Raw genomic sequence first — 72,089 nt, 5'->3', positions numbered from 1 at the left:
TTTTGTTAATTTATGTAGTAGAGATAGCAGTGTTCAGTTGATATTTTCAGTTTTTTAATAAATCATACTCACTTTCATTCATTTCATTGATTCCTCCCTCATGACCACCTTTAAGAAATACAGGTGAGAGGGGTGCCTGGGTGGCTCAGTCGTTGGGCGTCTGCCTTCAGCTCAGGTCATGGTCCCAGGGTCCTGGGATTGGCCCTGCATCAGGCACCCTGCTCAGTGGGAAGCCTGCTTCTCCCTCTCCCACTCCCCCTGCTTGTGTTTCCTCTCTCCCTGTCTCTCTCTCTGTCAAATAAATAAATAAAATCTTAAAAAAAAAAAAAGAAGAAATATAGGTGAGAGGTAGCAGCCTTTGAACAATCACCTTTTTTTAAGTAAGGAAGAGTTATAAATGTCATCAATTAAACCAAAATTGCAATTTAAGTCACTATAGTGCTCTCTCCTAATTTGATGTTTAAGTGAATACTTACTGGAATCTTTAATTAAAATTGTAATGAATATAGAACTTTATTTTAACACTTGGATTCTATCTCCTAAAATATTTTATTCTTTACATAGGGAATTTTTTTTAATAGAATTCCAATTTTTCTCTTTTTGATCTTACAAGCTCTCTGAACAGAGACTCACAATGTTAATAAAGGAAGTACCAGGGGAGACAGAGAACACAAAGGGTATGAGCATTCTGTAAACTAAGATATCTTCTCTTGGATAATCAGTCAAGTGTAGTAGTCCAAATTTTATTAAAATTTAAATAAATATATAACATGTACAAAGTATTGTAGAATATAAAAAACTTACATGATGCTGCTTATGAGTAAAATCTGGAATTCTCATACTGTTAAAAAGATTGTTTAAAAAGTTATTATTTTCATGGGGCGCTGGTGGTTCAGTCGTTAAGTGTCTGCCTTTGGCTCAGGTCATGGTCCCAGGGTCCTGGGATCGAGCCCTGCTTAGGGCTCCCTGCTCTGCAGGCAGCCTGCTTCTCCCTCTCCCACTCCCCCTGCTTGTGTTCCCTCTCTCACTATCTCTCTCTCTGTCAAATAAATAAATAAAATCTTTAAAAAAAATAAAAAAATAAAAAGTTATTTTCTCTCGCTTTCAATAGCTCTCTTTTAATTTACCAATTAATCTCTCTCCTATCATCTGCTGCCTCACCCCCATTTTCTTACTGTTATCTCTCTGGTTTCAATAAATTCCATTTCTCTTGGAATTAAAACAAAAGCCACTAATTAATTTCATGTAAAGGCCCTACATGATCTAAATTTGGACTACATTTTCAGACTTACAGGCATCATCTTATTTACTCTCTGTACTCCAGCTTACCAGCTGACTTTTGCTTCTCTGGATGCTTGATTTAGTACCGGCCACTGGTGACCTACACACATAGTGTTTCTTTATTCATAATTCTCTCATTCTTTTCTTGGATCTCACTGAGATACATTCCTTAAGATTAGTATTCCTTTCCTTTCAAAAGAGTTATGTGCTTTGTTATGATGAATTAATTAGAATGAATATGTATGTTTAATATATGTCTCTTCCACTAGATTACTATTTGATGAAATTGAAGATCATATCTGTTCTTTTACCACTACAATTCAAGTGCCCAATACAGTCATCCACACATAATTATGATGACCACATGTCTCAGATTTTCCAGGCTCTCCTTTCTGTAAGCCTGTTACCACAGCATCATTTTAATAGCATGTTTTGTCATTCTAAAAACTTGAAGTTCGGATAATAAAATATGGTTACCTTCCCATTATAATTGAAATGGAAATAATTATTAAATGTTGACTGAACTGATTGCTTTATTCTTTCATCCATTTAAAAAGTATTTATTGATCCAGTATTGTGTGCTATACACTTCTTTGCCATGAGATACAGCAGTGAGAAGGACAGATATGATCTGTATGATCATGAACTAGTTTATTCAATGACTGAAAGCATACACAACCCTGGTGGGTCTTAATTTTGTGTGTGTGTGTATGTGTGTGTATTTGCACATATATAGAGATGTAGTTATACACAAATACATATTTATATATGTATATATTCGTGTATAATGTTTTTATAACTTTTGTCCTGATTTCTTTTCCCCTACATCTCAGAATCTAGAAACTCTGTCACTATGTCCTCTCTTATATTTATTATTTTATTTTACATTGTCAAATGTTTATATTTCCTTTTAAAAAATTAAATTATGTTAAAATATACACAACATAAAATTTACCATCTTAATCATTTTTAAGGGGACAGTTTAATCATGTTAATATATTCACTTTGTGGTGCAACAAATCTCCAGAACTTTTTCATCTTGCAAAATGGAAACTCTCTGTCAAACAACAGTTCTTCTCCCCCCACCCAGGCCCTGGCAGTCACCATTCTACTTTCTGTTTCTATGAATTTGATTACTCTAGATACCTCATATAAGTGGAAGCACACTGTATTTGTCTTTTGTGACTGGCTTAGTTTATTTAGCATAATGTTATCAAGACTCATCCATATTGTAGTATGTACCAGAAATTCCCTTCTTCTTAAGGCTGAAAAATATTCCATTGTATGTGTATACCAGATACTATTCATCCATTTATCTGTTAGTGGACACTTGAGTTGCTTCTACTTCTTGGTTATTGTGAATAATGCTGCTATGAACATGAATGTAAAAATATCTGTGTCCCTACTTTCAATTTTTGGGGGGTATATACCCAGAACTGGGATTGCTAGATCATATGGTATATCTATTTTCAATTTTTTGCAGAAATAGTATGTTGTTTTTCATAGGAACTGTACCATTTTACATTCCTACCAATAGAGCACAAGTGTTTCAATTTCTCCACATTCTCACCAGCACTTGTTATTTTCTGTTTTTTTTTTTTTTAATGTATTGGCCTAAAGTTTTTCATGCAATTTAGTTATTATTTTAGTATCTGTAGAATCTTTAGTGATATTTTCTGTTGAATTTCTTAGTAATATGTTTCACTTTTTATTTTCTTCGCTATATATCGATACATTATTATAAAAGAGTATTTTGCAAGTTCTAACTTCTATGCACATTTATAAATGTTCTAGTTTTATTTATTTTTAATTTATGTGGTTAGAGAATATACTCTGTTGATTTCATTTTTGTACATTTATTGATATTTATTTTATGGACTAAGAAGAACATGGCTTATCTAGGTGAGTAAACATATGCTCTTAGTTTATAGTTGTAGAGAATCCTATTCTGTAAATATAAATTAGTTTGATGTGGTCAATAATATTGTTCAGGTCTTATGGCCTTACTGATTTTTTGACTAGATGTATAAATTTGTAAGAAATGATGTTAAATTTCCAAGTTTGGTTGTAGATTTATCTATTTTTCCATTTAGTTTTTATAAGTTTTTGCTTTTTATATTTTGGAGATCAGTCATTAGATGTATACACATTTATGATTATTATGTCTAATGAATTGACTTTTTCATCACTGCGCAATGTCCATCTTTATATTTCAAAATACATGTTTCCTAGAAGTCTAATATTATTTAATATTAATATAGTCACTCTAGCTTTCTTCTTCCTGTTTAAATGATACGTCATTCTAAATTTAAAATATTTCATCCAATCTGTGTCTTTTATATTTAATTTGTCTTTTGTAGACAACATATAGTAAGGTCTTGGTTTTTGAATGTCTGAAAATATGTATCATTTATCTCTATTATTTCATTTATTTACCTTTAATGCAATGGTTAGTATATATATAGATTCAGGATTCCCATCTTGCTCTTTGTCCCACTTGTTTTTTGTGTTTATTTCTCCTTTTGCATATTCATTTGGTTAATCAAATGCCTTCTGAAGTCAATTTTACTTCATCTTTTGGCTTTTATTGGTCTTATTTGTGGATAACTTTTATTTTTATTTTTTCAAATATAGTTGGTGTATAACACTGTATAAAGTTAAGGTACTAAAAGCTTAGTATCATATATATATTATATTTTATATATATAATGCTGTTTTCTAAATAGAAATAATATTCAAAATACTGGTATGAAAATACTGTATTCTTTTATTCTTTAGATGTTCTAAAGCATAGATATTCTAAAACTACTTATCAAGTGATAAAAATTGATAGTCAAATCATTCCATGAATTTCCAAATCTTTTTATAAGAAGTTTGTATAACCATTTATTAGATGCAGATTTTACTAGCTAAATGAGGATTCTGTCTGAGCCCAGAACTAAACCAAAGTCTTCTATTTGATAGTGAGCTCTTTAATAAGGAGATAATTTTCCTTAACAAAAATAATAGCGTTTATGATACTACAATATATCTCTGATTCTGTTGAGAAATACCAATTACATTAACTTTTTTCTAGCTATTATTTTATTATCTGAATATCTTGTATATTAATTACTCACTGGAACTAACTTATTGAAATGTCATGTTTAAAATTAAGTGGAACTTAATAATCTGGTAAAATGCAAGATATCGTAGTATGGATCTTGCTGGGCTGCCCTAGTTTGAATCCCAGATGTGACCTGTAAGCTTAAAAAAAAAAGATAACCTCTCTATTTCTCCATTTGTTCGACTCTAAAATCATAGTCAAAGTATAAAAATAAATTCATATTAAAAGGTTTAGAATGCTGTTGGACTCAGAGAAAGATGAAAAATCTTTAGTTTTCATATTTAGTAATACCATTAATGTTAGTATTTTTGATGGGCAAATGTTAATGGGCTAATGAACTCATCTTTTTAAAAGGAGTTGCCACTCAACAGGATGGTAAAAAGAGGAATCTGCACTGCAGACATCTTCTGTCCCCCTACCTGAGCGATCTGCACTGCAGGCATCCTCTGTCCCACTACCTTTCTCCTAGGAATTCATCTATCTTCAATTTTCCTCTGTTGTAGGAGTAACTTTCATATTGTTAGACTTTAGAGTGGCCAGGCAAGTACTTACTATTACAGAAACTACAAAAACCATAAAAACCAAGCAGGTGGCCACAGGCACATGGGCACTGTACCTTTGATTTCTACAGCGATCATGTTGTTGCTTTCAGTTTTGAATCTTCAAAGCTATTTGGGGACCTTGTGCTAGGGAACATGTGGAGTATGAGGCTGGCAATGAGGAACCTGGAATCCAACCCCTAAACATTAACCATCCAGGATTACCTGGACCAGATAGGAGGTGGAAATATCACAGGTTCTTTTTGTAGTCTTTCAGGGGCCAATAGTTGTGCCTGGCAATCAAGATTTTTGTGGGCTAACTTTAGTACTCATCAATTAAACAGATAGTATTTAAATAAGGGTCCTGGAGGGCACCCCTATGTCAGGCATTGTCTTTACTTGTTGAATTGTGTCAAAGTCTAGGGATAGAAAAGAATTTGGAAGCTAGAGAAAGTAGCTATTTACCAACAGCTCAGTATTTTTACAATTAGTGCAATTGTACCAATGTGCTGGGCTAAATAGCAGCCCTGTTTATACTCAGACTCATATGCAAATAATGATGATTTTCTTTCCTCCTTAGCAATTTTTTAGTTTATTTGATTTTCTGTTACTATCTATCCTATTCCATTTAACTATTAACAATTTTTGCACAAATATCATACTATTTTTATTTCCATGCAATTGTGAAATTCTTACATCTGGTAGGCCATTCCTTTTCTTTGTTCTTTTTATGTATGGACAGCTTTCCTTTTTTATAAATATTGAAATGAATTATTGTGTTCCTAAAAAAATCTACCTAGAAATTTGATTACTATTTCTTTAAATTATAGATTGTTATAAAGATATAGTTGTTATATTCTCCGATCCCTGAACATATCCTTACATTATTAAAATAGAATTTTCCCTATAATAATCTTAATTTTATCCATAAAATTCTAGAGTATTATTTATTTTCTATTAACTTGATACTTTCTGATATATTTAATTATATTTTAGTGTATTAGTCTCAGCATAGGGTATAACTACAGACTGTTTAATGAAAATTTCATTGAATTGTAACATACATATTGAAACGTGTATAAATCATAATTTTATACCTAAATAATAATAACAAGATTGAACATAAATGTATAAACCTCACCTGGATTAAGAAATAATATTCAAGGGGCACCTGGGTGGCTCAGTCAGTTAAGCATCGGCCTTCAGCTCAGGTCACGACCCCAGGGTCCTAGGATCTAGCCCCATGTAGGGCTCCCTGCTCAGTGGTGAGTCTGCTTCTCCCTCTCCTCCCTGCTTGTCTCTCTGTCACTATCTCTGTCTCTTTCTCTCTCAAATAAATAAATAAAATCTTAAAAAAAAGAAATAATATTCAACCCTTTAATGGTCCCTACTAGACATGTTTTTTCCTCTCTGCTCACATGTAATTACTATCCAAATTTTTAACACCTAAGATTTGTTTTTTATCTCTTATTGAAATTTATATAAATGGATTTCTATAATAATAAACTTTTAGTCTAGTTTCTTTTGTTCAAAATTATGCTTGCAAAATTTATCCATGATTTCTCTCACATAAATTCATTTAATTTCATGGTTTTGTTGTATTCCATTATATAAAGATATCACTATTTTTTAATCTATCCATATTTGATGGGCTTTGGAAATGTTTCTAGCTTTTGGACATTATCAATAACACTATTGTACATATGTTTTGGACCATATGTATCTATTTTTATTGAGTCAATAGCTAGGAATAGAATTGCTGTGTCATAGGAGATGTGTATGTACGCTCTCATCAGCATCATATGTTATTTTGGTTACTTCGTATCTCCATCAAAACTTGTGCCATTAGACAAAATGCATGGCACTTCCAGTTTCTCCATAACTTTTTCCTGTGCCATTAGGCAAAGCATAGGTAATTTCTAACAACTTTCATCTCCCAAATCTAGAATTTTCTTTCTTGTATTTGGAGTAGAGTCCTTTAAGTGCTTGACATTGGTTTATGTTTTATTATATTTTTCAGTCAATATCAGTATTGGGCTTTAAAAGAAATGCCTTGGGGTGACTGGGTGGCTCAGTCATTAAGCATCTGCCTTCTGCTCAGGTCGTGATCTCAGGGTCCTGGGATCAAGCGCCCCGTGGGGCTCCCTGCTCTGCAGGAAGCCTGCTTCTCCCTCTCCCACTCCCCCTGCTTGTGTTCCCTCTCTCACTGTGTCTCTCTCTGTCAAATAAATAAATAAAATCTTTAAAAATAAATAAATAAATAAATAAATAAATAAATAAAAGAAATGCCTAATAGACATGTGAATTGGAAGTCATGAGAGTGTCATGAGAGTGATGAGAAGCTTTTGATCAAGCATGATTTAAAATAGAAATTCTATTTCATTTTCTTGAAACACTTGTCATCTGACAAATTATTTTCTCTTGTTTATATCTCTATTAATCTTCCTTCAATGGCATCTGTATCAATCCAGGTCAAATCAGGAAAAAGAAGCCATATAATTCTTTGTACAAGAAAAGTATAAAGAATTGGTGACTATAATAGGTTAATAAAGTAATGAGAGATTAGCTAGTAAGCAGTAAAGAAAATTTTAAAGAATGTAGGAGCAGCAAATACATAAAATAATAATGGACAACATAATATAATTTAATAGTCACTACCCTGGGGCTGAGATAGAGCTCTCAAGAAAGAGTTTTCTCCACTCCAAAAAGGGGATCCAGACCTTGTTGGAGAGGATCTAAGTATGACTCACTGAATGGCAGAGAAATGGTTGTTGTGCTAGCAAAACTTGCAAGAAATCTATTCTATAGGATGCCAGAAAAAGCTTTTCATAGGGAGGTATCTCATTAGAGGGAAGCACTACAAAATTGTCTGTTGGGGTGGCTGGCAGAAGGTGCTGGCCTTGGGTGTTGCTGGGGGCTGAAATGAAGGAACCAGATACGGAGGAAAACATGTACACTGAAGGATATGGATGCTAGAAAAGCTGCTGATGCTGTAGGAGGCTGCCAAAGGAGCACACCCAAACTGGGAAGCAAAACCATTCCTCCTGCAGCATCTCTCCATGATCCATGACTGACAAAACAGCATCATGGCAGCTAACAAAGAAAAAAAATATATTTAAAGGACCAGGATTTATTTTCACAGAATAGGCAAGCAGAGTGAATTTGGAGCTGCGAGGCAATAAATTAATAACCTGGTAAAACCCTTTTCTGGCTCTTATTCCTTTGTCCAGGCATACAGAGGACAAAAGTTTCCTCTCTATCCTTTCAGTTTTGGACTACACTTTCTTATCACTGAAAATAAGGAAAATTACTGTTTTTGTTCCATTGTATGTTCCTTAATTTGCAAAGCATCTGGATTATAGAAAGGACATAATGAATAATTTTGAATTAGTGAGGGTATGCCGAATAAGGTAATACCTAAATTCAAATCTTAACATAATGCTTTTCCTTAAGCTACTGGCCACATTAACCTCAATGTACTGCATGTCCTACATGTACTGTAAACTAAACTCATTGCTGTCCAGATCTGCTCCTTTTTTATATTCACTGTATTAGTAAATGGCACCATTTCTTGACCAATGCTCCAACTTAGAAATCCATAAGTCCCCTTCTCTTTCCCCCTCACTCTATATATTTAATCAATAAATCAGATTTTAAGGATATTATTTCTTATTTGTTGACTATATTCCCTACTGTTATTTTCTTGATTCTGGTCCTTGTCATAACTCTTCTAGATTATGGTGATGTTCTCCCTGCTGGCCTTTCTTCCTTTGGTTTCACAAGCCTCTGATTTATCCTTTATACTGTTGCCCCAGTTATCTGGTAAAATTCATATCTCATCATGTGGCTACTTTGCTTAAATCTTTCAGGGGTTTTCTGTTCCTTAAAGCAATGCTTTTCAACTGTGCTCTTAGGAACCCCAGGTAAATACAGTGACCTTCAGGTATATGAAGAAGAAAAGGAACAGAGAGAGGGCAGGATTCTGGGATGTCCATCCTTGCTTCCTACTGAGCAGCTTAATTTGATCTTTTTTACATATTTTCTGTAAAATATTTTTTAATAAATTACTTCCTACAAGCAACTATAGCAAAATTCAAAACAATTGAACTAAAGGTTAAAATCCAAATCTTTGATATGGCATTGACAGTCATCTACTTTGGCTTTTTAGTAATTTTTAGCCTGATCTGTAATCCTTCATAACCTGCCAAGACAGCAAAAATCAACCACAGCCATACCCAGTTATTCAAAGTTCCCTAAGTATGCCACATTTTAAAATTTATTTATTTCAAGAAATAAGTTTTGAGTACTTACTATGCACCAGCTAGTGTACCAAGTGCTGCAACATAGTAGTGATCAAAACAGAAAAATAAATATATAATAAATAGATAAATAAATAAGTAAGAGAAACAGACTATGAGAACATGAAAAGCACTAGGAAATTACAAGTAGTAAATTGAGATAGAAAGTTTGTGGGATCTAGTTTTAGTTATAAACAAAGTGGCCAGGGAAAACCTGACAGAGATGGTAGCACACAAGCACACAAGATGGAGCCCTCAAGAAAGAGTTTTCTCCACTCCAAAAAGGAGATCCAGACCTTATTGGAGAGGATCTAAGTGTGATCCTCTCTGGTGGAGAGGATCTGCTTTCTAAGCAGAACAGAAAATGTCAATTCCCTCTGGCAAGAGTATGCCTAGAATATTGGAAGAACACCAAAAACGCCAATGTGGCTGGAGTAGAGGGAACAAGATGAAGAAGTAGTGGGAGATGAGATTATGGGCAAGATGGGAACCGAACTGAAGTATTAATTAGGTCACTGCAATACTTTCAGTTTTTATTCAGAGTGACATGCTCTATTAGTTTCCTGGGGTTACCATAACAAAGTGCCACAAACTGAGTGGATTAAAACACAGAAATTTATCCTGTCACAGTTCAGGAGATGAGAAGTTCAAGATCAAGGTGTCAGCAGGACCATGCTCTCTCTGAAGGAGCTAGAGGAGGATTCCTTCTTTGGCTTTTTCTAACTTCTGGTAGTGACCATCAATCCTTGGTGTTCATTGACTTACATCTGAATCACTTCAGTCTCTGCCTCTGTCATCAATGGCATTCTCCCTGTGTGTCTTCCTCTCTTCTTATAAGGTCACCAGTCATATTGGTCATACTCCAATATGACCCCATATTACCTAATTACATCTGTTTCCAAGTAAGGTCACTTTCTAAAGTACTGGGGGGTTAGGACTTCAGTGTCTTTTTGGGGACACAATTCAATTCAAAACACATGTAGAAGCAGCGAGTTTTTATACATAAGTTACTTGATCAGACTTAGATTTCTAAAACATTTTTTGGCAGGTATGTTTAAAGACCAGAGGGGGCAAGTTTGGAAGCAAGGAAACCAATGAGTAGGTGATGATAGATGATTAGATTAGTAGAGGTATGGGAAGTGGTGGAATTTAGATATATTTCAAAGGCAGAGCTGACAGGGTTTACTACTAGTTTTATTGTAAATTTGAAGGAGAGCAGTATATATAATTCCAAAATTTTTGACCCAGTCACGTGGAATTATTGATGGAGGAGAAAATTTAAAAATAGAGTCTAGAAGGATAACATGAGGAGTTAAATTGAACATTGTAAATTTGAGATATGCTTTAAACACGTTGCCCAAAATGTCCTGGATTATATCCATGTCTGTGTCCTGCAATTCTCCTGATATTTTATATTTTAACAAAAATATACTGATTAATACTGTGTTTATTGTGGTTGCTGTAACAAATTACCAGAAACTGAGTGGATTAAACCAACAGAAATTTACTTTCTTAAAGTTCTGGAGGCCAGTGTTGGTTCCTTCTGAAAGTTCTGAGGAAGAATTCCTTCCATACTTCTGTTCTAGTTTCTGGGGTGGCCAACAATCCTTGATGTTTCTTGGCTTGCACACACATCACTCCAATCTCTGCCTCTGTCTTCACATCACCACCTTCCCTGTGTCCTTTCCCTTTCTCCTTCTTTATAAGAACACTTAATGGATTCAGAGCCTGCCCTAATTCAGTATCTCATCTTAAGATCTTTAATTATACCTACAAAGATGCTGTTTCTGAATAAGTTTGCATTCACAGGTTCTAAGTGTACATATTTTCTTGTGGAGGAGGGTCACCATTTAACTCATTGCAAGTAGTTACATTAAAATAAACCAGATTGGCTTTGGTAGACTTTCACTTTTTCCTCACAACTTCTGTCATAGTGATTTTGTCTAGTAGTGTGGGAGACATGAAGGATGGCTAGAATTATCACTTTAATATGTAGTTAAATTTGAGGAAAGACCAGAAACAACTTGTTATTCTTTTTTACCTTTCCAGGTACATATGGCTGACACTTCCCTTTCAAGAACTGTATGCAAGACCCTTAATGATAAAATCAAATTTACATAGATGGCAGGAACTAACTTCCTCTGCTCTGATGGTAGTAGGAAAGGTATTCAATACTGGATGTACTATGGTCCGATTATGCCTGTAAGATGCACAAAATCCCAAGCTATTGGTGAGCCAAGTTAGTAGAAACTGTAGACAAATATAAGCTAGATGTATGTGGAATATGTATAGAAAATCACTGAGAAGTGTATAGCCAGTAATCTGAATACCTTTGTAAGAGTAGTTTTTTTATTTAATATATGATAAGTGTAAAAAGTATTTATTCATTTTATTGTTTGGTAATGCAGTAAGTCCTTTAATAGCAATATGCTCAAGTAATGAAAGTGATTATTTAATTAAAAATTTAATACTGAATTTGTTTTTAAGAAAGTTGATTTTCAACATGTTCTTGCACAATATGTTAAAGTTTTTCTCATCTGCTATATGGGTGCTATAGACGAAACTCTGCTCCCCTGCCCCAAAATTTATATGCTAAAATTCTAACCCCTAATGTGACTGTATTTGGAGACAGATCCTTCAGGGAGGTAAATGAGGCTAAATTAGGTCATAAAGGTAAGTTCTTAATCCTAAAGGACTGGTGACTTTTTAAGAAGAGGAAGAGAGATTTCTCTTCCTCCATGTGGGCACACAGAGAAAAGTCCATGTGAAAGCAAAGCAAGAAGGGGCCCTCTATGAGCCAGAAAAAGAGTCCTCACCACAAATCAACAATGCTAGTGCTCTGATCTTGGACTTCCCAGCCTCCAGAACTGTGAGAAATAAATTTCTGTTGTTTAAGCTATGCAGCCTATGGTACTTTGTTATGGCAGAGACAGTGGGCCAAAGTGATTCCACTGACTACATAAAAATCAGGCAAAAATCTAGTTCAAACATTCATAGTTATTTAGCAAGATTTCACTCAATGATAAACTGCAGAGGCTGTGTTTAATTACTTTCTGAAGTTTGGCTTTTCATTTAAGTAAAATTTCTTTTAAAATAATTTTGCTTCATTTTGGATTTTGAGTTTTCCTGTGCTCATATGAAAAGTGAAAGGACAGCTCCATTACCAAAAGTTCTTCACAGTTACAGTTTTGCCAGTTTTCTGTCAAAATTGTTCAATGTTCAAATAAAAAAATTCCAATAATGGCTTAATATTTTTATTTAGATTCATGAAATAAAAGTAAATATTTTGAACATTTATAGTAATCAGGTGAAATATCTGACAAAACTGATTGTTTATTATAAATTGAACTAAATGGTTCAATATTTAAGGTGAATGAAGTGGTATTTGGAAAATAAATTTTGTTGCAGAAAAGTTATGAGGTAAAAACTGAAAAGTTATCAAAAAATTTAGAGTCAAGGGGAGCCTGGGTGGCTCAGTCATTGGGCATATGCCTTCGGCTCAGATCATGATCCCAGGGTCCTGGGTTTGAGCCCCACATCGGGCTCCCTGCTCTGCGGGAAGCCTGCTTCTCCCTCTCCCTCTCCCACTCCCTCTGCTTGTGTTCCCTCTCTCACTGTGTCTCTTTCTGTCAAATAAATAATTAAAATCTTTAAAAATAATTGGAGTCGAATGCATATACATATGCATACTATATATCACATAGTAAGAATGACTGAAATTTAATTTTTTTGGTGACAACACTGTTGTTGAATACAAAAATATTTTCCAGTATAGAAATCCTTTCTCTTTTTGTTGCCCATGTAGAAATATTTGAGCCTTTAAAGAATCACTTTGTAAATGAATCTGTCCTTTAATAGTATTGAAAGATTTTGTAATGGAGTCTTCTAAATTTTGTGTGTATTTTATTCCCTTGGTTTTTTTAAAGATTTTATTTATTTATTTGACAGAGAGAGACACACAGAGAGAGGGAACACAAGCAGGGGGAGTGGGAGAGGGAGAAGCAGGCTTCCCCCGCAACAGGGAGCCCGATGTGGGGCTGGATCCCCGGACCTTAGGATCATGACCAGAGCCAAAGGCAGACGTTTAACGACTGAACCACCCAGGTGCCCCTATTTTATTCCCTTATTTTTAGCACTCTTTTATTTGAAAAAGTCCCAGTTCTGATAATAACTTATACGAACACTAACTGTGGACATCTAAATGCGTATTTCAAGAATGCAGTTGGATGGATGTGTGCAGAATGCAGGAGGGGCCTAGACCAGATATGTAATTTGGAAGTCAACAGTATATAGATGGAAATTTTAAAGCCATGTCAAGGCTTTTTGTTTTTTCTTTTCAGAGTAAAATAGTTGCTAATAGTATTAACTTAAATTCTGTATTTTATTGCAAGAAAAATGCTGAACAAAAAAGCAGTTTATACCTACATTTCCTACCACTTGCCGTTGGGGAGAACCTCTCTATCTGGTTGTTCTGCCAGAAACTCCAAAATCAAATGTACAAAAAGTTAAGCACAGTTTCCTGCCCCTTGAATTCCCCAAATCTTCTCCTATTTTCTGTTTCTACTTCGGAGTCACCAGTTAGTTTACATTTTAAACTCACTTCAGATTTTCTTCATTTTGTTTTCTAACTGACCGGCGTTCCAACCATACTGACTGTAACTCCTGCCATGCTCTCATAGCCAACTCTCCACTTCTGATATCCATTTAATGTACTGAATGATTAAAATATGTTCCTCACTGATATCTCTGCTTCTGACCTCTCCTACCTCTAAAAACTCCTTACATCATATCAGCCTAATCTTTCTAAAGAAGGTTCCTAAACATGTCACCCTCTGCCTAGTAGCATTTACAACCTTTCTTACGGTTATTAGAGAAATTCATATTCCTTAAACTCGCGATTGAATCCCATCTTACTTTCTAAACTTACCTTCCACTTTTCTATTTTACACAGTATAGTCTAACCAAACTGAACCACTCACTCTTTTACCGCATATAATATGCATTTTATCTCTTCAGTTCCCTTTCTGAAATTATTTCTTTTGCCCAATTCTTTCTTCTTTCACCTCTGCGTATCAAAATATATGTAATTAAATGTCACCCGGCCTCATCAGCTTGTGTGTAAAACTGAGCTGCTGAACTATCTTTGTACTTAGGCCCACCTTTTTCTATTTACCTCCCTCCCAGTACTTTATTCCAGGTTTGAAGAGAGACCCTTCCCTAGATTCCCTGCAATGATAGTCAATAAGAGTGAAAGTTTTAATAAGATCAGAGATAACAAATTGACTTTCAAACAGAAGATAAGACGTAGGTGCTTCTACTTATGGTTACTTTTAGAGCCGGTCCCACATTTCAAAATGTTCAGGAAATGGCCCTCCCAGCCCAGCTCTTGGTCTGCCTCTATGGCTAAAGTCAGCTTATCTTTTCTTAGAGGGAATGCCCTTAGACATGTCCACACTGCTCAGAGTGTGATTGCAAAAATCTTGCAGGACAGAGAAAGGCATGGTGTGCCCCTCCTCGAAGTCAAAGTATGTCTCCTGAAGCCTCATTTTCTGTCTTCAGATCTACCTTAAGACAAATGAAAGATCAGAATATATGCTTCTTTTCAGAGAAATCTGCAGGGTGGTCTTGCCTTACAGCCTTGCAAGTTGTAACCTCCTGAAAGTACATTATTCTATTTTTGCAAAAATTAGATTGGTCAGCCATGTAAAAAATATCAGATGTAGGATAACATTGTTATAGTCTGAGCAGAGCTTTTGCAGTTATCAGACTCTTCCATTTGTTAACTTCATATAAGTGTGATTTGAGTATTTCATGAAGTCTTTCTGCAGTCTTCCAGCTCTGTACTCATCTTAGGATGCTATAGACACACACATACATGGACACACAAACTTTTCACACAATCCAGTCATAAAGACAAGCATAATAGAGATTAATTTCATGCTTAGAAAGGATGCTTTTCACTAGGAGAAATATGATCTGTAGAAATGCAACTTCTCTTATAGCAAAAGTAGTCTCTTAAATGATCACAGAGAAAATAAAGATCTCTTGGCTTCATAGAACTTCATATAACTCTAAAACCATATTAGATTGTTGCTTTTCTGTACATCTTATGAAGAAGAAAGCTATTTGGCTTACTTAAATTATTATACTTTTTGTTTCTCTATTTTGTAACTTTCTTGCTATGGTCATGAGGTCCTTAGGACTAAAATAAAGAAGTTCCAACTCAAAGGACCAAAACTTAGCTTAAAAACTTAGCGAAAGGGAAGATTTCCTGTTCTTGTGGCTGAGAAAGGCAGCCTGTTTTGAGTATGATATGGAGAGGTCTTTACTTACATGTCTAGAGGTTGATTCCAGGTGAATGAGGCCAGAAGACAGTGAAAGAACTACATCATTTTTCCTTTTTCTATAATAAAATGTTAAAATTTTATAACAAGACATGACATACCAAAGGTAGGTGACACTCACTGCAAAATGCATAATTTACTAAGGAAATGAATAATGACATATTCCATGACAGTTGAACCTCACAGTCAGAATAAGGTTATAAAAGAAGCCAGGATACATATTTTGAAGAAAGAAGTTAGTCAAATTATTTTAAGAGAAAATGCAGTATATGTATTTCCAAATTTGGCTGCAATAATATCTTCCTTCCCAAATGTACATTAAGTACATTGACACTCTCCATGTAGAGGTAAAGTTTAATTCCCTCTTTGAATCTGGATAGTACTCTGACTCACCTGTAACCAGTAGAAGTGGCAAAAGTGACACTAGATGTTTTCTGAGGCTCTGCCATAAAAGATAAGGAAGCTTCCATCTTTTTACCTGGGATACACATTTTGGAACCTAAACCAAAATGTATAAGATCCATCTACCCTGAGGCCACCAGAAGAGGCCAAATTAGGTGTCTGCCCAAAAGCTTCAGTTGTGGTCCCAATTAATAGCCCACATCAACTTCCAGATGATTCCATACCCTAATGATCAAGTCACCTCCCAACAGCAAGTGTTCTCAGGATAAGGCTCAGATATCACAGAGCAAAAAAAAGTCATCCCCATTGTGCTATGTCTGAATTCCTGACCTGGAGAATCTTCCAGCACAATAGAATTAATTTTTACACCAACAAGTTTTATTTTATTTTATTTTATTTTTTAAAGATTTTATTTATTTGACAGAGAGAGACACAGCGAGAGAGGGAACACAAGCAGGGGGAGTGGGAGAGGGAGAAGCAGGCTTCCTGCCAAGCAGGGACCCCAGTGCGGGGCTCGATCCCAGGATCCTGGGACCATGACCCGAGCTGAAGGCAGACGCTTAACGACTGAGCCACCCAGGTCCCCCCTCGCCACCAAGTTTTAAAATGGTTTGTTACCCACCAATAGCAACTGGTACAGAACACTATACTGTGAGTATAAATGGGAGAAGTGGAGAGTCCCTGAAGAGTCACCTGAGACCTGAAGTATTCCTACAGCCCAATATACATTCTTTGTAGTTGGAGAACCCCAGGACTGACACTTAATGCAGTCAAAGTGGTTATGGCAGACTAAAAGGGAGAAACCAGAGAGCTGTAACAGACAATGAACATTTCCATTGATGACAAGGAATATATGACCGTTTCCTATGAACCAGAGGTAAGCAAAGTGAAAGAGACATCTGGCATAGGACCTTTTCAATGTCCTATCAAAGAAGACAGCCTGGGAGAATGAGGGAACTTTACTGCTAATGTCTGAGTGTGGAGCTGAGATAAAAGTATCTAGCTGAAGGAGAGGTACCTCGAGGGATCTTTGGTTAGAAGAGCCCAGCAAGGGATTTTTAAGAACCTTGAATATTGTCCAGGATAGAAGGAGTTTTAAATATCTGCAAGATTTGAATAGTTAGGGCGCCTGAGTGGCTCAGTCGGTTAAGCGTCTGCCTTCGGCTCAGGTCATGATCCCAGGGTCCTGGGATCGAGCCCCGCATCGGGCTCCCTGCTCTGTGGGAAGCCTGCTTCTCCCTCTCCCGCTTCCCCGCTTGTGTTCCCTCTCTCGCTGTGTCTCTCTGTCGAATGAATAAATAAAAAATCTTAAAAAAAAAAAAAAAGATTTGAATAGTTAGAAGCCAGCTTACAATAGCACAAGCCAAGAAATTTCTTGTTCTCTCTTTCCTTGACTTTCTTCCAAAATTGCAGTTATGGTTAGGGAAGAGATTATAAGAAAAAGTAAAAAGGGAAAAACAAAAGCAAATGAAAAAAAAAAAAAAACAGAACAGACCTTTTACAGAAAAGGAGAATGTGATTTAGTAGTGTCTGTATATTTAGCCCCTAGTAACTGGCTGGGAGGCAGAGAATATGGTCCCAGACACAGATGGGCAGACGTGGTTGTTAGTTAGTGGAAGTCCTCTTCAGATTTCCACCCTATTTTCTCAATGAAATATTTACTAGGAACATCACCAGGAGTGGAGGTGGAAGAGAATATACAGGTTTGAGCAGAAAGGAGGAGTTATAAAATAATCATCAGGAAGAATGATTGAACTAGTAACTGTTTAGTGAAGAGAATTAATAATTCATTTGAAGTTGGTGTCAAGAATTTAATGTGATTAAGACTCAGTGTAGTTATCTATTACTCATGAGCCACGTTCAATTATTGGATGGGCACACAGAATAAGTAAACAGTTGGATTTAACCAGCCTTGCGGTTTTGCCAGATGAGGGTGCAAAGGGGAGTGATACTAATCAGTACCTTAAAATTTAAGTTGCATAAGGAGAAAAGTGAGGCATGGTGAAGAAAAGGAGAAGATGAGTAGGATCAAAGCTGGAAGTTCTGAGCCATTGGAGTAGGGATAGGATAGGAAATGAGTTAGAAAGATAGCAGATAATTGCTAGCTTTATTTTTATTTTTTTTAGTTGCTATCTTGTTTAAAATATATTGGCCAATTATTAGATTAAGTTTGTGTTGTACAGAATTATATATTATTTATTTTATAGAAATAATAACTAGGATATTAAACAAATTAGAAGGGCAAAGGATATGTCATTGAGTTCTTTCTATCCAGTATGTCATATATCTCAATTATGGAGGCATTCAGAAAGAAATTCTTACAACTAAAATATTTTACAAATTTTAGCTGCACTCCAAAGATACTTTTACAATTTTTCTGTTTTTAATGAAAAAGTTTGTTCTAGTCAACCTACCCATATTAATATAGAAATTTTAAATGAGCAAACACAATGTTCTGAATGTCAAACTATTCTGACAGGCATTAGGAGGGCTAGTAATTACGATACTTTGGAATTTTTGAAATATCCATTTTGTTACTTAATTGTAATGAATACATGTTTTTTTCCCAACACACATGCATATTCTGACACACTTATTAACATTTTAAAAAGATGAGATACAATCAGATAGGAAATGAATGTGCAGAATTGCATTCCCTCCTCTCAATATGAATTACAATCTAATTTTTGAATAATATATATGCCATTTAGTATTCTATATATCCTTACTTTTCTAGTTTTCCTTTTTAAAGGGCTTAATTTATTCACCAAAGCCTGCAATTTTCTGGTTATTTATAGATACAGAGGCCATTAAGCTTTGTTGCATAAATGGTAAATAATGACACCATGAAAATAATCTTTTAATATGACTTTATGAATATGTATGGTGTTATTGTAATATTCATTTCTCAAAACTTATTATAAACAGGATAAGTACAAATAAAACAAGCAGTAGGTACTCCAATCATATTGGTTCTATACATAAATTTTATATGAATAATTTATATAAAAATCCTAAAAAATTGAAATTTTCTGCTGTTCTTCAGATTAGCACTTATTTTTTTTTAATTTTAGAAAGTTCTCTTTGCTTCTAAGTAATAGAAAAACACAAGAAGACATATTGTAGTAAAGGTGAAAGATGCCAGCTAAAAATTCAACTTCTTTGTCTACAGTTTTCAGGAATAATGTTGAAAAATTAAAAACAAAAACAATAACAAGCTAAATCCACCACCTGCTGAATTTTATACTTCAAATGTGGAACTAATTAAGTAAGCATTTTATTTTTATCTTTGTCTTCATTATTAGCTTTGAATCCCACTATATTTAGGGTTTTAAAAGTGTTTTTATTGTCAAAGGTATTACACTTTTTTTTTTTAAGATTTTATTTATTTGCGAGACAGAGAATGAGAGACAGAGAGCATGAGAGGGAGGAGGGTCAGAGGGAGAAGCAGACTCCCTGCCTAGCAGGGAGCCCGATGTGGGACTCGATCCCAGAACTCCAGGATCATGACCTGAGCCGAAGGCAGTCGCTTAACCAACTGAGCCACCCAGGCGCCCAAAGGTATTACACTTTGAAAAAGCCAGATGAATCATGGAAGTCGATTCTTATAATTTTCATTCAAATTTTTTTCTCAAAGCAGTTCATAATTATAATTATTAGATATCGATTGTAAATGCCCTACATATCAATAATGACGATATGATTTTAAATTTGCCCCAAAGCATGGTGTGTGAATTTAAATTGCCCAACTCTAGTAGATAGGAATTGTTTTAATAGGAGACAATTTGCATGCATTTCTATCTACCTTTGGTGGTTTACATAGATTAAAGTATGTTTATTTTGGTAGAAATCAATTAAATCTTATGACCAATTAATGGGGTAGCCTCCATGAAAGAGTCTTACACTCTGTTTTAGGTAAGTAATATAAAAAGCTACTACAACAAAGGAAATAGTGGGATAGGTTTTAAGATTCTTACTTTACAGGGGTGCCTGGGTAGCTAAGTTGGTTAAGCATCTGACTCTTGATTTCAGCTCAGGCCTTGATCTCATGAATGTGGAAGCAAGCCCCAAGTTGGGCTCCACACTCATTGCGTAGTCTGCTTGAGATTCTCTCTCTCTCCCCCTTCCTCTGACCCCAGCCCCTGTTTGTGCAATGTCTCCCAAATAAATAAATAAATAAATAAATAAATAAATAAATAAATAAATAAAAATAAATAAATATTTTAAAAAAATAAATAAAATTATTACTTTACATAAGGAAAACCTCTTTATAAAACAATTGGTATCACTTTTTTTAAAAAATAAAGGAGTACTAGATATTTTAAAAAATATGTACCTTTAAAAAATATATACCTTTAATTTTTTTTTCTCAGGACAATTCTATGCTTTAATATCTGTTTCAAAGGAAAATATTTAATTTTTGGAATTTCAGTCCCAGTGGAAAGATGAAAATCAACAACAAGAATAACAACAAAGCTGTTAAAAAGACACATTTGAGTAAATGGTAAATGTAGTGAGAGAAGTGTGCTAACCCAAGCAAATCTGATTTTAATCTTGGACTCCAGCATTTACTTGCTTTGTAAGTTTGAAAAGTTGCTTACTCTTTATGGGACTCTTAATTTCTCATGTGCAAAGTGAACATACTACCTAACTCAAGGGTTGTTTTGGACACCAGAAGAAAACTACAAAGTGGGTATGGCAGAGGCCTCACATAGAGAAGTCAATCCGTGGTTGCTAGTGGTTTCCATTTGCAGTGCACCTAAAGTCCTCTCATAGATGTAGCTTCCTGTTTACTACTTCTTACCTTGATTTCATACTACAGAGTAGGATGGATCATGTCTTAAAGGCTAAGAAGCAGCCAGAAGATATTCTATCCCTTTACCAAGAAAGGCAGTGGCAATCTGACTACATGAGCCCATTTAGGTATCATTATTACTCCATTAATATAAAATTAATATTCTAGAAAGGTTAAAAAAGTGGCCTTAATGGTGACAATTCTGGAAATAATAGGAAAATTAGTATGGTAGACATGATAAAGCCTTCAAATGATAGCAGAGACAATTTCCTCTCCTTTCTGTATAACATTAATTGTTTTGTATTATGGCTTCATTACTGTAACACTTTATAATTTCTTTCCAAAAAAAAAAAAAAAGTTGTATTATCCTTATTTATGAATGGGGGAAAAAAGTTGAGAAAGATTAAGTCATTTACCAAGTTTATTAAACTAGTAATTGGTGGACAGATCCCAAGCTATCTGATTTTGGGGGCTATGTTCTTAAGCTATCTTGGTCTTTATATATAAAGTATATCTCTATGTCACCCATTATTCATAAACCAAGGCTTTCTGTATAGAAATGTTTGAAGAAATCTCATCAATGAGGTTGCCATTAGCAAAGCAGTAAAACAGGAAGGATTTTTTTTATTTAGTTTTCTATTTCACTTCCCTTTCATTGTATTTTTAAATAGGAAGTAGATTTTCATAAAGAGAAGTTATCTATAAACTTCAAACATTGAAAATTTGATTATTGCCTGAAATATTTCTGTGAATATTAATGCAACTTACATAAAGATGTATAAAGACTTCATGCAGTCATGTTTCTAAAAAATATAAACAATTCTGTGTAGAGAATGTATTGCAGGTTTTATTCCAGTTTTTTGTTTTTTTGTTTTATTTTTAACAGCTTTATTGAGATATAATTCATATAACATGCAATTCACTCATTTAAAGTATTCCGGTATTTGTTCTTTGTCTTCATTTCTGGAACAGAAGTCCCTAAAACTCTTGGAGTTTCCCAAGTGATGAGGGCAATGAAAGTGTCTTTTGTTATATTAATGACTTAATTTAGGATGGGGGCTGGCTGCCAGTAGAGTCAACCATGTGATTAAAGGGTTGGAACTTTCAGTCCCTCTCACTCCATAACCTTTGAGGAGCAGAGAGGGGCTAGAAGTTTAATCAATCACCAATGGCCAATGAGTTAATCAATCATGACAATTGTCAACCAAGAAAAGAGGTTGAGTTAAAATAAAAACAAAAGCATTTGGGGGTCTTATAATTGCAAGGTGGGGAAGACGGATTTGGCCAGCAACCCAAATAATATCCCCTACCCACACAGGCCCAGGAAACAAAGTCAAAGATTTTTAAAGACAAAAGGGAATGTTTGTATATATTGTTTACAAAGAATTTTGATTGGCATTGGTGACAGAAAGCTACTCTTGGCTGAATATAATTGTTTACTAAGCCCAACACTAAGCAAAGTCTCTTACAATAACAAGTTGTAGGTTTTCAGGCTGAATCCTTAAAATATTTGTGGTTTGGCCCAGTTCAAAAGTTCATGGTTCTACCCGGTGATGACATGCATAGGCCCATCTTCTTAATGGCCCCCCAGCTCCCTTTTAAAACCCCTTGACACAAGTGACCCCATTTCATTTCACCTTTCACACTATGTAATAAAGCCTCCATAAAAACCCCAAAGGAGAGGGTTCAGAGAGCTTCTGGTTTGGTGAACATGTGGAGGTGAGGTGCTGGGAGAGTGGCACACCTGAGAGGGCATGGAAGCTTTGCACCCATTCCCCATACTTTACCCTGTGCACCTTTTTCATCTGGCTGATCCTAGTTATATCCTTTTATAATAAACTGGCAGTCTAAGAAGTAAAATGTTTCTTTGAGTTCTGTGAGCCACTATAGCAAATTAATCAAACCCATGGATGGGATCATGGGAACCTTTGATTTATAACCAGTTGGTCAGAAGTTCAGGTAACAACCTGGGCTTGTGATTGGTGTCTGAAGTGGAGGGAGGTCTTGTGGGACTGAGTCCTTTACTTGTGGGATCTAATGTTATCTCCAGGTAGATCCTGTCAGAACTGAGTTGAATTGCACCCTGCTGGCATCTGAGAATTGTTTGGTGTTCTGTGCTAAGTAACCCCCTACACATACATGTGTGTGTGCACACACACACTGGAATTGGGTCTGGAAATCCAAAGACCATGTGAAAATAATTAAATGAAATCTTAACCTCTCTCCATTCATAAAATGAATTCCAGATGGATTAAAGACTTAAATGTGAAAACTAAGTTTTAATATTTCAAACATATGTAGGGTAGCTTTTACAAAGCACACACACACACAAAATCCTCACAAACCAGAGATACATAAAATTATCTACATTAGGGCGCCTGGGTGGCTCAGTTGGTTAAGCGACTGCCTTCGGCTCAGGTCATGATCCTGGAGTCACTGGATGGAGTCCCGCATCGGGCTCCCTGCTCAGCGGGGAGTCTGCTTCTCCCCCGACCCTCCCCACTCTCATGCTCTCTCTATCTCATTCTCTCTCTCAAATAAATAAATAAAATCTTTTTTTTTTAAAAAAAGAAAATTATCTACATTAAAATTTAAAAAATCAAATTTATGTGTGCAGTAAGACTTGATAAAAAGTAAACATCAGCAACACATTGGCAGAAGAAATTTTAAACATAAAACCAAATAAAAGTATTACCCATAACACAAAATAATTGTTAAAAATAGTAATATAATATTCACCCCCAACACACATACAAAGGTCTAAAGAATATTCACTGAAAATTCAAAAATCCAAAGTATGGGAAATCAGATCTAAAAAATTCAGTATTACTTGTAACCAGGGAAATGAAAATATTTCTAAAACTATGAGATACCATTTCACACTTAACAGATTGGGGGAAAACTTATAGTACCAACTACTATCTAGAATATGGGAAATAGAAACAGTCATGTGCTCACCATAAATTATATAACAGTATAATAATTTTGTGTAGCACTTTGTCAATAGCTGATAGAACTGATTATGTGCTTTTCCAACACTCCAACAAAACAACTTCTATGAATACTTGCTGGAAGAAATCTCAAGTAATGCACAAGAAAACCTGCCCAGAGATGTTAATTGAATGTTTCCAATTAAAACAAATTAGAAACCACATAAATACCCACTAAAGGAAAACAGATAAATAACTTTTTGGTCACATGATACAAAATAGTCTTGCATTTAAAATGAGTGAGCCAAAACTACAGGCATTTAGATGGGAAAATTTTTGAAACATAATATTTAGTGAACATATTGCTGAACGACATAAATGTGGTAGTATTATTTATGTAAAAGTTAACATTTACTTAAACCTTAACGCGATATTATATGTTGCCGTGGGTTGCACAAACGTGTGGTAGAATATAAAAGCTACATGGAAAAGATTCAAACCTCCTTCAGGATGGGGGCTATGCTTGGGGAATTTTATTTGTGTGGGAGGGAGTACTATATTTCTATTGTTTCGTATTTTTAAAAAAATTGGAAGCACATATGATAAATATTAATATTTGTTACACAAGGGAAGGAGCACATACAATAAATATTAATATTTGTCACACAAGGGAAGGAGCACATACAATAAATATTAATATTTGTTACCCTAGGGTAGGAGTGGATAGGTATTAAATTACTGTTTTTATTTTCTTTATGTTTGAAATATTATATATTACTTTCGTATAGGTGCTGTTCCAAATTACCACAAATCAGTAGTTTAAAACCACAGATATTTATTATCTCACATTCTGAAGGCCAGAATTCCAAGTATTCCAGTAGTTTCATCAGGGCAAAATCCAAGTGTTGACAGGACCACACTTCCTTAGAAGGTTCTAGGGGAGAATCCATCCCTTGTTTCTTCAGCTTCTGTTGGCTGCTGGTGCTCCTTGGCTGTTAGTCCATCACTTCATTCTCTGCCTCAGTTTTTATATCACCTTCTTCTCTGTATGTCTCATCTCCCTCCGCGTTTCTTATGAGGGCCCTTGGGATGGTATTTAGATTATTCAGGATAATTCTGCAAAAAAATTACCATGTAAGGTAACATGCACAAGTTTCAGGAACTAGAACCTGAAATCTTTGGGGACTACCATTTAGCCCACTACATTTTATAACAAATAAAAGGAAAGAAATCAGACTGAAGAATAGTATTTCCTTCCTTTCTTCATTGTTTTTGTGTGTGGGGGGGGGTTGTTTATTTTTCCTGTTTTCAACAGATATTTGCAGGGGACCTGTTATATAACAGGTACACTTTAAGCTTTGAGGATACAATAGTGAATAAGATAAACAAGGTACCAGACTGAAGGACACTTGCATTGGAGTATGAAGGACGTATGGTCAGTAATTATGTAAATAAAACCACTATAAAGTATGATAAATACTATAAAGGAAATATATAATGAGTGTCCAAAAATATAAAGGAATGCAAGAGAGCTACTTTGTGTTACTTTCCCAGGGAAAGACTTTCTGTCTGGGGACCATTTAACTTATGACTAGGGGTTTAAGAGATGGTAATAACAAAGAACCAAGGAAAGAGCTGATGTAGTTATAATGCCTATAAAACCTACAAAGTCATATATGTAGAATTTGCTATGTGTAAATTATTTGTAACCATTTTAGCCAACTTGCTTTATTGTCTTTGAAAACAACAACAATCAAAACACATGATTCAAACTAGATATTTTGCAGGAGGGATTTTTTTATTCATATGCAATGGAAAAAACTTTCTTCCTTCTAGTAAAATTCACTAGATAGTAAATACTATCACATAGCATTTGGCCAAAATGCATAAATGCAATAAGAAGAGATGCATTTATTTGTATGCTAAAAGGAGTCCCATTATTTACTGCTAATGAAAGAAGAAAAAATTCTTATTGCAAAACATTTACAACTTAGAGGAATAAAAATAACTTGAGAGTCCTACCCTTTCATATATTTAATATATATATATGCATATATAATCCATATCACATTTTTATTTATATATCTCCATGGAGATGATGAAAATCTTCATGCCTGCAAGAAAGAATAGCAAGGCAACCTATTGAACAAAAATAATTTTGGGGTGAGGAAAGGTGAATTTTGCTAGGGGATACTGAATAGAAACATAACCAGAAAACATAATCAATAGATAAATAGCAGGAGGTCATTAACCGCTGGCAAGGCTAATTTTGTGTGTGAATTTCAAATGAAGACTCTGTAAAGATGCTTTTGAAAAGTGTATGCCTTCTAAGTCCAATGTCATGGAAGTTAAAAATGTTACAAGAAACTATTCAGAAACAGTGAGGGTCCAATTTGCAATTGAGTCCCTTTGCCTAGAAATATTTCAAGAATTTACTCTGAAGGTCAGAATTTAAGAGTTTTGAGGATCTTGTTTAGGCATATGAGAGTGTGGCAGCAGCAATAGAATTCATTAAAAAAAAAAAAAAGGCTACAGAAGCAACTGTGGTCTGAAGGCCCAGTGTTCCCAGTTGTATTTATCTCCAAACAACAGGGTAGCATGTGACTCATGCAGGCAAATACTCTATCATCAAGTCCTACAGGGACAGTACACCCAGAAAGGATTTTAACATTTGACAGGGAAAGATATTCTATCATCATACCAGGCAAAGTATATTTTATGGAGTTTGAAGGTACAAACCAGTTGTGTATAACTAACTGAAACCAAAAAAAGATGCATACCATTCATTTCTCAGTTGGAAAACACATTTTTTTTTTATTAAGAGATTTTCTTTTTTAGAACAGTTTTAGGATCACAGCAAAATTGAGCAGAATGTATAGCAAGTCCCTATATACCTCCTACCCACACATATGTGTAGCCTTCCCCATTATCAAATGTTTGTTACAAATGAGGAACCTATAACTGACACATTTCACCCAAAATCCATAGTTTACATTAGAGTTTACTCTTGGTGTTGTATATTCAGGGACTTGGACAAATATATAATGGCACATATCCACCATTATAGTATCTTTTATATCTTATTATCTTATTATCATATCTTTCACTGCCCTAAAAATCTGTGCTCTGCCTATTCATCCCTCCCTCCTTTCAACCCCTGGCAACCACTGTCTCTGTATTTTGGCCTTCTCCAGAATGTGTATAGTTGGAATCATACAGTATGGAGCTTTTTTAGACTGGCTTCTTTTACTTAGCAATATACATTTAAGTTTCCTCCATGTCTTTTCATGGCTTGTTAGCTCATTTCTTTTTAGCTCAGTGTAATATTCCAATGTCTGGATGTACCACAGCTTATTTATGTATTCATCTACTAAAGGACATCTTGGTTACTTCCAAGTATTGGCAATTATAAAGAAAGCTACTTTGGATATGTGTGTGCACATTTTTGGGTAGACATGAATTTTCATCTCCTTTGGGTAAATACTAAGGAGTATGATTGATGTATCATGTTAAGAGTATGTTTCATTTTGTAAGAAACACCCAACTGTCTTCCAAAGTATCTGTACCATTTTGCATTCCCACCAACAGTGAATGTGAGTTTCTATTGCTCCTTATCCTTGCTAACAATTGGTGTTGTCAGTGTTCTGGATTTTGGCCATCCTAATAAGTGTGCTTTGGTACCTCATTGTTGTGTCAATTTGCATTTCCCTTCTGACAGATTATGTGGAGCATCTTTTTATGCACTATTTTCTATCTATATATCTTTGTTGGTGAAATGTCTGTTAAAGTCTCTGACCCACTTTTCAATCAGGTTGTTTTCTTATTATTTTTAAGAGTTCTTTGTATATTTTAGGCACCAGTTCTTTATAAGATGTGTCTTTTGCAAATATTTTCTCTCAGTTTGTTTCTCCTTTTATTCTCTTGACAGTAGATTTCACAGAGCATAAATATTTAATTTCAAAGAAATCCAGGTTATCAATTATTTCTTTCATGGATTGTGTCTTTGGACTTTTACCTAAAAATCATCTCCATACTCAAGATCATTTAGATTTTTTCCTAAGTTCTATAAGTTTTATGGTTTTGTATTTTACATGTATATTTAAATCTGTGATCATTTTGAATTAATTTTTGGTTGCATGTAGATGTTCAGTTGTTCCAGCATCATTTGTTGAGAAGACTATCATTGTCCCATTACATTGCATTTACTCCTTTGTCAAAAGTCAGTTGACTGTAATTATGTCAACTTCTGGGCTTTCTGTTCTCTTCCATTGATCTATTTGTCTATTCTTTCACCAATACCACAGTGTCACTTCAATATGACATTCACTGATTTCACTGTAGCTTTATAGGAAGTCCTGAAGTTGAATAGTGGCAGTCCTCCCAATTTTATTCTTCTCCTTCAATATTAAATAGGCTATCCTGGGTCATTTGTCTCTCACTATAGGCTTTAGCATCAGTTTGTTGATATCCAAATAACTTGCTGGGATTTTGACTGGGGTTTTATTGAATCTGTAGAACAGGTTGTGAAAAACTCACATCTTAACAATTTTGAATAGGTCTACTCAAATAGTTTATTTTTTTCTTGTGTGAATTTTGGCAGATTATGGCTTTCAAGAAATTGACCCATTTCATCCAAGTTATCAAATTTGTGGGTATAGAGTTGTTCACATTATTCCTTTATTATCCTTTTAATGTCCATGGTATCTGTAGTGATGTCCTTATTTTCATTTTTAGTATTAGTAATTTGTATCCCCTTTTTATATTAGTCTGGCTAGAGGCTTTTGATTTTGTTGCTTTTTTCAAAGAATGAGGCTTTGTTTTTTCTTTCTTTTAAATTTTCGCTACTGATGCCCTGTTTTCAATTTTATTGATTTCTGCTTTTTAAGTATTCTTTTCTATTTACTTTGGATAAATTTGTTCTACTTTTTCTAGTTTCCTAAGCTGGAAGCTTACATTATTGATTTTAGTTTTTCTCCTTTTCTAATATATACATCAGTGACTATGAATTTTCCTCTAAGCACTGCTTTTGTTTCATCCCACAAATTTTGATAGGGTGTGAACACTATTTTTTGAATACACTGCTTAAAAAGATAAGCATAGTTGAAATCAGTAGTCATTTTTTTTTTTACTTTTAAAGATGTGTAGAAATTGTGTGCTTAGTGTTTTTGGATTATAATTCTTATTATTTTGTGGGGAAATTCATTTTTATAATATAGAGTAGTAAATGCATGGGTAACAGTGAACTCAGAAATTCACTTCACACTTTAACCTTGATATTTTCCTCTTCTGACATCAGAATCATTCCTCTGCTTTTGAGATTTTTGAGATTTACTGTCATTTCACTACTGTTTCATCCAATTCTCTGTTCTACAGCAGTTAAAGGAAAAATAAAAGGTTTACTGATGAAATATAGGTATCTATAAAAATTACCAATGGGAATGTCCTAGGGACACTGAGAATGTGATCTTCCAGCACCAATAGCATGAGATTTTCTCTTTTTATTCAAAGTATACTAGTACATACTGGAAAATACATGTTTTAATTAGTATTTTTCTTTTTTATCTATAAGTCAAATTATCAGAATATTTTTTACAGTTTACAAAAAAGCCTTATCCCTCTGTCATGGCTCAATCAGAGTCTGGTAGGGGACCTCTCATTGTGGAGAATAGTCATTTCTTTATCATCTGCTTATTGATTTATGAACCAACTCTTTTTTGAAATGTCATAACTTGAATGTTATGTCAGAATTGTATCTTGACAGTCATCTTTTGGGAAATTGTGTCCATGAAGGGTAAAGTTCTTCAACACCCTGTTACTTGCCTTAAAGATTTTTATAAGCAAATTTACCTCTTCTACTGGAAACATTAAAAAACTTCACTGATTGCTGTAAACATCAGCAACTGTTTTGGAAATTGTGTAGAGAATATGCTAGTAACTCAACTATTCACAGAAATATTAAATTATGTGACGTTATACATTCATATCTTTTTTATTGCACCTCACTTTGTTGTGCTTCACTGATACTGTGATTTTTACAGATTAAAGTTTATGGTAATCCTGAATTGAACAAGTCTATCAGCACCATTTTTCCAACAGCATTTGCTCCCTCTCCCTTCCTTTCTCTGTGTCACATGTTGGTAATTTTCACAGTATTTAAGCTTTGTCATTGTCATTATTTGATTTGCCACAATCTCATGTAAAACTTTAACAGATGAGGTCTTGCTTGTTATGGATGAGCAAAGAAAATGGTTTCTTGAGTTGGTATCTACTCCTCATGAAGATGCTATGGAGATTGTTGAAATGACAACAAAGGATTTAGAATATTATACAAACTTAATTGATAGAGCAGCAGCAAGGTTTGAGCAGAGTCACTCCAAGTTTGAAAGAAGATCTACAGCATGCAAAATGCTATAAAGCATTTCATGATGCAGAGAAATTTTTCATGAACGGAAGAGGCAGTACATGTGGCAAGCCTCATCGGTGTCTTATTTTAAGAAGTTGCCACAGTCACCCGAACCTTCAGCAACCACCACCTGATCAGTCAGCAGCCATCCACATTGAGGCAAGACCCTCCACCACCAAACTGATTACAGCTTGCTGAAAGCCAGATGATGGTGAGCACTTTCTCTTTTAGCAATAATGTATTTTTAAATTAAGGCATGTACATTATTTTTTAAGACATATGTTATTGCACACTTAATATAGAGTAAACATAACTTTTATATACACCGGGAAACAAAAAATTTCATTTGACTCACTTTATTACAATATCTCCTTTATTGCAGTGGTCTAGAACCAAACCTGCAATATCTCCAAGATATGCCTGTACAGTAATTTTTTATCCTTATTAGAACATTCTTTAACTGGGCTGTTTTTTTTTTCCTGATAAATTATTTCTGTATAGATAGAGCCTAAATCAGACGTTGTGACTAAGTTTTAATACATTATGTATTCATTATTTTCCTGGATTGCTAGCTTCTTATAAACATAGTATCTTACATTAATTGATATGTTAATGTATTAAATTTTATATATTCATAATGAATAAATGTATATATAGTATATCACTGATACTAAAAAGTTCATGTTTATTCTTTCATTAGTAGATATGAGAACAGTTTAACATTATTTCAAATTGCCTTTCTTTTTAGCATTATATTGACATAAACAGCTGCAGCTCCCTAACAGACAAAAGAGCTGATGTGAATCCAGACTAAGTTAATGTCTAGATATCTATACATTTTTCAGGACAGAACTTGCTTTGAACATCATATAAACATTTTGCCAATTCCATTTGCCAATGGGATTTGATGAATAGCTAAATCTCATTGTTATGTAATACATAGGGGAAAGAATAGTTTGTTTGTTTGTTTGTTTGTTTTTGAAGGGAATGTGTTTATGGGAATAAGTTTATGTTGGAGAGATTAAATAGCATCTTTAGTTCTTACTGCCAAAGTCCACCTCTCACAAGAGAAGCTAAAAATGCCAGAGCTGTCTCTGTTCCTGTTCCCTTTATCATAGAACATAAATGTGAGTTTTCATCATAGAGTTTTGATCATAGCCAATGGAGCCTAGAAAGAGAAGCATAGAAGGAGAAAGAGCTAATCCCTTCTTTCATCTTCTGTAAATCGGCGCATATACATAAGACACATGGGTCTATATCAGCTATCCGTGATCATGAGGAAACAAGCCTAAGAACCAAGCCAATAATTTCGACAATTGCAGATATAAAAAGACAGAACAATCCTGGATCCTTGATTATATTTCTAATTCTGGAAGTGTTTCCCTCCATATTTCTTATTATATGAGATTCTTTAAGTTTCTTTCAATTAGATATTGTTTTCCTTGTATTTCGGAGTATCTTAACTAAAAAAACCCCAAAACAAAAAACAAAGTATCTTAACTGATACACATACCTCATCCAATCCATCTGTATTTTCTTTCAAATCTCCTGGGAAAACATATTTTGAATTGATTTCATAGTTTAATTCCCTAGGCTATGTTACCATCATCTCTGTTTTCCTTGCTTCTACTTTTGTTGCCATTTAAATTATGACACAAATAGAATTGTCTTTTTAAAAAATATATGCATTGTTATTTCACCTTCCTGCTTAAAATTCTCCAGCACTTTCCCACTGCATTTAGGGAAAAATAATCTAAACTCGATGTTCTGGATATGGCCTTATGTCATCTGCTCTTGCCTACACCATCCTCATTCCATACCATGTTCTGACTCATTCATTATGCTTTTGCCACACTGGAAATTTTTGGTTTCATAAATATGTCAAGATGCTTCTATCTTAGGATTTTTCCATAAACATGTTTGCTGTTTATAATGCTCGTCCTATTGACTATAACAACAGAATCCTTTTTGACATTCACACCTCAACTTAAAATGGCACCTCCTGAAGGAAACTTTCCATGACAACCTAATTTGAATTAGCCATCTGATGACTTCCTTTCATTACACTCACTTTAATTATTCAAATAGTATTATTGCTGTATGTTTTCTTTTGTCTTTTATTAATTAAGCATTTTTTATTGATTCCTCTTAGTAGAATGAAAGCTTTCTATAAGGAGAAACCTTGAGTATTTTGATTTCATGTTGTACATATCTAGGACACTACTGCATTCAGAATAGGCTTTCAGTTTACATTTGTTAATTATGAAAAAGTGCTCAGTGCCTTGTCATTTCCCCAATCTTAGTTATATTTTTTTTATGTTGGAATTTCATGTTCCACCACCTCCCTCCCCCGCTTTTCTGTGCTTAGTTAGTATAAGTCCAATCCAGAGGACTTCATCACATTTGCATATATTGGCAAAATTCAATTTCCAAGCTTAGAAAATTAAATACAGAATCTCTAGAATATAACAAAAATATTTTGTGGCTCTAATAGTATTCTAAGTATTCAGACCAATTTTTTTCAAGGAACACCCTATATGTTTGTCCTGAGGTCCTTAAATTGCATCTCAGAGTTCTTTCCTATATGCATTCTTTGCTCCCTAATTCCTTCTCAGTCAAAGTAGTGCAAAATCACTATATTGTACTCCTGAAACTAATACTACGTATGTTACCTAACTGGAATTTGAATAAAAACTTAAAAAAAAAAGAACAAAAAGAAAGGGAAAAAAATAGAATTCTTGATGTTCTAAATTATTGCCTATAAGATCATTTCTCCCCTTTCTGGATTTTGGGGGATTATTAAATATGAATTAAAGTAAGTTTTTAAAAGAAGTTTTTACACCGTTTCATGTTCACATTTTAAACCCTTAATTTAATAAAGATACTAAATCACAATGAACATATTGCAAGAATGTGTTTATTTGTAGATGGACTATGGTTTTAATAAGGTACTGTAGACTTTAATGAGGAAAAGCCTCTAAAATCATAATTTGATTTCAGTATTACTAATAAAACATTAGTGTAGGTTCTTAAAAATTGGAACATGATTTTAGTGCGTTACCACTTAATTCAAGACTTCTTCAGAGTACGGTCCATTTTTATAACCCCAGTACTTGACAAAGTGTCTAACACCTAAGAAGCATGCAAACATTTTGTTTAAACTGGTCTATAGTGCTCATGATCTTTGCAGTGGTAAATTTAAAAATAAAGACAGAGAAGCAAAAAAGGTCTCCCATGCCATCGTTGACGAAAAAAAAAAAGCTTTTATGTAGTTCTGTAAACCTTGAAACTGATACTTTTAATACAGCTCTTTATCCTATTAAGCACAGCTAATGCTGTGTAATGCATAGAATTCATGTATATCATCCCATTCTCATCCCTACCTCTTTTCATACCAAATTACCTTTGATTGTATTTCCATGTCCACTTGTCTTTGATTTTACTTTTTATTTCTTGTCCTTAAACTTTATTTCTCCATTTGTCAATGTGATGAATCTCTACTCCACTGAGACTCACCCTGTGCATTGGCTATTTCCACCCCAACCACATTAACTCTCTTCCTTATGGCCTTTCGCTTCAGAGACTAGAGAATCTAGACATTCACCACTCAAATACCTTTTCAGCTCAAGAGGGGCACAGGACAAAATTCTCACAACTGGGATATAAAAGTTATAGTGGAGAAATGTTGCTTTCTTTACCAAAGAAGCAGAATTTACTGGACCTTTCTATCTAGTTCTTTCCTGAATTTGGACATGTTATCTTGAACTGCAGTGTCCATTTTTAAAAGCATAAAAAAGGTCAGTTGAACCAAAGAGATGCTGGGCCTGATTTTGCTCAACACTGACAAGGCTGGCAGGCTCCTACCTCCACATTTTTCATCATTAAGAGAAACAAATCTCTATTTGTATGTTCTAGTGTAGGCCAAGTTTTGTATCACCAAATAATAGACATCATCTGTTCAGACCCAGCCAAAATATTAACCTCTTCTTTTTTTTTTTTTTTTTTTTTAAGATTTTATTTATTTGAGAGTGAGAATGAGAGCATGAGAGGGAGGAGGGTCAGAGGGAGAAGCAGACTCCCCGCCGAGCAGGGAGCCCGATGTGGGACTCGATCCCGGGACTCCAGGATCACGACCTGAGCCGAAGGCAGTCGCTTAACCGACTGAGCCACCCAGGCGCCCAATATTAACCTCTTCTAAGATGAATTTAGCAACCCTTCTGGGCAGAATCAATGGTGCCCTTAGCTGACATCACACTATCCTTTGTTTATAGTGCTCCTTTAACCTCAGTGTCCCTATTATTTAATGGTCTGACTGCTATGGTATTTTTCTTACTGGCTAGACTGTGATCTTCTTGAGGGCATGAGTTATACTTTATTTATGTTTGAAGCCATAAAATCTAGACTGTGTCTTGGAGAACGTAGCCTTACAAAAAATGCATTTTAGATTGAAAATATTTAAACTTTAGCTGGTATGGGGTTAAAGCAGTTATACTATGGTAGATATTAAGAGATCATAGTTAATTTTGTTAAGTGTGAAATGGTATTATGGTTATATAAGGAAATGTCAGGTTTTCGAGTTATATTTTGAAGTATTTAAGTACTGTTAAAAAAAACAGAATCCAAATGAGTAAGCTTGAAAATCTAATTGGCTTTATTAAATGATTCATGAATAGCAAGTAGAAAGCTCCAAAGAGCTGTACAAAATGGAAGGTTTTTAAAGATAGAGAGGGAGGGGCGCCTGGGTGGCTCAGTCGTTAAGCGTCTGCCTTCAGCTCAGGTCATGATCCCAGGGTCCTGGGGTCGGAGCCCCGCGTCGAGCCCCGCGTCGGGCTCCCTGCTCGGCGGGAAGCCTGCTTCTCCCTCTCCCACTCCCCTTGCTTGTGTTCCCTCTCTCACTGTGTCTCTCTCTGTCAAATAAATAAAATCTTTAAAAAAAAAAAAAAAAGAGAGGGGGTGAGTAAAAGGAATTTATTAGCAAGGAAGGTATTGTTTTAAGCAAGGTCACCCTCCTAAGCGTAATGGGAAGAGTCTATAAGGGAATTACCTCCCAATATTGACTAGGAAATTCCAGTTTGTCTGGTTAAAGGTTACATTTCTGGAGGGGGTAAAACTGCAGTTAGGCTAGGTATTAAGTTGATTTGCTGACTTGCGCCTTTAACATAAGTGACACCATTTTGGGCCTGTGGTTTTCTCTTAAACAGTACAAATTGCATTATGTTTTAAAATACTTTATAAAACAAAATGGGGTGGGGAGTGATAAAAACAAGTGTGTGAAATGTAGATAATTTTTGATACGTACATAGACATTTGTTTTACTCTATATTTGTGCAGAGTAAAATTTCCATAGCAAATTTTCATAGCAAATTTCATAGCATGAGGCCAACTTCTATAATTCAGTTCCAATCAAATGTTCTTTCTGTTTTCATTTGAAACTTTCCAGTATGCTTATAACTTTAATCTTAAGGATATCTTCTTAACAAATAACTTAATATGTGAAAAAAACCACAAGCACTTCTAAGTACATATTATGATTCATTTCTTTCTACTAGCACACTTCTTATTTAAAAAGTAAATGGAATTCATACAAGATGCCACTTTTATTTTGCAATCAAGCTATTATTTTTATATTAAAACCCAAAAAGCTTTTTTATAAGGAAATACGAAAATGAATTAAAGCAATATTGCCTCCTAACCCTTATTAACATAAGATTAGCTTTCAAAGAATAGAATTGATTTAGCAAACATCTATTCATTTTAACTCAGGACAAAATTACCCTGTAAAATAATAGTGCATCAAACACTAAAGAAATGCATACTGAAAATTGGCATTTGTCCATTCAATGCACATGAAATATGTAAAATTAAAATCAAGAAAGGAGTAATTTAAATGTAATCAAAGGGGAGTTTGAGTGGTTCAGATAGAAAAAGTACTTTCAGTCTGTTCTTCCATTCATCTTCGTGTACTTATAAAAATTTAACTTTTTCCATTTACTTAACATGAATATATTTTCAAATTTCAGAAAACAAAAGCTTTAAGTGCTAGAAAATGTTGACATCTCTCAACTTTAGATGACACAAAAGTCCCTGAGGTAGTCCTCTTCCTTAAACACTTACACTAATTGAACACAGTTCACTCTGATAGCCTATCAGTGTTCAAAGGCTTTCCTGTGATTTCTGTTCTTTATTTCTTTACTTACTTAAATTGTTCAGGTTTCTCCATACTTAATATCCCCAACTCACTTCATCAAACTGGGTGACCTCTTCATATTTCTCAACATATTTTTCAATGGCATACAATACACCATATTGTTTCCATGGTTGTACTGAATATGGGTTGGAAGGGGTAGAAAATTCATATTACACACCTAAAGATTTATGCTGTCTGTAGGAATTATTCTCATTTTTACTATTTAGGGCTGCCTGACTTCCATTCTATATATTTATGCAGGGGAGAAAAAACAATTTTCCCTTTATCCTTGGAATTCTTAGCTGAGACTCACCGTATAATAAAAGACAGATTAACAAGAAAAAACAAACAAAAATTTAATGTGTCTACCTCACGTATATATGGGAAATAACCAGGAACAAATAAGTAACTCCACAGAGGTGGTTTAGAATTCAAGATTAAATACCATCTTAATAGGGAAAAAGGAAGAGAGAGATAAGCCACTTACCAGGAGTGTAAATGATATTTAGGAAAGATGAAGGAGCCCTTAGGAAAATAGATGGGAGGTAAGATAGTTTGTGACAAATTGGGTGTGGTTTTGACTTTTAGTCTCCTTTACCGTGATGAGTCAATTTTCCTCAGTTGATAAACTCCTGGGGATAAAATTTATGACAATTGAGTTCCTTTTTGAGGAGCTATCTTTAGGCAGATAAGGGGAGTTCAGAGAAAGCCTCTTTTTGCATTTGCTCTTTTTCCAGTGCCTACAGCTCAAAATAATATATCAAAGTGACAAATTTGGGGGTGGCATGCCTTGACCTCCTATGGTCATATTTTGGAGTGGCATACTCTACTACCCTTCACTTACAAAGCCTATGATCTCAACATTTGCTTTCCTTTTCTGCGCGTAATTTCCTGGAAGTGTAGTTCTGTCTTTTGCTCTCACTGCTTTTCATTCAGAAGGTGATATTCTATAGTCCTGATAAATATATGTGTGTATTTATGTGTGTGTGCATCTTGTATTGGACTGTAAGAGCAGACGAGATAAATTCATTTTACTCTTCACATCTTTGGACACTGTAATCATCAGCGTGTGTAAGACCCTCCTTTAGTTAACTTTCACTGATCAGTGGTACAGTGTGTTTACTTTGTTTCATTCGGTCTATCAAACTCTGTCCTTTTTCTTTTGCTTCCAATTTTCTCTTCTTTTTCTCTCCTTTCATAGAAACCTACTCTAACACGTTCAGATTGTGCCCTTGGATGTGAGGTATCTTTGAAGAAATATATTGGGTATTGTGAATCTATATATCTTAAATAACTTGTGTTATGGTGTAAATATTTTCCTGTTTCCTGTAAAAAATAAATAAATCAGAGCTCTTATGATCTACCCAAGTTGCTACAGTTTTCCATCACAGTTAATTTAATTATGGCATTGATTTCAAAGGATGTCTTATCACATTTTACTTAATCATTTCTTTCTAATGCAAACTGACTGCTTATATTCCCCCCAAGCCAGATAGTGCTGGAACCCACACAGTTCTGAGAGATTTCTCTGAAGTATGTATCCAGGGGTCAGAATATTTTTTTTTTCCTAGAGTTTATGTTTACTTATTTTCCAAATATATCAAATTGTGCCCAAGGGGCAACAACTCATTACACTCCCACCAGAAAAGCATGAGAGCTCCTGTTAGCACATCCGAGACAGGGTATCATCTTTTCCTACTCATTTTGGTTAATCTGAGGGTGTAACATTGTATCATAGTGTTGTTGAAATTTACATTTTTCTGATTACCAAAAAGGTTGAGCTTATTTCCATAAATTTGTAGCCATTCTATGAATTACCTATGCAAATTTTTTACAACTTTTTCTTGAACTTTATATTTTCTTGTAAATTGGGAATTACACATTAAAATACTAGTATTTGTCAGGTTTAGCTGCTGAAATATTTCCTCCCAGTGTGCTAATGTCTATCTGTTAAATTTGTCTATGGTTTCCATGGCTGAGTATACTTACTGTTTTATTTCTGATGTTTATTTTAACTCTTAAATGTGTGAAAAGATTATATGGCTGAATAAATTGTTTCATAATGAAAGTGATGATGTTTGTTGGTTTTTGTTTTTTTCTGTGGAGTGGGAAAATCCTCAAATGAGTCAGAGGAAAGAAAAAAAAAACATCTTGTACCATTCAGTTTTGTAATTAATGATTTATTGTACTGGATACCACTGTCAAATCGTTTTTAAAATAAATTTTCAACAAACTTCCAGCAGCAATGAACTCAATAAAATAAAAGTACATGTTTAATGAGAAAGTAGATACCAAACTTAAATTTTTCAGAGAAAGTTGATAAACTTGTACGTTACATTTCCCCGCCCACCGTGAGGGCTGTGCCAATAACACCGACCACAGAAAAGCCAGAAGACACACGTTTATTGGGAAAGCATCATACCCACTTCACAAGTTAATCGGTATTTAAAACACTGTGTCTGAATATGGAAATTGAACAGGGTGGTTGCAGAACTGTGTAAAATTCAACTTTCAGATCACTTATCTAATTATTCTGCTAAATAAATTTGGCCCCCTTTTGATATCAAGTTTGTGTGTGTGTGTGTGTGTGTGTGTATTTGTAATTATGAGAAGTAGGACGATAGCTCTGGATGTGTTAGAGTCGTTAGCAGAAGAGCTTTGCAAACACTCCCACGGTGCATGAAGCAGCGTCATCAAATCCCTCAATGGGAAGTCAGTTAATTCCAATAACAGATCATTTGTTCATCTAATTTGTGAATTAGGGCGCCTGGGTGGCTCAGTTGGTTAAGCGACTGCCTTCGGCTCAGGTCATGATCCTGGAGTCCCTGGATCGAGTCCCTGGATCGAGTCCTGCATCGGGCTCCCTGCTCAGCAGGGAGCCTGCTTCTCCCTCTGACCCTCCCCCCTCTCATGTGCTCTCTCTCTCTCATTCTCTCTGTCTCAAATAAATAAATAAAATCTTTAAAAATAATAATAATAATTTGTGAGTTAAAGAAAAGGTTTTGAAGTTCATTCTGTCAGAAACATCTGACATTTTTGTGAATGGTATTTTAAACTCAATTAGGAGGCTCAATGTTAAATATAAAATTGTATTTGTCAAGATAATATAAATACAAACTTGGAGAACAAAACGCCATGGCATAACCATTGTTATTACTAACTTAAGAAGCTTCTGAGCAGAAATGTTCTGGCACTTTTGGGATTTATGTACTCTTTGAAATTTTTGAAATTTATGATTACATGTGAACAAGTGACAATGATCTACCAAAGAAGTGGTAGTAGTAAAAAATAACAACTATTTTTACATATGCAGAGTATTTTTAAGAAGATAATATATATAAATGCTAAAAATAAGCCCTGCAATACTATTTTCTAAGTTTCTGCTTATTGGAGATTTTCATAACATTTAAACTTTTAAAAATTATTTATAAATGAAATTTCTAGAATAATATTAACCTTTTTTGTAAATACATTCTCTAAAATTTTGGGTGCATTTTGTTCAAACTCAGCTGGAAACTTTTAATTAAAGTACTTATAGCCAAAGACTGGTGAAAATTCAACTTTTGAAGTTTTCTGTAAGTTTTAATTATTGAAATTAAACTTCTGCAAAAGGGAAAACATTAAACTGTATTACTCCATAATCAAGGTAGTAAATAAATTATGTGATAAAAATGATATGTAATATTAAATTTTGAAATATGATTTTTGTTCTTTATAACATATCAAATATGGGATGAATTTTTTTAAATTTTATTATGTTATGCTAATCACCATACATTACATCATTAGTTTTTGATGTAGTGTTCCATGATTCATTATATGCAAACAATGAATCATGGAACACTACATCAAAAACTAATGATGTAATGTATGGTGATTAACATAACATAATAAAATTAAAAAATGCCTCTTTTATTTTTTAAATAGATTTATATCTTACTGGAATGTAATGAAATTAGGGTCTATCTTTTGCAGTATCTAAATTTAGCTAAACATTTAAGTAGTTCAATTAATTTTATCTTGTAAAAATACTTTTTGAAGAAAAGTGTCCTGAGTGAAGGTAAAAATATGGTATTTGAAAAACATTTCAGCTGATTTATTTATACATTTCAATACAATTTAGAAAAATAACACCAAGGAGCATATTTCTTTTTGACTTTACCAGGTACTTCAGCATCTGTGAGGAAAATATTTTTCAGTTTAAAAATGATGATCTACTGAGCTAAAGCAGTTGAAATTTTTAATGATTTTTACATTCAATAATATGCATTTTGGAGAAAATTACAGGGAATTTTATTTAAAATTGGGGATAATAAGAACACACTCCTGGACCCTCTTGTTGATACTTAAGGCTTTTAGGTGGTATCCTTTCTTCTGAGTCATTTCCAAGCCCCATTGACTGGCTTTCTATTTAACTTTTCTCTTGATGATTTGCCCACCTTTAGCATCATCATATTCAATTTCTAATTTTCTTTTTTAGCATTTATAGTCAGAACCTAGGATGAATTTATGTTGGCATGACACTGAATGTGGGTAGTTTGTCTTTGTTCTGATATCAAAGCCTAATATCTGACATTGATGTGTGAGGATATTTGTGTATGACTAAAAGTTCTTATTAGGATATAGGCTGTTGAACATGCTTTATCGATGTATTTTGCTACTGCTTATACTATTTAAAAATTATATCAGCATAGTGTTCGGAATCTTCTCAAAAAAGAAGAGCACTTATATCCATTATAAACCTAAGCAACATATCTTCTAAAATAAGTATATCACGTGTATCTCTAAGGTGCGGTGTCATGATTCAGAAGGGCTCTGCTAGCTGTGTACGGGACCATTGCCACACATTCCTATATTGCAGGCTGCAACTCAAAGTAGTAATTGATTATATTCTCCATTTAGGTCTTTCTGGTAGAGAGGGATCTCTGACTAAATGATTCAATTTGGCTAAGAGATTTCATTTGTCTTTTTGGCATTTGTTTTGGATTTTTGTTTCTGTTAGTTTTTGGTATTTGTAGTTTACTCATTTGAGTCATAAAGATCTGTAGTAAATGAGAAGAGAAAGAAAGAGGGAGAAAAAATATTTGAAGAAAAAATGGCTTAAAACTTCCCAAATTTATGGAAAACATTAATTTACAGATCCAAGAAGCTCAACTAACCCCAGCTAAGATGAATACTAAAAACATACTTAACATTGGAATGGCTTATTCCAAAGGATAAAAGAACACAACCCTGTAACTAAGAATTCTACATCCCACCAAGTTATCCTTCAAAAATGAAGATGAATAAATCCATTTTTAGAATAAAAAGTGAGGAAATTTTGATTTTTTTCAAAGATTTTATTTATTCATTTGAGAGAGAGAGAGTGAGAGCATAACCAGGAGGGAAAGGGGGAGAGAATCTGAAGCAGACTCTGTGCTGAGCACAAAGCCTGATATGGGGCTCCATCCCATGACCTCGAGATCATGACCCAAGCCAAGGATGCTTAACTGACTCAGCCACCCAGGTACCCTGAGAAAATTTTGTTTTGTTTCTAGATTGCCATTATAAGAAATGCTAAAGAAACTCCTTCGGTCTGAAAGGAAATGTCATTTGATGAAAACTTAGATCTATAAGTTGTGGAAGGGAGTTTTTGGAGAAGAAATATTTTTAGAGTAATAGATACATTCTATATTCACTTGTAATTAAATAAATGTATTTGTCAAAATTTATCAAATTGCATACTTAATATGTTATTGTATATAAATTATATCTCAATAAAATAATGTTTCAGTGGAAAGGGCCTCAGATTGGTGTGGTAGGGCGAAATTCCTGATTTGGTTCTTACTGTGAAGAAAATAATTTCACATCGCTATCTACATCATTACACTTCTAATAACTCCTGATAACACCTGGAAGAAAATTTGTATTGGAGCTTGAATCATAGTAAAAAATGCCAATAATGAGAGTTCAGCATAATTGTAAACAGGATAGTTACAAGTACTTGGATAATTGACATTTCTTTAGGGTAAGCAACTTCCAATTTAAAATGTTTTTAACTGGATAATTTGACTTAGATAAAATAGTTAATCTTTTAAAGACTGTGGAAATACAAATTGTCAGTTTGTTTTATAACTGGACTGATTTAAAACACAAAATATAATGGATAGATTTCTCATTTTGGCTTTAAAATAGAAATCTAAAACCTTTAGCTTTAAAATTATTTAGAAAATGAGTAAAAATTACAATAAGGTAGGAGTAATTGAATAAATTAAATCTTAAGGCTTATATGTGGAATGGAATGGAAAAGAAAACAAGCATTGCTCTAGTCTTTAATGAACCAAATTTTCTCAGTAGGTGAAAAAAATAAAGAAAAATATGGAAAAAATAAATTTAAAGGTTGATATTAACATTTTTGTAGCCTGTTATAACTGTTTGCTGCCTATATTTAAAAATGGTGAAAGCACTTAAAAGGATCTTACACATTAGACATTAAAAAGTTTAAAACATTCATTTTTAATCATTATGTATTTGAAAAAATAATTTGTTGAAATTATGCTTTTTATTTATTAGCTCTGTTCCTATATTAATTTAGAAAAAAAAATATTTTTGGAGTATCAATAAATTTAGTCAGTGGACAAAGAACTAGTAATGATAGAATAGTGATAGTGAAATAAATAATAGCTACCCATTATGCACCTAAGTCTTTTGGGGAAAACCATCAAAATATAAAGCAGATAAAGAGATCTCTTTCCTTGCCAACAGTCACCTTGGCAGCTTTCTTTCTTTAGTTCTCCTGAACATGCCAATTTTTTTTGTTTTATCATATTTCAGAATATATAAACCATCCACCAAAAGAGAATGATAGTCTAGAAGTATGATAATATTAACAGCATGATAAATTTGGCTCCTTATGAAGCCTGCTCTTAACTCTATGACCCTTTCCAAACCCTTATCATGAACTCATGTACTTTTTTTTTTTTAACAAATTTGAGATCTTCCCCTGGAAAAGAAGAAGGGGAAATGTCTGATCAAAACTTCTAAAATTCACCCCCGGCTTTTATCAAATGGTGAGGGCAAAAATTACATTGTCTATAATATTTACTCCTTTTATAAAAATCAGAAACCAGCAGGGAAAGCAGTGTATAAACAAACAATACACAAGGGTTGAAACAATAGGCATAGAATTATAATTAAGTAGTTCTAACATAAAAACTTACAAAAAATTCATACATTCATGTCAAACATACTTTAGACAGAAGGGGACATGTGGACTCTCTCAATACTAATAATGGTAATAGTTGGGTTTTGGGGGTTTGTTTTGTTTTGTTTTTTTCCTTTTTTATTAGGCAGTGTTCAAGGTCATCTGCACATATTCACTTCTTTAGTCTTTGGGTCTGGCCTGTGACTATTTTTGCAAATGTAGAACCAGGGCACACAGAGGTTAGGTCGCACACTCCAGTGACATAGCCATTACATTAGACCAAACTGTATCAGAGTAAAGGTTGAGATAAATGGACTAAGGATCATAGCTTATTAATTTAAAAAGGATTTAAATACTACTACTACTGATAGATTTGTCCTATGTGCCAGCAATGTTCCTAAAAAATTAATAAAATAATTCAGTCTTTCTACACTAAAATGTTAAAGAAATAATGCATAATATTATTTTGCTAAAGATGCTTAAAAAGAAGGTAATTATGAGAAAAATTACAATTTAATGGCCACATTAGTTCCTTTCTATCACATTTACTGTAGGATGCTCTTTTAGAGTGTGTTCTAAATCTTTCTTCTTTATTGAGCTCTGGCCATGAAAATCTGTGTTCAAAGAAGAAAATAATTGGATTCAAAGAAAAAAAATGTTTAGAGACAGACTAAGAATGATTATTTACTTGGACTGGATGGCCTCCAAGTTTAAAATCAGAAGTACTTAATTAAGACTTGAAGCTTCTGTTGATATTCTATAAAAAACAATTTCTCTTGTTTTAAGATAAATATGTTTTCCTGTCCTGGCAGCAAAGTAAGCACAGGTGAATATTTTGATTACATGTATATAAAAGCTTATCAACTCAAGATTAAAATATATGGACCAAGCATGCGATTCAAATGTTTAATAACTGATTTTTTTCTCTCTCAGGACTGATGGTGTTTTGGCATATGTCTTCCCAAGCTGTGATATGAAGAACATGTGAGTGCGTTCTTGGGCCTTGCCCACTTGGCAAATCATGGAATGGGAAAAAAAGAAATGAGGATTTTCAGTGGGGAAAATAGGTGGGTTGGTCCAATTCCTTTTCTTTATTGAAAGGTATATTTGTGTATAGGAAAAATGGAAGCAGGGAGAGACTATTAATGGACCATTTTAAATAATGGAAAAGTCTATTATCAAAGTCAGTTAACAAAGTAGCAAAATATCCTGAATCAGGAGTCTAGGAAAGAAATAGGTGTCTGGTGCATGCACAGGTTAGGGTTTGCTGGGAAGAAGGAACAATTTGCCAAAACCTCCAATAGGCTAATGTCTTGTAGCATCCCTGTGCAAAGCTTGGACTTAGCCAAGTTAAAATAGATGATGGGTGATAGGTTTAAAGTCAGTTCTGGTGAAGTAAAAGTTGAACTTTCCTGCTTCTTGCTGAATAAGGGAAAATGAGAGGAAAGGGGCCTCATATGCGAAACTGAACAAAATGAAGAACTTTAGAAGGAAGCAATTAGTTCTCCCCAGAGGCATCATGAAGGTGGAAGCAAGGTATCTTGGTCTCTTCCCTGAGGAAACAAGTGACCTTTCCAGAACATAGCAGTAGAAGGGCCCAAAGGTGGGACTACTTGGATGTAGGTGGGGGAGCCTCACATCTCAGATTGAATACAGGTGCTAATTGGACATGAACAATTAAAACATCTTTTATCATCAGCAACAGTTTAAAATAGTTAAATCTCTGAAGGTTTCATGGGCAAGGACCACCCCTATAAAACCTAGTCTGTTAGAAATAGATTATTGGACCCAGTTAGTAAATGTCAAAACCAAAGCCAAATGTTAGCCAATAAATAAATAATAACTGCATTAACTTAAATACTTTTTAAATTTTTGGTGTTCAATACATCACATTAAATTAGAGTTAAGTAAGAGTTCTAGGCAAAATTTCAAAGATGTCATTCCTTTTATTGCTATTTTCTATTAACTGTATGAGGTTCAGGTTTTTATATTAGATATTTTACCTTTTTATTATTCTAATATGCCTTTGGGTAGATATTAAAATTTCTCCTCTCTTTAAGATGCTATGCTATGTTGATATTCCACTAGGAGGCCACATCTAGATTTGTAAACTATAAAAATAATTTGAGATAATTTGACAATATTTTTAAAGAAAATTACTCTTACTCAACTAACTTAGAAAAAAATATGGATGATTCTGAATCTTCTTTTATCCTCCTTTGTGGTTATTTTTTTATTTTTACTAAAACTAAATATACTATTTCCAAAACTCTCCCTACAAGATGTGAAACAGTTTTAGGATCACATTCTAGAGTTTAAACAAAAATGGCACTTGTGATGAGCACTGGGTATTACATGTAAGTGATGAATCACTAAATTCTACTCCTGAAACCAATATTACACTATATGTTAACTAACTAGAATTTAAACAAAAACTTGAAAATAAAATTTAAACAAAAATGATAATAAAAAAAGAAATTTAATTTTACATACAGAATATGTAATAAGCTCTGGATGGTTTCTTGGTAGTTCCTCAGATTATTTTTCCCTTTTATGTTTACATACCCCAGGGGAAAAGAGAGAATATGACAAATTTGATTTTTTTGACTGTGTAATAAGAGGAAATTGATATGAATGCCACCTACGAATTGTGTGCTTATTTTTACATTAATCAACTCTATCAAAAAATGAATTTAATTACATCATAATGAAAACTTTAAATGATTTTATTCCTTGTTGTGGATTGCCTTTTTAACTGCCAATGACTGACAAACCCATTTCACAGGGGAGGTACTTAAACTGATCAGTAAAATTCAATAGACAGCAAGTCCTATACCTCTACTTCTAAGGAGTAGAATTCAAGAAGATTTTGAATAGCAGATTAACTAAACTATGGCAGTGTATATTTAAAAACAGTCTAAAACCTTATCATAAGCTCTTACAAGTATAAAGTCTATGCCAGACACAGACTAGGAGTAACCCTTATAAAATTACTACAGGAAAGCTTCTAGGGATGCTTATATTTGCACCATGACCATATCTAACTTATAGTCATAGATATCCAATTAAAAATAACCTCATACTATCAGAATCTTTTTTTTTTTTTCAAAAGTCAAAGCCAGATTCTTCTATCTTCTTACTCGTCTGTCCCCTAATCAAGTTCTGGCCATGAAAAACCACACTGGATCTCTGTTGGGTTAAACAATGTCAGATGTTCTCAACAGTTCACAATGTCATTAAGTGCCAGTAACAGAGAATTTAGACTCCTGTGTCCCATTGCAAGTTAGCACTTACCCCAGTGGAATATTAATCTTTTACTGATTATCAAATAACATAATAACACCACTACCAAAGCATGGTGCTTTCAGCTTCCCCCTCTACCTGGACCACTTAAGACTACACCATGAAAATCCACTTTTCTAGACATGGATCGCTTAAGGCTATACCATGAAAATCCACTTTTTTTTTAGACACGGATCCCCAACTCTTTTGGAGAAACAACTATTTGAAAAATATACCCCATAATTTGTGCTCCTGGTAGGTAATAAATATATTTTGAGACTGAAGTAGATCTTGAGGTCTACGCTTCAAATTAAGTAAAGAATTGATGATGAAGTACTGAAAAACTGCATTAGGAAACCATCCAAACATACGCTATTTGGGATAACTTAAGAGAGAGTTGAGGCAATCTTATTTTTAGAACTTCTAATTATCTTTATTTTATTTATCCTCTGCTGGCTTACATAGTCTTTGGTTCCCTGATGATTGATTCCACCAGCCCTAGAAACTCCCTATGAGACTCCAGATAAGCGATATTGTCCTGATTTTAGGGATCCTTATTTTTTTAAATTTATTTATTGTATTTATTTTATTTTTTTTAAGATTTTATTTATTTATTTGAGAGAGAGAATGAGATAGAGAGAGAGAGCATGAGAGGGGGAAGGTCAGAGGGGGAAGCAGACTCCCTGCTGAGCAGGGAGCCCGATGCGGGACTCGATCCTGGGACTCCAGGATCATGACCTAAGCCGAAAGCAGTCGCTTAACCAACTGAGCCACCCAGGCGCCCGGATCCTTATTTTTTAGATAGCACTTGTCCAGGAGCCAGTTGTCAGAGTAAGTATTTCTATATTCATCATTTTATAGAAATGAATATTCTGGAGCATTTTCCTGCTCATACTTCACTAGAAACGTTAGTACACTTTATGAATTTGCATGAATACATCTTTAATAAAGCAAGCAGTTCTAAGGCCACACTTCTTCCCTTTTTGGTGAAAGATCTTGCCACTCTAACTTGTTAATTTAATCCCACATTGATCAACCAGTCAGAGGCGTGAGTGGGTGGGAAGTGGAGAGGAGAGAAACTATGTTAAACAAAAAATTTAAAGTAAAATAGGAAGTCTCTAGGAGTTTACATGTTTTCCTTTCCTTTAAAGTATAAGGAAGATGAGAACATACTCTGTTTCTAACCTTGGCATAAACCATTTCACTAATGCAGTTGTTGGATTTGTGTTCCTCCCTTGTGGATCACAATTTGACTCTTATTATCATTCCCATCAAACTGTCCTTCTAAAGCAAAACTCATTTTAGTAGTACCTAAATATATTGTTTTGAACTGACTACATAAGCCACATAAATAGTAGGATGTGACTATCAACAGATGGAAAGTTTGTCACTGCGATGATGTCCCACAGCTGTGCATATCCACAGTGGAGACTGGATTTCAAATCCACTGTTACCATATGTATCATGCATTACTCAAATATAAGTGTTTTAGTATTTGAGTAATGCATTAGGCCACTTATTTTGAATAAAGGGCTCTTTGAATTCCTGCTTTCTAATTTTCTTTACCCATTAGTTTTAATAATGAAGCACCTACCAGAACAGATGCTGTTCTAGGTGCTGAGGTATATTAGTGTACAAAATTGATTATCTTTCTATTATCTTGAGGATTATGATCTAATGGGAGAGTGACAGTATGCTGAAGAGTATAATGAAGAAAAACAAAGAGCAAAAAGGGGGGAAAAGTGATGGGAATACTATTTTACATAGGGAAATCCGAGATGAGGTGAAAAGATAACATTTAACTTTTGATAATGAGATTTTCAGAGTATAACTACACATATTTCTCAGAACTACTGCTGAAGCTAACCTATCGACAGCTTTTTAGTGACAAAATCACAGTTTTTTTAGCAAGCATTTTCTCTCTCTCTTTCCCTAAATATGAAGTATTCTTATTTAGTTGTTCAGAATGAAACTCACCATAATAATGAAAATGTGTTTTTTAAGCTGAGTACTTAATGAAAGAACAATTAAAATATGTGTGTATAGAATAATTTTTTTCTATTGTAAATGGAATGAAAGGAAAGAAACCATGGTGGTATTTCAAGTGAATTATAATCACTTATGTACATGATTCTTTTATTGCAGACATAAAATTCAGGCTTAAAATTCACCACTGTGCACAATTCCCCACATACATCATCTGGCACTGGCACTGTGAATGTTTGCACAAACTTTTGACCCATACAGGTGTCTCTGCTTGCAGACCACATCTCTTCCTACATGTTTTTTGCTTATTAAGTGGTACAGGCTTGTAGACTCTGTTCAAAGTGCAGGGCATTTTCTGACCATCTAGATAGACCCCAAATGGCATGAACTAATATGAATGCACTCTATCTGTAACAGATGAAGCACTTTATTTTATTTTTTTTAAAGATTTTATTTATTTATTTGACAGAGACAGAGATAGCGAGAGCAGGAACACAAGCAGGGGGAGTGGGGGAGGGAGAAGCAGGCTTCCCCTCGAGGAGGGAGCCCGATGTGGGACTCGATCCCAGGACCCTGGGATCATGACCTGAGCTGAAGGCAGACGCTTAACGACTCAGCCACCCAGGCACCCAGATGAAGCACTTTAAAACTGGCAAACCCCTCTATGGTCGTTTTCAATCTTGTGTTGATTTCAATTGGTAGCAGATATTAACTTGCCTAGACCTGACATTGTGAGAATATATAAAATATTTTGATGTAATTATTTTAGAGGAAAAAATCTGCTTAATTTACCATAGTGTCTTGAAATTTCATAACTGCATACCCCATGAATCTGATTTTGCCCTGGATATTTATTTCTTTAGCTTCTTTGGATATGATTTTGAGATATTAGGAATTGCATAGTTTATATACTAATGCTACATTTTTCAAACTCTTTTTTTTTTTTACATTTTTCAAACTCTTAATGCTATAACATTCTTCGTGTCAAATAATCATTTGGCACTTAGAGCAACTATGATGTTAATTTACATTTTTATTATGGACAGTCAATTAACATGAGCTTTGCTGTCTCCCTGCTTTGAATATAATACCGAAGATATTATGGAAATATGAGTGAATTTGAAAGATCCTGGAGCCTAACATAAAAACTGAATGGAGATAAATCTGTAGAAGCCAAAGACATTTGATTACAATAGAAGAAAGAAATGAAAAGAGCTGGATTCCTAAGAAAAGCAAAAGGCTAGGGAAGAATACCTTGCTTTTGCTCTTTTGCTTACTTCCACAGTACAAACTCAGTGACAGTCCCAGTTTTGTATGTACACATCAACAACTTAGTATCTGCCAGAGGGGTCAGTGGCTGAGTATCCCCTCCTCTCTACTTCACCCCAAAGATTACATGAGTAAAATCCAGAAAGGCAACTCTTAGAAGAGACCCAGGGTAGGGGGGTGGGGAAGAGTTTGAAGTCAATTACAAACAAGAATGTCACCTGGCAGAAGAGGGTGGAAATAGAGGAAGGCCAGCCTATAGTTAACACCAGAGACTGCCCTGAGGCTTACCTTTTCCTCCATAAATTTATATGAAATGAAGCGAAATTAATGGATCTCAAAAAATAAGAATTTTAAATAAGCATAATACATATCTTTGAAGACATGGAAAGGATAATGGAAAAATAAAGCAGGAACAAGTAGTCATTAAAATAACCAACTTCCAATATTGCATACAAAATTCTGAAGTAAGCCAACAGATGGGTATAGATCAACAGGAAAGTGAATTAGTGAGTAAAAACTCAGATTGAGGAACTCTTGCAGAGAGCATTAAGAGGAAATGTAAAATAAATAAAAGCTAAAAAAAAATAGAAGTTAAAGATATGAGTGTCAACAAGATAAACAGGGAAAAAATACATAGAAGGGAGGGAATATTAAATGAAACAGTTATTTAAAATTTCCCCAATTAATGAAACATATAAGATGAAAGAATTTTAAACAAAACTTATGTTAAACAAATCAAAATAGTTACACCTAAGTCAACACTTATAAACTTCAAGTCTAAAGAATTATTTAAAAAGTCCCAGGAGGGGTGCCTGGGTGGCTCAGTCGGTTAAGCATCTGCCTTCGGCTCAGGTCATGATCCCAACGTCCTGGGATCAAGCCCCACATCGGGCTCCCTGCTCAGTGGGGCGTCTGCTTCTCCCTCTGCCTCTGCCTGCCGATCCCCCTGTTTGTGCTCGTTCTCTCTCTCTCTCTGTCAAATAAATAAATAAAATCTTAAAAAAAGTCCCAAGAAAGTTCCCATATATATGTATACACACACACACATACACACACACACACCACATTGACTTAGATTTCCCAATAGCATCACTGAATGCAGGAAGAAAACAGGGTAATCTTTTCAAAGATTTAAAAGAAAAATTTCAAACTTGCAATTTTATATATATTCCTAGAATATCATTTAATGCAAGGCTGAAAAAAAGATAAATGCAAGACTGAAATAAAGATCCTCATTTATAAAAGTACAGTTGACCCTTGCACAACACAGGTTTGAACTGCATTAGTCTACTTATATTTGGATTTTTTCAATAAATATACATACAGTACTGTAAATGTGTTTTCTCTTCCTTATGATTTTCTTAATAACATTTTCTTTTCTGTAGCTTATTCATTGTAAGACTACAGTATATAATACATATAATATACAAAATAGGTGTTAATCGACTATTTATGTTAACAGTAAGGCTTCCAGTCAACAGAAGGTTGTTAGTGTTAAGTTTTGGGAGACTCAAAAGTTACATGGGGATTTTCAACTGCATAGGAGTTTGCTCCCCTAACCCTACATTGTTCAGGGGTAAACTATAGATGTTTTATCATACACTCACACACACAAACCCAAAAACTTTGAAATATTTATGAAAGAAATACACAAAAAAAGAAATAAATATAGGAGAATATAACTAGTTATTGCAAGAAAAGACAAGTTAGTAACTTAGCAAATCTTACTCTTTTCACCTATGAAATGACCATCTCTCTTCCCCTGACTCATTACCCAAACCACATAAATGGTAAAAACCCAGAATGAAAACTCTAGAATGACAGGAATATGTGTGTGGGGGGGTGGGAGGAGTGGAGGTGTGGGGAGTAGAAAACCAGAGGGAAGTGATAGTTTGTTGCAATTCCTATGGTCTGGTAGAAAAATTAGGTAAAAATAAAGGTAAAATTTTAGAAGAAAAAATAATAAATATTGGTCTTAACTAGCTAGATGTAACCATTAGAGAAACAAACATTTGTATGTATACTTCCAGTTAAAACATTTTTGGTTGATTAAAATGTTTGCCTTCCATTCCCTCCTAAATGTGTACTAAAATAATCCTTAATGAATAACAATGCCATGCATGCATAGCAAAAAAGAGAATTGAGGGAAAAGGCAACACTGGATGAAAGATGTCAAAATAATTTTGGAAGACAAAAGTAAACAGAAAACTGGTCACTGACTAAAAGTTGAGAATGCTAAAATCTAAATATGGAAAAGAGGGAAGCCAACAAAGAGAAAGATTCATTACTTCTCCCATCTACATACATTGATCAGGATTCCGGGCCCTGTATACTTCCGGGAAGTGGGTTCTTGTAAGAGGTGGGACTTAAAACGTTGAAGGATTTGCTGAAATTTCTAGATTGCTTCCTCCATCGCAAATAGCCAAGTGACTACTCTTCTCTCACCATGAGGAGACAAGGAAGGCTTATATCCTGGGGAGATTAAAAAAGAGATTCTGTACTTAAAAACTTTAACCCTTAACATAAGAATAAAAAAAAAATGCCCATCACCATAAAAAAAAAAAAAAAAAACTTTAACCAAAGGCAACTGGATGAGGCACTTATTGAAAACAGAGGAATTGAATAAATGTTTATATCCATGGTAAATTACACTATGGACCCCCTTCTCCTATTTATCATCCAGAATCTATCAACTAGACTTAAGTCTGTAGGCAAGAGAGTGAACGAATCCTCTATGGAAAATTAAACAGTCCAAAGAATTCAAGTAATGGAATTAGTCATTTCCCCCCCAAAACTGGCAAGGCACATTGTTCTGTCATTCTGTGTTGAAGCACAACCCCAAGTTGGCAAAACATAACCATTCACTCAAGATTTTCACTTTTTTTTTTTTTTTAGGGAGAAGGAGGGGCAGAGGGAGAGAATCTTAAGCAGGCTCCATACCCAGTGCAGAGTCCAAAGCAGAGCTCCATCTCACAGCCTTGAGATCATGACCTGAGCTGAAATCAAGAGTTAGACACTTAACCGAGCCACCAGACACCCTGAAGATTTTCACTTTTAAATATAAATGAATAGCTATGGACCTGAAAGATATTTCAGACAGTTTCTGATATCAAAGGAAAAGAACAAAGCAAGCTAGAAAAATTAAGAAACAAAATGAAACTTCCAAAAATTATAATATCTCCAGAGATATAAGATACTATTTTTATGAGTAAAAATAGAATGATATAGAAGGGAACACTCAGAAAACAAGAAAGCTCTTGGAATGAAAAATAATGAGAACAGAAGAAAAAAAGTGGAGTATTGGGAAAAAGACGATGAATTCCAAAAAGCTTAAAATGACAAAAAGCTGAAAAAAGAGTAATGAAAAGACAAGAATTTTGAGGATCAATCCAAGCAGTTGTGTGTCTGGCAAATCCAGACTAAAAAAAAAAGAAAGAAAGAAAGAGAGAAAATGGGTAGAAGAAAATAATCAAACACATGCTAAAGTCTCCCATTTCCAATGATATGTAGGACTGAATATCCTGCAAGTGCTCCTGTTACAAAACAATTTAAAATGCTAGATGATATGTAAATTATATCTCAATAAAGCTGTTATACTTTTTAAAATCCTAGATGAAATGTTTGAAAGCATCTTTTTTAAAATACAGAGATGAATTGAGAAAGTAAGCAAGCTCCTCTGAGGACAAGAATGAGCCAGAAGCATGAATCCAGTTTAGGAAAAGTGTGTTGAATCCAGCTGCCCTAAAGGCACCTGCCTCAAGAACTTTTAATGGTTGCAGTGTGGAAAAGAACTGAGACCTAGTGCTGTGCAAAGTAGAGAATCAGAATAATAACCCCACACAAAGATGTGTAAGGGTCTGCAATCTCAGTGTCACAGAAACTAAAAATAATCTGTTCTGTAAAGGGAGATGTTCAGCAAATTTGCCACAGCTTTGGCACTTGTTTTGGGGATGAAAGTCACTCCTGAGAATTCTTAACTGTAAGTTGCCCTTGTGAAGACTGGAGTTTGAATTCCCAGTACAGAAGTGGTATCAAACACATCCAACCTGGGAAATTAATTTGAAGAGATCCCACGTCAGGAGCACCTTGAACAATCGCAAATCCTCTGTGGAGTACTGTGCCATTACACCAAGAATCATGAAATGTTCTCAGATAAACCACTGCACATGTACTCACAATTTTAAAAAAATCACAAAATACTAGAGTAAAACAGTGGTTTATCATCTTTATCCTCAGAGATAATCACTTTCAAGCCTTTAGTTGTTTCTTTTCTTACTTACTTTTATCTTTATAGAGAATATAAATAAGTAGTATATTTATTTATTTATTCTCCACTTTATTTTTTTGTAGATTAGGCTTTGTCTTATTGCTATGTAAGAAGAGTCTTTTAGTTTTTTGTTCCTTTCCATGAGCATTTGTTCACGTACAGGAAAAAAAATACATTGTTTCTAGCCTCAGCCTCCTAATATAATAAAAACATTTTTAAATCAATTTTAGAGTTCTAGAGTTTTGATAATTTGGGGTCTTATGCTATTTACACTTGAGCTGCATTGATTTTATTTGTAATCAGAGTATAGCTCTTTTGCCACTGAAGTAAATTTATTCCTTCGTTCATTCAAGGTATAACTGACATGATGTTAGTTTCAGGTGTAAAACATAATGCTTCAATTATCTATATATTTTGCAAAATGATCACCACAATAACTCTAGTTAACATCTTGCACCATCCATAGTTACAGAATTTTTGTGTGTGTGGTAAGTGCTTTTAAGAACTTCTAAGCTCTGTTCTCCAAGCAACTTTCAAATATGTGATAGAGCATTATTAACTATAGTTGCAGTGCTGTATATTACATCCCCCTGACTTATTTATTTTATAATTGAAAGTTTGTACCCTTTGACTCCCTTCACCCATTTTGTCCACCTCCCATCCCCCGCTTCTGGCAACCACTAATCTGTTCTTGGTATCTATGAACTTGTTGTTTTTTTTTTTTTTCTAAAGATTCCACATATAAGTGAGAATATACAATATTTTCTTTCTCTCCTTATTTCACTTATCATACAGCACTCAAATTCCACCCATATTGTCACAAATGACAGCATTTCATTTTTTTATGATTGAATGATATTTTATTGTGTATATGTACAACAATTTCTTTATTCATTCATCCAGTGATAGACTTTTAGGTTGTTAACGTATCTTGACCACTGTAAATGATACTAAAATAAACATGGGGGTGCATATATCTTTTTCAATTAGTGTTTTCATTTTATTCAGGTAAATACCCAGAAGTGCAATTGCTAGATCATATGGTAATAATACTTTTTATTTTGAAGAAACTCCATGCTGTTTTACATAGTGGTTGCACCACACTCTGGTTTCTCTTCAGATTGCATAAATCTTTCGCCTTTTACATAGTGGTTGCACCAATTTATATTCCCACCTACAGTGCACAAGGGTTTACTATTCTCCACATCCTTGTCAACATTTGTATCTTATCTTTATGACTGCCATCCTCATAGGGCTGAGGTGATATCTCAGCATGGTTTTGATTTACATTTCCCTAATGATTAGTAATGAGACTGTCCTTTCCCCATTGTATATTCTAGACTCCTTTGTTGTAAATTCATTGACCATGTATCTGTGGGTTTATTTCTTGGCTCTCTATTCTGTTCTATTGATCTCTGTGTCTGTTTTTATATCAATACCATACTATTTTGCTTACTACAGCTTTGTAATATAGTTTTGAAATCAGAAATTAAATGCCTCCAGGTTTGTTTTTCTTTCTCAAGATTGCTTTGGCTAATTTGGCATCTTTTGTAGTTCCACATATTTTAGGACTGTTTGTTCTATTTTTGTGAAAAATGCCATTGGAATTTTGATAGGAATTGTATTGAACCTTTAGATTGCTTTGGATAATGTGGACATTTAAACAATATTGATTCTTCTAATCCATGAGCATAGACTATCTTGCCATTTATTGATTTTTTTAAATTCTGAAATAAATTATTATCTGTTCATTAACTCTTTTCCTCCCTATGAATCTATCATTAATTTACTCCCAGAGGTACAAAACTCTCCTTGTACTGAAGTACATCAGATCACATATCCACCTGTGTTTCTTTCAGTCTCCTTCTCCAGATTGGTTTCTAGATCTGCTGACCATTTATTGGCTTGCCTCTGACTTTAGCAACATATTGAGCACCTTCTTTGCCACCCTCATAAGATCCGACTGTTATGATTTTACTTATTTATTTATTCATTCATTCATTCATTCATTTTTTGGTTAGTCAATCCTCCAGTAGCATACTAAGATGGTGTGCACTGGACTTAATTTTTATAATGTTTGCCTGTCTGACAATGTCTTTATTTAAGCAATTAATCAAAGGAACAACTGAAATAACTATTATGAATAAGAATATGTTTTCATCCTCATCAGCAATTTAGAGAATTCTGTTGTAGGCATGAATGTAAGAAATATTGTGGGCCTAGGAACAGGGATATTTTAAAATGGTGTGTGGTTTGGGGTATACCAGAAATGTACATCAATGATTTATCTAGCTTCATTGATACTCAGTTCTAATGTGTGTTGGTGCTATGTACAATTGATTTAACTTCTAAAATACTTTCTTTTAAGCATGGTCAATTAGAGTGTTATGTTACCCATTAAAATGTGATTTCTCACGTGTTAAGTAAAAAGTGATACTCTTCCTCCATACTACCACTACCAGGATGAGAAGGTTAGACTCTTCATATTAGTGAAAAACAATGCCAACTGGTTTTATAAAGTAGAATTTCAATTAGGAAAACTACAGATAAGTAATTCCACTTGGATTGGATCCATTTTTACAAATAAGGGTCAGGGTGGTATGCCTATTAAAACAACATATTTGAAGTGTTTAATATATTTTAAAAACTAACTATGGAAAGCTTATATATTTTATATGTGTAGGTATAAAGATGTAACAGGAAATATTCCCAGCTTCAAGGATTTAAAAAATTATGGGGAAGAAAAGATTTAGTCACAAATAGTTACAATAGAAGGCAAAAGGTGATGAGGACCATAGTAATGAAACATATTGGTATTTGATATTTGGGGTCTTACTTTTAGCTGAAAGGTTTCATGGTTAGGACCTTGATGAATGAGTAAGATACTAACATGCCCAGGTTGAGGTATGACTACCTGTAGTGTAGTTAACTGTTTACAAAACTCAGAGTGTTTTAAAACCATAGTGAACATCTGACAGCTTGAAATAGCTGAAATCAAACTTGTACCAAATGTTAGTTATTCTTATGGTTTCTAATACTGACTGATTTTGCTGATCATCCTCTGAATAAATAAAAATTTATAAGATTCATCTCTCTTTTTTTTTGTCATGTTCAGAGTAGGTGAACTGACATAGTTCAATATAATCATAAGCAAATTTTATATTAGTTGCACTTGTGTAGAATTATACAATAATAAGCTGCAAAGTTTAACTCTAACCATACATTTTTTATTTTATTTAGAAAATGAAATTATTTTCATATCAGAAAATATAAATGTTATATGTAAATATATTTGACATAGTGCATATTTACAAAAGTGAGTAGCTTATTTTTACTCCCTCCTAGTGTTTTATTTTTATTAAATCAATTTTGTTTAATACCACAATGCGAATGATTATACTAATGAATTTTGGATGACTTTGGAACTATTTTATAAGGTTAAAATGTATTGCTCTTTACAGTCTTTTTCTTTTTTGTCATTTTGAAAATTTGGAAATCAAACAGCAATAGTAATTCTTGACATGAAACTTGCCTTTCAAAGACTACAGTCATGTGTGAGAGAAATCTGTGAAGAAGCCACTTGAGTATTTGAGCTGATTGCATTCCAAATGAGAAAAGGAGGAGAATTATGAGGGTAGTTCTTGGTGCTTGGGCTTTCTAACTCACAATTTTCATTTTCCAGTGATATTTTACAGGTCATTGAGCTCTCATTTAGAATAATTTTATAGTTGTGGGAATTTTAAAGTTCTGATTATGGAGAAAAACATGCTTACAGCATCCATCCAAATACTCTGATCCAGTGACAAGCTTGCAGTGATGTAATTCATTTTCTATGCCTTAAGAATTTTTTTTATTTCTGCTCTTTTTTTTTTCTTTTCTGTATCACTGGTCACTGGATTTCTCCATGTGATTATATTTTATTCTTATTGAATTGATTTTGATACAATCTAGGAATGAAAAAAAAAATAGCAGGGGCTCTAATTCAGTGAGATGTGGGTTCAAATCCCAGAACTATTTATCAGCTTTGTCTCTAAGCAATTTATCATGTGCACTTCAATTTTCTTTTCTGAAAAATCAGGACAAGATATCACTGGGTTTATTAACAATCAGATGGCTCAAAGTATTCAGCCAAGAGTCAGGCTATCTAAGAGTTATTTAATAATCTCTTCCTCTTCCTTGAAGAAAGATATCACTTCAACATTTCAGCCTATATGCTAAGTACTTCAGAGTAAACTACATCACTTTTGATGACTTACTAAATCTTTCTTAACTAGTCAAGTACATTTTTGTTTAATGTGTGTGAGGCTACATTTGATTGGATGCGAGTAATAATAAAATTTCTGTATTTTTTGGACTTACTATACACATCCAGACTCTCTTTTCATTGTCATTCTCCACCTTTGCTGGATACTTAAGTTATTGAGAGCATTAATTTAGCTCACCACTGCATTTTCTATTGGTTCTTAATTAACCACATTGGTTCTTAATTACATAATATAATTTTTATGCTAAAGTGAGCATGAACTATGAGGTTGAACCATAAGAAATTTCCACAAGAAATTGCCACTATTACTCTGTATTTGATCTACAAAAATGGCAACTTAATATAGTTCAAACTAAAAAATCTTAAAAGTAATAATAACTTTGAAAAATACTAATAAGTGTGTTGGTGCTATGTACAATTGATTTAACTTCTAAAATACTTAGATTTTCACATTAGTTGTTTATTCCTATGCATAATATTCACATATATATGAGAGAAGCTGAGAGGTGATAGATGAACAGTGTTCCTTAAGAGAAAATGAATACTGCAGTAAGGAGTCATATAAATAAAACAGGGAGGGGGGAGTGAAATATATTGTTAAAATTAAGAGGTAAATTTTGATTTGTAACTAGTTTCTCTAATTTAAGTAATTACCTTGAGATGTCTCTCCTTGAATAAATGCCATATACTAATAGATTTTTAAGGCAGCTTTTGTGAAATAAAGATAAGCTTTAATAATATGCTTCCTTCCCTAACAGCCATGGTATTAACAGAGACCTTAAAATTCTAATATAATCTGACAAACCTGAACACTTTGCAGGTACATAAATAGAGACATTGAGGGAGTTCATCGGTGCATTGTGCATCTTTGCTTCAGCTAAGAAAATCATCATTCCAGATAAAAATAATTCTCTTCTTAAAACGTCTCCACACATTTTCAACAGTCACTCAGCAAATTATCATTTCAGTTCTTTATATTAGATGATAATGCCACTGGCTAAGATAATGACAGTCAATTTCCCACTTAAATTTTTTTAATTGTATTCATTTTTCTTATAATGTCTAATCCTACTCGGTGTGAAATATGCAAGAAAATCCCTGGATTAATGTCTTAATTACAATGTTGGTTAACGTTGTTAGGTAGATGATTCTTCAATTTTGAATATTTTTAAAAGTAGGCCCTTTTTTTCCAACTGTTTGAGAAGATAGGCAATCTTTAAACGAGTGATCTAGTTTTTTGTGCCCCTTAATTCTGGTAGATGAGCCATTTAGGTGGAAGAGATGGACAGAAGCTATGCATGAACTCAACAATATGGACTTCTTCTCACCAAAGTTACTACAGTGCTAAGCTGTATTGATTTATCCTCCTGCCAACAATAAAAGCCAATGCTGAGACCCTCATGTAGGATCATTTCCTGGGGGCTCACATTAATTCCATTTGATCTCTTCCATCAAGAAAAGGACACTGGACTACACCTGTATTTTGCCTATGAGTTTGCCTTCATGCTCACAAGTTTCCTTCCATGAATTGAAACAGATGATGAAAATTAATATTTTATTTAACATTGATCACCTCACAATAAATTATGTAGGAAAAAAAAAAAGGTTTCCTTCCAGTATTTATTAGCGGACTTTCAGAATAACTTTATCAGTTCTGTGCTGGTAAATATTTAACAATTAATTTTCTGGAAAAACAGAAATATAAAACACAAAGCACAAAAAACAAAACCAAAAAGTATGCATATATATTTATACATATTATAAATTATATCGATATAAAGGGTATATAAGATACATTATGCAAATAATATAATATATAAAACTTTTTTGTAAATTCCATGGAAATAATTGATTCTCACAGAATGAGTGTGATGACTTATGCTGAACTCCTTTATTCACAGCCAACCTGTAGATGAAGCTAATGAATGAATGATCCTCAAACATGAATGATGCTTGCCATTTTCCTTCACATTGATAAGACAAAAGTGAAATAACAAAGATATATGGTTCTGATATAGCTGACACTGATTCTGATAGCATCCATGGAATTTCCTCTTTGTTAAATTGGAAAATAGTTTTTAAATACTGGAATGATATTTTCTTTTTTTTTTCACTATTCATAATGTAACAGCTACAAATATGACACACTTTCAAGTTCAATATCCATTTTTACCACTTTCTCAAGTCTAGACAATCAACAAAACAATAAATAAAGTTATGATTTGTACTGTTTGCCAATAAATACTTCCACTATGGCCAATGTGACATCTGCTAAACTTGAACTTGGAAAAAGATACTCAGTAGGACAGTTATATAGTACTTCTACTATATAGATAAAATAGATGGGTGTAATTCAAGTCCCTAGAAAATTGTAAAATATAGAACAATAATTAAGAAGTGGTGAGATTTTTGTGTGTATTCCCTTTTTAAAGTACATTTTATTTTTAGTATTGGATTTTTGATACTCATCTTTATTAATTTTACCTTGATGCTCACATACAAAATGTTCTAGATCAGAGACATATATCTTATTAGATTAGAGTAAATAAAAAAGCACATTGGATGCCCTCTTCTTTGTCTCAGGCTTTACCCCTGGGGTGACATAATGAAAGCCCAGGTCAAATATCTTACCTTAGAAGTTGGATACTCCATAGGCAAAGAATGGAGAACAATTTTCTCCATTTTCTTACAGGAGAAAGACAGTCATGTCTCTTCTTCCCCAAAGAAGAGAGAGCTAACGGAAAACAAATCAAAACAAAAATGTTTTTGTTACTGTTTTTCCTTTGAGACAGATGGAAAGGATCCTGTATTCTCACATCCTGGGTTCTTATGCTAACCTTTTGGAATGTAAATACATCATTCCAAGGGCCAGATAAATCTGAGGTGACTGTCTTTTATAACCTAGAGATTTCTCCGAAGTCTTTGTCTCAAACCTAGGGAGGAAACACCCCAGTATTCCTGGCACTTTGGGAGCTTAACCTAAGGACCTTGTTTGGGCTGTAACTATTGACTCTCTTAGACAAGTTTTATAACCTTTCTGGATCAGAGAAATTAAACAGATGGCTACAAATACAGTTCTCAAGGTATGAGAATGGTCTTGGGAACCTAGGGATTTTTACAGTAGCACTACGAAACTCAGGAAATTTTATATTCCCACAGTAAGTTTAAATAATTTAATTTTTAATAATGGCTGTGCGTAATCAATTCACAAAATTCCTGAAAATTTAACAATTGTCTTCATGAGCCAGTATGATCAGTCTAGGACACCACTGCACTATTCATCAACATGTTACACATGTCATATATGTAGTATTTCCGCTAGACAAAGAACTCACTTGAAGGCAAAAGATCTACAGCAATGGGCTTTCACCCAAGGAATTTTCTCACAGTATCACAGGCCTAGTCATGCTGAAACAGCTTTCAGTAGATTCAATCAGAGCTCCATCTGATGGCCACACTTTGTAATGTTGGGTTATTGTTCTATAGGACATCCTCTATTCCTTAAAACAGAGATTGATATATAGTCTTGCTTCCTCCACTGACAAAATATGAGTTCAAAAACTAAGGGGTATAAATGGAGAGACTTCATTCATATTACATTTAATAATCCACTTGTGGAATATTTTCTTCCCGTGCCCACAGCTCGGGCTGAATAGATTTGGAGGTCTTAGTGCCCAACACAATATTAAACTAGAAAATAAGACAAAAACATTTTTGACTCTTCATACTAATGAGTCAACAAGCAAAAAAGAGGTTTGCTCTACTGGGTAGGATGTTAATTCAAATTGCCAAAAAAAAAAAAAAGGACACTGTTACACAATGAAAAAAAGGAGGACTGTAGTAGGATCAATATTTGCGCTCCAAAGATCTTCCTATTCCCTGGAATGTGTGAGCTATGTTATGTTATATGGAAAAAGGAATTTTATAGATTTGATTAAATTAAGGATATTGAGATGGGAAGATTATCTTGAATTATCTAATTGAGCCAAATGATGTAATCACAAGGAATTTCAAGGACAGAAGACTGAAATGGGGGCAAAAGGGAGAGGTTTGAGGGTGTTACACTACTGGCTTTGAAAGAAAAGAAAAGGGAGATGAGCCAAATAATGTAATAGTTTCTGGAAGCCTGAAAGGCTGGAAAAACAGATTCTCCCTTGGAGCTTACAGAAGGAATGCAATCCTGTGAACCCATTTTTAGGCTTCTGACCTCTAGAACTATAATAAATATGTGTTGTTTTAAGTCATTAAGTTTGTGATAATTGGTTACACTTTTCCCAGTAGGAAGCTAATATAAAGGCTATGTCTAGAAATCTGAAGATTCACTTGGGAACCTCTTAGTTTCTCATGACCAATAACAGAAGTCAGTGGGAAACTGTGAGAACCACTAAATACAGGATAACTTGGAACCTATGACTATTATATTTGTGGTTCCCACCATGACTTAAAAACTCTTAGCTGTCTGAGTCCAGCTTTGGGTAATGAGAAGAGACCCATATCATATGATCTCACTGATATGAGGAATTCTTAATCTCAGGAAACAAACTGAGGGTTGCTGGAGTGGTGGGGGTGGGAGGGATGGGGTGGCTGGGTGATCGACACTGGGGAGGGTATGTGCTATGGTGAGTGCTTGAATTGTGTAAGACTGTTGAATCACAGACCTGTACCTCTGAGACAAATAATACGTTGTATGTTAAAAAAAGAAAAAGAAGAAGAAGAAGATAGCAGGAGGAGAAGAATGAAGGGGGGGAAATAGGAGAGGGAGATGAACCATGAGAGACTATGGACTCTGAGAAACAAACTGAGGGTTCTAGAGGGGAGGGGGGTGGGGGGATGGGTTAGCCCAGTGATAGGTATTAAGGAGGGCACGTACTGCATGGGGCACTGGGCGTTATATGAAAACAATGAATCATGGATCACTACATCAAAAACTAATGATGTAATGTATGGTGATTAACATAACATAATAAAATTAAAAAATAGAAGAAGGGATAGAAGAAAGAAACCATGATTCTCAATAAAAATGGAGATTAAAGTGGATATATATATATATATAGTATATAGGGTACATATGGTATTATGAGGCAAATTAGTCATGATACTGTCATGTTCTACCAGTTTTGAACAATGAATGACATCCAGGAGGAAAGATAGAGGGAATGAAAGTTTCCTGGTGCATAGGATAAATAGAAGCTGATTGATTCACTCATTTTAATGAGTAGCAGACAAGTATTTATTGTATCAGGAGATATCTGTTTCCACTTCTTAATTTTTAAATTCTGTTTTTGTTCCAAATCTTTTAGATGCCAGGAAAAAAACATACTCATTTCCTCTGCCAAACTATGACCTTTTAAAGTAGAATATCCCATGAGGATGCCTATTTTCATAATGTTCATTTTGGCTTCTTTACAATGGAGCTATAAAATAGAAATGTTGAAATCTGCCCCTGAATCTGTGCATACATGCATACGCCAAGTTGGTAGCTTGGATATTTAAAGTTCCTTCTAGTAGGACAAGTAAAATAGACTTCTCTCATTTATCAAGTATGACATGTTTTATTAGTACCTAACTGGTTAGGGGAATAGAAGGAATTTCCACCTTAGAGGAAATGAGGTGTAATTATGGGTTATTGTGGAGTAAGTCATCTTCTGAGTGACTATAATCAAGCCAATAATACAATCAGATTTTCTCAGGGTTGTTCAACCAAAAATATTCCTTGTTTAAAACTCTTGCCCTAATGGTGAAACACTGAGTCTCCCACTTTACTTAACTGCTCTAGGACATACGGCCCACATAGCAGTTTATATAAATGGAACTCCTGGAAAGGTACACTGCAACCCAACCCCTTGATTACTGGCTTTCTTTCAGTTAGACTTAAGTTCCTGCATCTCTAGCCTCTTAATGGTATTAGCCATGGCTCTCACAGACTTAATTCTTCATGAATTGGAAAAGCTCATTTTAATCCATTCCAAAAATGAGCAAAATTAAGTATTAGAAATATCTAAGATTTTAAAACACAAACTTGGGGCGCCTGGGTGGCTCAGTTGTTAAGTGTCTGCCTTTGGCTCAGGTCATGATCCCAGGGTCCTGGAATCGAGCCCCACATCGGGCTCCCTGCTCAGCGGGAAGCCTGCTTCTCCCTCTCCCACTCCCCCTGCTTGTGTTCCCTCTCTCCTTGTCTCTCTCTCTCTCTCTGTCAAATAAATAAATAAAATCTTTAAAAAAAAATAATAAAACACAAACTTGTTTGGGGTGTTATAAACAGGATAACATGATATAAATTCCCATTGTCTTTCTTAGCACTTACTTCAATGGTAAAACGTATCTTTTATAGAAAACTGGTGTTCTGTGGATCGAAAACAGAAATAGCGTATGTGATTGTAGGTATAGTTTTCCAAATTAATCCTGTAGAGCTTTTTATTAGCAGTTTCCTGGTCACCCAAGAAAAGTGAAAAGAACATTGTCAGATTGGATTTGCTATTGTTGCTCAGAAGAGGGAGTAATGCTTATTACAACTTTGCCAGCTGAATTGGCAGAGAGAGTTTATACAGTTGAGAGTCAGTTTCTCAAAATCAGAGATGAAAGAAATTCATTGAGATTTTCCTTTCCATTTCTGGATGTTTTCTTTCTTTTTTTTTTTTTAAGATTTTATTTATTTGCGAGAGAGAGAATGAGAGACAGAGAGCATGAGAGGAAGGAGGGTCAGAGGGAGAAGCAGACTCCCTGCCGAGCAGGGATCCCAATGCGGGACTCGATCCTGGGACTCCAGGATCATGACCTGAGCCGAAGGCAGTTGCTTAACCAACTGAGCCACCCAGGCGCCCCTTTTTCTGGATGTTTTCTTGAGCTAATTCCATAGATTTTTCTTGTTACATTAATGTATTGATTAGCAATCATTTTTTCTGGTATTAGAAACACCAGATCAGTGATCTATCAAAATACTTCAATATCATGCAATTTAAAACATTTCCCTCTGTAGCTCAGGCCTGATCCGGAATTTTAAGAATATAGCAGAAAAGAAAAACATGTTTTATTTCTTCTCTTTTCCTCTGTTGACTCCCTGACTCAATAATTTCTTTTCTTGGCTCCTCTAGAATCTGGTATAGAAGAAAGGAGGATTTAGAAGAAATGGCAGTCTTATGTGACCCACGCTATTGTATTTGCTGTTGTATCCTCCTGTGGAACAGAAGCCTAAAGCCATCTTTGTGTGTTTGGTTTTTGTTTATTTGTTTTGATTTGTTTTGTTTTGGAATCCATCACTCTATTGAGACTTCCCACTATGTCTTTTTCCTGATATGGACCATATCCCAACCTTTGGCCACTTACATGTTTTTACCTCTCAGCTCATCTCTCTTGACACTATCCCATGTGGATTCATTCTGATTGCATCACATCACCCTGATAGGCACACCTCTTTGGTGGCGTCCTATCCCCACCTCTCCTACCATGTTGAAGCCAAAAGACATGGTAGGAGACATAGGTGAATGAATGCAGGGAAACAGACACTCTGATAAACTATCAGTCATTGATCAGTCTCTCAATGAATTCTTCCACAGCTTTGACATGTTCTAGAGGTTGGTGATAAGGTGAGAGTTACAAAATCGGTTTTGATCACCTCCCTTAGCAACATTCTTGTTCGTCAAGCACATCATTTGGGATCTCATGGTACCTACCTCCTGTTGTTCTCCTGTTCTCATTAGGTAACAAATAAAACAAGGACAAAACAAAACAAATCATTTCTTTAAAGGGTAACTATGTGTATAATGAATCTAGTCTCTTTATATTGTTTATAGAGCTTCTCAGTATTTGGCTTTTGCCTAATTCTCCTACTACATCTTATAGCACCCTCTCCTTCCCACCCATGTCTGAACAGCCCTGGCTTTATTTCAGAGCCTTAAACAGAAGCTTATTCTTGCCTTAAAATGTTGTGTTTGCTATTCCTTCTTCCTGGAATAATTTTTCTCCTGATATTTTCATGGCTGACTCCTTTTCGTTTAGTGCTTTGGTTAAATGCCTCCTTCTCAAAGAAGCCTTCCTATCTGTAGTAGCAATGAAATCACTGTTAACCGAAAACCTACCACACATTTCTGTAGAGAATTCCCTCCCTACTCTGCCAACTATTTCATTCTTTCTCTTCTCTCCATGAATACCCAACACTTCTCACCTTTTCCCTTATTTTATGGCCTTACTTCTTATTTCTCTGAGAAACCAGAAGCAATGGTAAGGAAACTATATCATCTTCCTACAGCAAAATCTTTCATTTTATTGGTTTCTGTACTCATACTCTGCCTTCTTCCTACTATGGGTGGACTCTTTACTCATATCCAAGCCCAAACCTGCCAGTACGAGATGGGTCTTATCCTTTCTTACTTATTCAAGGACACTGTTTAATCATTTTTCATGCCTTACCATCACTCAGTTGTACTATTCCAATTAGCAAACAAACATGCTGCAATATTCCCTATCATAAATAAAGCCCTCTTGTAGTTCTTCATTGCTTTTTAGATACCATTCCACTTCTCTTTCATTTATGACAAGAATCCTTGAGAAATTTATTTAATCTAGATGTCTTCTTTTTTTAATCATGAAATAGTTTTTTTTTCAACTCCAAGTTTCATTCCTATCTTCCACTGAAGTCATCCTTATAAATATTACCAATGATTTTAACTGTGGCAAAAGCAATAATCAATTCTCATTCCACTTTATTATGTTTAGTGTTTTTCAGTACCATTTGCAAGTCTAAGACTGTAAAATCTTATTAATTCATGACTTTATCCCAGAAGCTACTCACTCCATTCTTTACCAATCTTTTTTATATTTTGTTTCACCTATAAGTATATACCAGTCTTCATCTCTCCCAGGGCTGCTGCAACTAATCAATCAGGAGTTTCATGCACTAGTGCATACAGACACACACACACACACACACACACACAATTAATAACCAAATGCAGTCTTCATCTAGTTTTCTCCATATATTCATTGATTGTTAGTGAGTCTCATTGGCTTTTATCTTAAATATATCTTAAATTTCCTTTTTTTCCCCCATTTCCAATACCACTGCTCAAATCTATTGCACTTAATCCTAACTACCTGATAACCCTCCTTTCATTCCTTCATTATTTCCTTTCTTCTTTCCCTACCTGCCTCTTATCAATAATGTATAAGCCCCATGGAGCACAGACCTAGACTGACTTGTTCATTATTAAATCTCCAATTATTTTTTTATAAGATTGTATTTATTTATTTGAGAGGGAGAATGAGTGAGCGAGAGAGAACATGAGTGCAGGGGGAGCAGAGAGAGAGGGAGAAGCAGACTCCCCACTGATCAGGGACCCCGATGTGGGCTTGATCCAGGGATTCTGGGATCATGACCTGAGCAGAAAGCAGATGTTTAACCAACTGAGCCACCCAGGCTCCCCTAAATCCCCAATTCTTGTAATGTTGCCTGTCATGCAGTAGGTGCTTAATAACTATATATTGAATAAACAGTTGATCATCTCCTTGCTCAGAATGACTATAGAAAATACAGTAGTTACTGCCATTTATGAGATCCACTGTCAAATCTCATTAAAATTCATTGACTTTTTAGGAAATACTTGGTTTTCAAATGGGCTTAGTAAATCTTATTATTCCTCATGCTTATCCTTAAGATAGCTTTTTTACACAAGATGTTGTCAACCTATAATTTTGTTGAGCACACCAATCTTCGTAATGTCTCTGTCCTTTGTATACTGTTCACCTGATAAAGATCCCTGAGCTTTTATTATATTTGTCTAGCATAAGACCTTTAAATATATTGCACTGACAAAAGTCATTCCATGCAGTGAAAATACATTAAATAATATTTTATCATACTATTCAGTTCACTCTTATTTTTGAGACAAAGTAATAATTACGGTTAATAAAAAGACATCAAAAAAGAACAAAAATAATATATCTGGAAAAAGAATTTTATGACTAACTTATACCATGAGTCATCTTGTGTATTTAAACTAATGATTTATATTTCATATGCTCCCAGCCACTTGAATGCTCATATCCAAGGCTTTATGATTAACTCTAAGTGCTCCAAAAACAATTACAAAAATAAGTGAGTATATTCAGGTTTGTTATTTATTGAAAATTTGAATTCTTTTACAAGTGATCGTGATTATACCTACTCATTTGAAAGTTCCCTTTGAGGAAAGATGGATGATCCATGAATATTCCTAATCAAGTGGGCATCTACGGACATTATCCAGGAATAGGAAATTGAAAACTCCTAAGGACCACAGTTGGTATAGGAAATATAAGTAGTATGCCATGAGATTAAGTGACGGTTGCAAAGGTCTTAATGAGACTATTGCAAACTGCAAATATGAAGGAATAGAGACAATGAGTAAATTATTCCTTTATATCTGCTCCAAACTGGAGTCTGCTATCTAAAGGGATACATCCCTCTTGTTGACTTTCTATTTTTGTTATCAAATATAAATTGGGTCTATATTTTCCACTTTTCTATCCATCTGCAAAGTGCCTCCTCCCTTGATGGTCCTGTGTTATGCTGATTTTTATTTAATCAGATCACAGATTCTATATATTTCAAATTATGCTCCCTCAAGACAAAGGCTATGTGTTATTGTGCCAATTATCAATTTCTTCTTAGCTCCAAATTTGCCCTTGACTATATACTCTCCAATAATAAATGGAATCCCTTAAGCATTTGTGCTTTAACATGCGCATGTTAGATTTTCTCAGTAGAGAGCACTTGAGGGACATAACAGATTCAAGGGTCTCTTCTGCAGTTTTTGGCTGCTGTGATTGGGTCAGCACAATGGGAATAAAGAAATCTTGTGAAACTCTGCCTGAATCATGCTCATAGGATGTGTGGACCCTCTATGACATTGTAGGCTTGGCTCTGGTACCACTCACCTGTAGCAAAGCTCCCAGTGCATGCAACTCATGCTATTGCTATCTCCTGGTACCTGTCTGCACTCTAGAGGTTGCTTCCTGCTGGCCCAATAACCATGGCACAGTCTTGTCCTAGTCAACTTCTCTTTTATTTAGTGGGCTGAACTATACCTTCTTCTAGGAGGCTTGAACTTCAGCCTTGGAGAGGGACCCCTTTTAACAGTTTCTCCTTCTTTAGATACCCTCCATTATATCTAGGATACCATATATTGCCACACTCTTGTCCTAGTTAAATAATTCTCTCTTTTTAAATTTTATTTATTTATTTTAAAGAGAGACAGAGTGTGTGAGTGGGGGGAAGGGCAGAGGGAGAGGGAGAGAGAATCCCCAAGCAGACTCCCCGCTGAGCACGGAGCCCCACACTGGGCTTGGTCCCAGGACCCTAAGATCATGACCTGAGCTAAAATCAAGAGTCAGCCACTTAACCAACTGAGCCACCCAGGTGCCCTGAATAATTCTTTATATTAAACTATTAAATTAAGTGGGTTCTAATTCCTGATTGGACCCTAATACTTACCACACTTAATTTAATTTACCAACTTTATTCATTAAATGAATGATCAATAACATGTTCTATATTCCAATTCAATTTTTTTCTTATTCAGTACTGGGTTACTCTCATGAACTCATTTCTGATGAGTAGGAATATTTGCTTTCTGGGTTTCTATAGCATTTTTGACCTGCATCCCAATTAATCAAATTTATGTTTCTACTAAGCCTCTTTAACAACCCATTTCTCTCTCATATTTAAATTAATGAAATTTAGGAAAATCCTGCTTTTTATTTGATTTTTAATGCTTAGTAGCTATTTAATCCCAGTATTTCTTGACAAGGCCTGAATATTAAGATATAAATCCTTTCTCTGATTTCTATCAAACCTAACAGACTTTTAGATTATGCAGTAAATGGATTTTACCCTTTCACATTAAAGTTATTTAAAAAGGAAATTTAAAGGTTATTAAACAGAAATCAGTTCTATTGATACCCAAATGGTTTTTCACATATGGCCAAATTTGTAAAAGTGCTTGGCAAACAAAAATATTTAATGTCTGTCATTTTTAATCAAGTAAGTGATCCAGTTTTATATATTGGTTGAGATTGCACAATATAGATATTTTGAGGTAACTCTATGAGGGTGGAGAGTTTTACTGAAACTAGGAATGGTTTTTATCTTTCATGTTTCAAGAAATACTTTAAAAATATTTTAAGTTCTAGGCAATACATAAAAGTATGTTGCTTTGCAACTTTTAAAAAATAAAATTATCTACATTATCTGGAATCAGGAAAATTTTTAGAATGAGGTTATGATCTCCAATGCCATTAGCATATTTATTTTCAAACTTTTTAGAAAGCCCCTATTCTACCTAAAGCACTATCCTTGGTGTTCTAAGCACAAATGGTGAATAAGATAAAATTCTGCCTTCAACAAAAGTACAATCTAGTGGGAGAGAGAAAATGATACAAAAATATTACAAATTAGTAGATCACAGGGGTGTGGAAATGTTTGGTATGAGCTAAGTATAAAAATAAGACAAAAAACTCCTGGTACTAATAATGATTATAGCAAGGTTGCAGGATACAAGATTAATATACAAAAGTCAATTGTTTTACTATATACCAGCAATGAACAAGTGGAATTTGAAATTAAAAACATAATATTTTACATTAACATCCCCCTCCCCAAAATAAAATACTTAGGTATAAATCTAACAAAATATGTCAAGATCTATACAAGGAAACCTATAAAATTCTCATGAAAGATATTTTAAAAACTATATAAGTGGTGAAATAGTCTTTGTTTATGAATAGAAAGACTCAATATCTTCAAGATGCCAGTTATTTGCAACCTGCTCTACAGATTAAATGCAATCCCAATCAAAATCCCAGTAAGTTATTTAGTGGGTATCAGCAAATTGATTCTAAACTTATACAGAGAGACAAAAGACACAGAATAGCCAACATAATATTGAAGGAGGATGAAATTGGAGGACTGACACTATCTGACTTCAAATCTTAACTATGAAGGTGTCATAACAAAGACAGTGAAGTATTGGTGAAAGAGTAGATCAATTGGTCATTGAAACAGAGGAGAGAGCCCAAAAATAGACCCACAGAAATAGAGTCAACTAATCTTTGACAAAGGAGCAAAGGTAATACAATTGAGCCAAGATAGTCTTTTTCAACAAATGGTGCTACCACATGCAAAAAAGTAAATCAAGATACAAACCTTACAGCCTTCACAAAAATTAACTCAAAAATGGGTCATAGACCTAAAGGTAAAATGCAAAACTTTAAAAATCCTAGAAGATAACGTAGGAGAAAATGTATATGATCTGGGTTTTTTGATGACTTTTTAGATATAATACCAAAGGCACCATCCATGAAAGAAAGAAGTAACAAACTGGACTCCATTAAAATTAAAAACCTGTGCTCTGCAAAAGACACTGTCAACAGAATAAAAAGAGAAGCCATAGCCTGGAAGAAAATATTTGCAAAAGATATGCCTGGTAAAGGATTATTATCCAGAATATAAACTATTAAAACTCAGCAAAATGGGCCAAAAATCTGGATATTTCACCAAGGAGGACATACAGTTGACACAT

The sequence above is a fragment of the Mirounga leonina genome, unplaced genomic scaffold (assembly GCF_011800145.1).
Source record: "Mirounga leonina isolate KUSES-001 unplaced genomic scaffold, KU_Mleo_1.0 Mir_165, whole genome shotgun sequence".
NCBI classification, from domain to species: domain Eukaryota; kingdom Metazoa; phylum Chordata; class Mammalia; order Carnivora; family Phocidae; genus Mirounga; species Mirounga leonina.
The sequence above is the reverse complement of the archived record's forward strand: the minus strand, read 5'-3'. Positions refer to the sequence as shown.